Source organism: Rhinoraja longicauda, chromosome 7, assembly GCF_053455715.1.
Source record: "Rhinoraja longicauda isolate Sanriku21f chromosome 7, sRhiLon1.1, whole genome shotgun sequence".
Lineage (NCBI taxonomy): Eukaryota > Metazoa > Chordata > Chondrichthyes > Rajiformes > Arhynchobatidae > Rhinoraja > Rhinoraja longicauda.
The window spans coordinates 42,134,849-42,192,746 of NC_135959.1; the positions used below are offsets into that span (position 1 = coordinate 42,134,849).

The following is a 57,898-nucleotide window of genomic DNA, read 5'->3' on the forward strand; positions in this document are numbered from 1 at the left end:
AGCCCTTCTTCTCCAAGAAGCCCTTCTTGCTTAAGTCCATACTCCGCCAACTCCAGTTTAAATTCCATTTGGAATATTTTGGAGGACCAAGAAGAACCAAGAAGAAACCAAGAGCATTGTCCAATTCACCTCTATCCCATTGTGGACATTGGTCTTTGTCTATGGAAATGAATGCTGAGAACTATATTCTGCACTCAGTACCTTTCCATTTGGTCTATCTATTGTACTTGAATTTCACTTGAATTTAGTTTAGTTTAATTTAATTTAGGTTAGTTCAGTTTTGTTTTGTTTTGTTTATCGATACAGCGTTGGAAACAGGCCCTTCGGCCCACTGAGTCCATGCTGACCAACAATCACCATACACTAGTTCCATCCTACACACACAGGGCAATTTACAGAAGCTTGCTAACCTACAACCATGTGCATATTTGGAGTGTGGAAAGAAAGGAGTACCCAGAGAAACCCCATGTGATCACAGGAAGAACATACACACTCCTTACAGACAGCACCCATAGTCAGGATCTCTGGTGCTGTAAGGTAGCAGCTCTACTGCTGTGCCACCGTCACCCCACTCAATTGTATTTATGTTTAGTATTATTTGATCTGATTGGATAGTATGCAAAACAAAGCATTTTCACTGTACCTCAGTACACGTGACAAAAATAAACCTAAATCTAAACTTAAACATGGTGACTCTTGTGAACTGTCTCAGTGGAATCTATTATTCCTACATTCCTGGACTGAAGTATGATTGTGCCTCGGTTTGGCAAGATTGTTACTGAACTGTTTGCAAAAAAAAGAATTTCACTGTACCCAGCACCGCCATTCAATATGATCATGGCTGATCATCTAAAATTAGTACCCCGTTCCTGCTTTTTCCCCATATCTCTTGATTCTTTTAGCCCTCAGAGCTAAATCTGACTCCCTCATAAAAACACCCAGTGAATTAGCCTCCACTGCCTTCTGTGGCAGAGAATTCCACAGATTCACAACTCTCTGGGTGAAAAAGTTTTTCCTCATCTCAGTCCCAAATGGTCTACACCCCTTATTCTTAAACTGTGACCCCTGGTCCTGGACTCCCCAAACATCAAGAAAAAATTTCCTGCATCTAGCCTGTCCAATCCTTTAAGAATTTGATATGTTTCTATAACATCTCCTCTCATCCCTAAATTCCAGTGAATCCAAGCCCAGTCAACCCATTCTTTCATCATATATCAGTCCCGCTATCCCAGGAATTAACCTGGTGAACCTACGCTGCACTCCCTCACCAGCAATAATGTCCTTCCTCAAATTAGGAGACCACAATTGCACACAATACTCCAGGTGCGATCTCACCAGGGCTCTGTGCAACTGCAGTAGGACCGCCTAGCTCCTAAACTCAAATCCTCTCGCAATGAAGGTCAACATGCCATTAGCTTTTTTTCACTGCCTGAACTTTGGAAAATGATCACCAATGCATCCACGATTTCTTGGGCCACTTCCTTGAGTACTCTGGGATGCAGACCATCAGGACCTGGGGATTTATCTGCCTTCAGTCCCAACAGTTTACCTAACACCATTTCCTGACTAATGTGGATTCCCTTCAGTTCCTCCCTCCCACTAGATCCTCGGTCCCCTAATATTTCTGGGAGATTGTTTGTGTCTTCCTTAGTGAAGACAGATCCATAGTACTTGTAAGCTGTTCTGCCATTTCTTTGTCTCCCATTATAAATTCACCTGTCTCTGATTGTAAGGGACCTACATTTGTCTTCACTAATCTTTTCCTTTTTACATATCTAAAGAAGCTTTTAGTCCGTTTTTATATTCCCCGCAAGTTTTCTTTCATGCTCTCTTTTCCCTCTCGTAATTAACCCCTTTGACTTCTTCTGTTGAGCTCTAAATTTCTCCCAGTCCTCCGGTTTGCTGCGTCTTCTGCCCAATTTATATTCCTTTTCCTAGGATTTAACACTATCCTTGATTTCCCTTGTTAGCCCACAGTTGAGTCGCCTTCCCCATTTTATTTTTTCGCCAGACAGGGATGAACAATTTTTGGAGTTCATCCATGCGATCTTTAAATCTTTGCCATTGCATCTCCACCATCAACACTTTAAGTATAATTTGTCAGTCTATCCTAGCCAATTCCCATCTCATACCTTCAAAGTCTCCTTTCTTTAAGTTCAGGCTGCAAAGTCTCCTTTCTTTAAGTTCCGAGCCAACATGCCCCATCTACACTAGTCCCACCTGCCTACGTTTGGCCCATATCCCTCCAAACCTTCCCTATCAAAGCGGCATGGTGGCACAGCAGTAGAGTTGCTGCCTTACAGCACCAGAGATCCGGGTTTGATCCTGACGATGGGTGCTAGCCAGTACGGAGTTTGTATGTTCTCCCCGTGACCTGCGTGGGTTTTCTCAAGGGACTTTGGTTTCCTCCAACACTCCAAAGAAGTACAAGTTTGTAGGTTAATTGGTTTGGTTATAATTGTAAATTGTCCCTTGTGTGTGTAGGGTAGTGTAAGTGTGTGGGGACCGCTGGTCGGCACAGACCTGGTGAGCCGAAGGGCCTTGGGAGACGAATGGCTGAACCTCTAAACTGAACTAAACTGAACTAAACTAAACCTTTCCTATCCATGTACCTGTCCAAATGTCCTTTAAATGCTGTATAGAACCTGCCTCAACGTCTTCCCCGGCAGCTCGTTACATAAACCCACCAACCTCTGAGTGAAAAGATTAACATAATTAAAAGACGATTTATCTGTGGTGTTTCGTGTCTGGAGGGTATGCTCAATGTTACTGACGTCACACGGATGTGGTTCAGGCTTCCTGGACGGTCGGCCTTGCTGACTGTTCAGCAACTTCCAGGCGTAGTCATCTGTGTACGAAGTGCCGCCAATAGGCTCATGGAGCTGATATGGGTAAGTGTATCCATGGGTAGATTTTGGGCTGCAATGAGGCAGGAAGAAAACAAACACAAATATGTTAACTACATGGAGGGGCTACAGCAGGGTTTCCACATTAGTATCTCAATCATAGAAACATAGAAAATAGGTGCAGGAGTAGGCCATTCGGCCCTTCGAGCCTGCACCGCCATTCAATATGATCATGGCTGATCATCCAGCTCAGTATCCTGTACCTGTCTTCTCTCCATTCCCCCTGATCCCTTTAGCCACAAGGGCCACATCTAACTCCCTCTTAAATATAGCCAATGAACTGGCCTCAACTACCTTCTGTGGCAGAGAATTCCACAGACTCACCAATCGCTGTGGAATCAATTTCTTTCACCTCAAAGAGCCATAGAGTTATGCAGCGTGGAAACAAGACCTTCAGCCCAATTTGCCCAAACTGACCAACATGACCATCCTACACTAGTCTTCGACGGATATGCCGTAGAGAGCATTTATACGAGATGCATCATAGCATGATTTAGGAACAGCTCCATGCAAGACCACAAGAAATTGCAAAGAGTTGTAGGATGTCGCCCAAACCATCGGGCAACCCAACCACCCTTCCTATTTCTCCACTTACACTTCACGCTGCTCCGACAAAGCCACCAGCAAAAGGACAGTCTCACTCCCTCTTCTCCCCTCTCCCATCATTCAAGAGGTACAGAAGTGTGAAAATGCGTACCTCCAAATTCAGGGACAGTTTTTTTCAGGCATCAGGCAACTGAACCATCCTATCACCAACTAGATAGCAGTCCTGACCTGCCATCTGCCTCATTGGAGACTCTCAGACTATCTTAAATGAGACTTTACTGGACTGTATGTTTCACTTTACGATATTCCCGTAATCCTGTATCTGTACACTGTGGACAGCTCGATTATAATCATGTATCGTCTTTCCGGTGACTGGTTAGCACACAACAAAAAGCTTTTCACTGTATCGCAGTACATGTGACAATAAGCTAACTAAACTAACAAAACCTGCCTGTGTTTCCTTCCTTCTAAGCTTATCCTATCCATGTATCTGCCCAAATGTATTTTTAAATGTTGTGGTAATACCTGCCTCACCTACCTCCTCTGGCAGCTTATTCTATATACCTGCTACCAATTTTGGAAAAGAGTTACCCCTCAGGTTCCTATTAAATCTATCCCCCCCTCACCTTGCGGAAGTGGCGGCGCCTAACGGCTGCGGCTCGCTAGCAGTCTGTTCGTCTTTTTTTCCTTTTTTTTTTGTGTGTCGGTGTTGGGATGTTTTTTTGTTTTTTTTGGTTGTGTATGTGTGGGGGGTGGTGGTGTGGGTGTGGGTGTGGGTGGGGTGGGGGAAACCTTTCTCTTTTAGGTCTCTTCCTCACGGCGCGGGGTGCGGCTCGGCCGCTGGATTTAACATCGCCCGGTGCGGCTTGGCCGCGGGGCCTTCCATCGCCCGGTGCGGCTTGGCCGCGGGACTTAGCTGCGCAAGGCTCGGTCGCGGGGCCTTCCATCGCCCGGCTCGGCCGCGAGACGTTTCAGCGCCCGGTGCGACTCGGCCGCGGGGACTTCCATCCCCTTGCGGGGACTGTGCGGGTCGGTCGGGGACGAGCTGTCTGTCCGTGGGCGTGGGGAAGAGAGTGGAAGTTTTGTTGCCTCCATCACAGTGAGGGGGTGTTTGGAGTCACTGTGATGGACGTTTGTGTTGGGGTTATGTGTCTTGTGTTCTTTTTTGTGTATGACTGCTATGTAGTTTCGTTCGGTACCTTGGTACCGAATGACAAATAAAGCTTTGTTGAACTGTTGTTGAACTGTTGAACTTAAAACTATGTCCTCTAGTTCTTGAATCTAATGGATTTTGATTGATTGAAAAACACAGCATGGAAATAGGCCCTTTGGCTCACCAGGTCCACGCCTACCATCAATCGACTGCTCAAACTAGGTCTATGTTATCCCACTTTCTCATCCACTGCCTACAATGTGGTTCGTCCTTAGACCCACATGTCTTTGGGATGTGGGAGAAAACTAGGACACCCGGAGAAAACCCACGCGGTGTCAGGGAGAATGTGCAAACTCCAGATGGATTTAAGTGAAGGAGATGATCCTTTAAGTGGATTGGCTGGTTGCCCATCCATTTGGGAAGAAACCCAGCATAATAGATCTGGATTCAATCCTGACTTTGGGGTGCTGTCTGTGTGGTGTTTCCACGTGACAGTCACAGGGAGGAAGTGCAAACACCGCACAGAACAGCAGCCGAGATCAAGATCAAACCCGGGTCTCTGGCACTGTGAGGCAGCACTCATCCCGCTGCACCACTGCGCTTCCCATGAATGAATAATATCAGTGAAGAACAGTTAGACTTTAGACATTATAGATAGAAGCCTGAAAACAGGTCCCACAGCCCACCGAGTCCGCACCAACCAGCAATCACCCTGTACACTAGCACAATCCTATACACTGGGAACAATTTACAAATTTACAGACAACAATTAACCTACAAACAGGAGTGTGGGAGGAAACCGAAGCACCTAGAGAAAACCCACAGGGAGAATGTGCAAACTCCCCACAGACAGCACCGTAGTCAGGATCAAACCCGGGTCACCGGCGCTGTGAGGCAGCAGCTCTATCACTGCACCCAATTGCTATGCTCTCAGCTCTGTTTCATATTTCATCGACAATAAAAGTCCACAGATGCCCCAGAAGCTGTTTAAGTCGATGTTCACAGTTTATTCCAACTCACCGCATAGGTTCAGCAGCCGAGCCTGGGCGGTAAGCAAACTCCCGCATGAACGTCGTTTCATAAGGATCAACGGTCGACGACCCTTCTACAGACATTAAACATTCTTAATTAATTAATTGCATTAAATCACATCAAAGGTTTTCTGCAAAGAGGTGCATGGTTCCTTGAAAGTGATGTCACAGTTAGAGAGGGTGGTCAAAAAGGCTTTTGGCACATTGGCCTTCATGAATCAGAGCATTGAGTAGAGAAGTTGGGAGGTCATGTTACAGTTATATAAGACGTTGGTGAGGCCACATTTAGAGTATCGTGTGTAATTTTGGTCATCATGTTCTAGGAAAGATGTTGTCAAGCTGAAAAGGGTGCAGAGAAGATTTACCAGGATGTTGCCAGAGTGTGAGCTATAGGGAGAGGTTGAGTAGGCTGGGTCTCTATTTCATAGAGCGCAGGAGGATGAGAGGAGATCTTATAGAAGTGTACAAAATCATGAGAAGAATAGATCGAGTATACAGACAGAGTATTTTGCCCAAAGTAGGGGAATCGAGAACCAGAGGACATAGGTTTCAGGTGAGGGGGGAAAGATTTATTGGGAATCTGAGGGGTAACTTTTTTACACAAAGGGTGGCGGATGTATGGAACGAGGTGCCGGAGGAGGTAGTTGAGGCTGGGACTATCGCAACGTTTACATTTAAGAAACATTGAGACAGATACATGGATAGGATACATTTAGAGGGATATGCTGGCAGATGGGACTAGTGTAAAGGGGGCATGTTGGTTGGTGTGGGCAAGTTGGGCCAAAGGCCTGTGTTTCCACACTGCATGACTATATGACTTCATGACTCTATTTGTTGCGCCTATTTTATGGAAGAAAATGACCACAACAATAATTAATTCAGTGGCGCATTGTCCCCATTCAGCAATCAGGAAATGGTGGGAGGCAGCAAGTGAGAGGGAGGGGAGACATACGTATCATTCTGTGATACACCCTTTGGCACTGTAGTAAAGAGGCCACTGCTTCATTTGAAGCATAAATTATACTAGACACCTCCACCATAAAGGCACTTCTGTCATGAAAGGGAGGCAGCATTATCTAATTTCATGGAGAGACAAGAGACTGCAGATGCTGGAATCTTGAGCACAACACAATCTTGAGTTTATAAGGATGAAGGGGGGACCTCATTGAAACATACTGAATAGTGAATGGCCGAGATACAGTGGATGTGGAGACGATGTTCTCACCAGTGGAAGAATCTAGGACCAGAGCCTCAGAATAAAAGGACGTACATTTGGAAAGGAGATGAGCAGGGATTTTGTTAGCCAGAGGATGGTGAATCTGTGGAATTCATTGTAACAGAGGGCTGTGGAGGCCGTCAATGGGTATTTTTAACATAGAGATTGACAGGTTCTTGATTAGTAAGGGTGTCAAAGGCTATGGGGAGAAGGCAAGAGAATGGGGTTGAGAGGGGAAGATAGATCAGCCATGATTGAATGATGGAATAGACTTGATGGGCCGAATGGCCTCATTCTACTCCTATGTCTTAGGCACATCAGAAGAATGGTTGAACATGGTGAGAGAATTCTATTATCTTTGCTGTGCTCTCTTACCCAAACAAGGGTCATTCTTATTTTTTCTCCTGTGTGCCTTTTTTTTCTTTTTACACTTTTTATGCTTTTTTTCATTTTCAACTGGACAAGGTTTGCACGGTGACTTGCTTTTCTTCTCTGCCGCCATGTCATTCCATCCTCCCGGAGCACTTTGGAGAAGCTTGGGATTACAGTTACTTTGGTCATCAGCATTCTAAAGAACAGATGAAGAACAAATTCACATAGAGTCATAGTCATACGGTGTGGAAACAGGCCCTTCGGCCCAACGTGCCCATGCCAACCCACATGCCCCATCTACATGAGTCCCACCTGTCAGCTCATATCCCTCTAAACCTATCCTGTCCATGTACCTTTAAACTTTTCTTTAGATTTTAGAGACACAGCGAGCAAACAGACCCATCGCCCAGCCGAGTCCATGCCAACCAGCGATTACCCCGTATACCACCACTATCCTACACACCAGGGACAATTGGACAATTTTATGATTTTAATGAAGCCAATTAACCTACAAGCCTGTACATCTTTGGGAGGAATCCGGAGCACACACAGAAAACCTACACGGTCACAGAGAGAACGTACAAACTCCGTATGGACAGCACTTGCAGTCAGGATCAAGCCCAGGTCTCTATCGCTGTAAGGCAGCAACTCTACCGCTGCACCACCGCCCGCTGTGTTAAAAAAGTTGTCGATTAAATCTTTGCCCCTCACCTTAAACCTGTGTCCTCTGATTCTTGATTCTCCTACTCAGGGTAAAAGACTCTGCATTTACCCTATCTATTCCCCTCATGGCCTGATACACCTCCATAAGATCACCCTTCGTCCTTCTGTGCTTCGAGGAATACTATCCTAGCCTGCTCAACCCCTCCCTATAACTCAGCCCCCTCGAGTCCTGGCAACATCCTCATAAATCTTTTCTGCACCCTTTCCAACGTTATGACATCTTACTATAACAGATTGTTCATTGAGGAATGGCAGATACCAACAGTGCCCATCCTTTGAGTCATAGAGCCTTACAGCGTGGAAACAGGCCCCTCAGCTCAACTTGCCCACACCGGCCAACATGTCCCATCTGCATGACTCCCTCCTGCCTGCGTCTGGGCCATATCCCTCTAAACTTGTCCTCTCCATGTACCTGTCCAAATGTTTCTTAAACGTTGCAATAGTATTTTATAATTATATATAGTCTTTCCACTGTCCGGATAGCATGCAACATAAAAGCTTTACACTGTACACATGACAATAAACTAAACTAAACTAAATGGGAACAACTCATCAACAAAGAAGGGGGAAGGTTGAGTTTTTCTTTACCTGGTCACCGGTAACTGGGGCTTCCTTCACATACGATACAAGGCACAGATCCATCTTTCAGAGGTACCGGGGCTTAGCAACGACAAATTCCTTCGGACTGCTTTGTGGAGGCGACCCCTGTTTGTAGATCTCATTACTTGCTGCAGGCCTCTGTTGCTGGGCAACCTAGCGTGGTTGCCTGGTGTACAATAAACATGGATTAGAGAAAAGGAAAGTATTGTCGCTGCACTTCAATCAATGGCCTTAAAGCTGAAGCTTTTTTTTTAACTTTACAAGGCGGCACAGTGGTGCAGCGGTAGCGCTGCGACATTTCATCGCAATGTTTCAGAAACATTTAGAAAGGTACATGGATAGGATAGATTTAGAGGGATATGGTCCAAATGCAGGCAGGTGGGGATAGTGTAGATGGGGCATGTTGGTTGGCATGGGCAAGTTGTGCCAAAAGGGCTGTTTTCACACTGCATGACTATGACTCTAGTTGCTGCCTCAACCCTAGAGACCCAGGTTCGATCCTGACTACGGGTGCTGTCTGTACGGAGTTTATATGTTTTCCCTGTGACCATGCGGGTTTTCTTCAGTGCTCCGGTTTCCTTCCACATGCCAAAGATGGACAGGTTTGCTCACAAGGCTTTGGTAAAATTGTAAATTGTCCCTCGTGTGTGTAGGATAGTCTTATTGTACGGGAATCATTGGTCGACGCGGACTCGGTGGCTGAAGGGCGTTTCCACTCTGTATCTCTAGAGTCTAGAGTCTAAATCTTACGGTCTTAGAATCACATTGTACCCATGCCCAGATCAATTAGTATAGTTTATTTTATCTTATTATTATTGTGACGTGTACCAAGGTACAGTGAAAAGCTTTTTTGTTGCATGCTATCCAGTCGGTGGAAAGACTATACATGGTTACAATCAAGGCCTGTGCTTTTGCTACAAAACACAAAGCGTCCTCTTTATCCCTCCCCTCGATCCCCTCACCCCATCCCTCCGTCCCCTTCCAATTATATCCCTCCCTTCCTTGGAGTCTGAAAAAGGCTTCTGACCTGAAACATTGCCTATCCACGTTCTCCAGAGATGCTGCCTTACCCAATGAGGTGCTTCAGGACTTTGTGTCTTTACTTTTGTAAACCAGCATATGCAGTCCCTTGAGTCTATATTTTACATTTTTCACTACTCGTATTTCATAAGGTCATAAGTCATAGGAGCAGAATTAGGCCATTTGGCCCATCGAGTCTACTCTGCCATTCAATCATGGCTAATCTATCTTTCCCCCTCTCAACCCCATTCTACAGCTTTCTCCCCATTACCCCTGACACCCGTCCTAATCAAGAATCTATCAATTATTTGATCCCCTTTTTTCTCTTTTCTCCTCTATGCATTTTAACCCCTCTTCCCATTCCCACATTGACCTTCCTGTCCTGGGCCTCCTCCATTTCCAGAGTGAGGTCACACGCAAACTGAAGGAACAGCAACTCATATTCTGCTCTGTAGCTTACAACCCAACAGTATGAACATTGAATTGTCCAATTTTAGGTAAACACACCCCCCTTTACTCCATCCTCTCTTCCCTGTGCCCTACATTGGTGCACACCCATTTCTCACACAATCCCGCCATCTTCCCCCTTTTCCCATCCATCCCCTCCCACCCATAACCCTCCCTCCAACTTTACGTTTCACCCCATCTCCCCTCTCCTTATCTGACACCCCTTTTTCACCTCCAGCCTTTGTCACTTACTCCACCCATCTGCCAATCAAACTCCCCCCACTTGCAGTTAGAAACGTCTGAGGGCGGCACGGTGTCGCAGCGTCAGAGTTGCTGCCTTACAGCGAATGCAGCGCCGGAGACCCGGGTTCGATCCCGACTAAGGGTGCTATAGACAATAGACAATAGGCAATAGGTGCAGGAGGAGGCCATTCAGCCCTTTGAGCCAGCACCGCCATTCAATGTGATCATGGCTGATCATTCTCAATCAGTACCCCATTCCTGCCTTCTCCCCATACCCCCTGACTCCGCTATCCTTAAGAGCTCTATCCAGCTCTCTCTTGAATGCATTCAGAGAATTGGCCTCCACTGCCTTCTGAGGCAGAGAATTCCACAGATTCACAACTCTCTGACTGAAAAAGTTTTGTTGTTGTGGGTGCTGTTTGTACGTGACCTGCGTGGGTTTTCTCCGAGATCTGCAGTTTCCTCCCACACTCCAAAGACGTACAGGTTTGTAGGTTAATTGGCTTGATAAATGTAAAAATTGTCCCTAGTGAGTGTAGGATAGTGTTAATGTGCGGGGATCGCTGGTCGGCGTGGACCCACTGGGCAGAAGGGCCTGTTTCCGCGCTGTATCTCTCAGCACAAAATGCTGGAGTAACTCAGCGACCCGAAACGTCACCCATTCCTTCTCTCCAGAGATGCTGCCTGTCCTGCTGAGTTACTCCAACGTTTTGTGTCTATCTTCGGTTTAAACCAGCATCTGCAGTTCATTTTTATTATTACTTTTTATTATTTATTCCATGCTGCAACGACTCTTGACTGCAATACGGAAACAGGTCCTTCGGCCCATCTTGGCCAACCAACCAAGTTGGCTGAAACTTGAATTTGTTACCAAAACACACAACAGATGGTTACCTTATGATTGAGAGAAATCAAAGACCAAAGAACTGGCCTCCCCCCATTGGCAGGTGTCCCTCGGCAATGATCAGTTGGATTAGGTTTCTAGTCAATGTAGTCTTCACGTCATGCGATAAGTGACTTTTTAATCTCCTCTGGCTCACGGTTCAGGGGTGTAGGTGAACGATATGATGACATTTGAATTGTTTCATCAGCATCATCACAGACCAGGGCAGAATAGTATTGTGACTTCACCATGAGTGTTGTCAAGCTGGAAAGAGGGGTGCAGAGAAGATTTACAAGGATGTTACAAGGATGGTTCAGAGGTTGAGCAGGCTAGGACTTTATCCCTTGGAGCGCAGGAGGATGAGGGGTGATCCTACGGAGGTGTATTTATTGTATATGGTTCTCAATTCCCCAACTTGCCTAGAGTAGGGGAATTGAGAACCAGAGAACATCGGTTTAAGGTGAGAGGGGAAATATTTAATAGGAACCTGAGGGGCAACTTTTTCACATTCTGGGTGTTGGGAAAATGGAGCGAGTTGCCAGAGGAGGTAGTTGAGGCAGGTAATGTCACAACATTTAAAAGGCACTTGCACTGGTATTGGACAGGAAATGCTTAGAAGGATATGGGCCAAACAAAGGCAACTGGGACTAGTGTAGATAGGACATCCTGGTCACCTGGACAAGTCGGGCCGAACGGCCTGTTTCTGCACACATCTCAAGTATACTTTAGCGATATTGTATTTGATATATGTTCCAGGCACCCACCACCCTTTGTGTAGATACCTTGTCTTCACATCTCCTTTAAACTTTGACCTCCTCACCTTAATACTATGCCCCCTAGTCTAAGGTATCACAAAATGCTGGAGTAACTCAGCGGGTCAGGCAGCATCTCTGGAAAGAAGGAATGGGTGACATTTCGGGTCGAGACCCTTCTTCAGACTAGTCTTCTACATTTCTACCCTGGGCTAAACGTTCTGGCTGTCTACCCTATCTAACATTTTAGTTTAGCTTAGTTAAATTTAGAAATACAGTGTGGAAACAGGCCCTTCGGCCCACAGAGTCCGTGCCATCCATTGGTCACCCGTGCACTAGTTCTATCATACACACTAGGGACAAGTTATGGAAGCCAATTGCCCTACAAATCTGCAAGTCTTTGGAACTTGAGAGGAAACCGGAGCCCAGAGAGGGAAGGCGCCCGGAGAGGGAAGTCGCCCGGAGAGGGAAAGCGGCCGGAGAGGGAAAGCGGCAAGCCCAGCCCCTGCTTGCCTGAGGATCGGAGAACCAGTGAGGAGGGTGGAGGGAGTCGGCAATGCCGATAAACGCTGGACAAAGGGCCGGTAAGAAGAACCAAGGCCATAACTTCCTCACCCTCAAGGTCGGCTGCAAGAGGCTCCCCCGGGGCACGGAGGCTGGTGGCTGGGCGAGGAGAGGGATGATGGTTCACGGGATGATCCGGACAGAGGAGATGGCTGCAACGGGCCTAATGGCCAGCTGTAGCTGGGACTGTAAAAATGGCATCAAAACCTGGCCTCTCTTTTATATAGACTCAGTGGGCTGTTTCTATATATTCAGCATTTAATCGGGGATTGTACTTATGTATGGCAATAATCTTACTGATTATGCAAAAAAAGAATACCTTGGTACACTAAATAAGAAAGAACCATTGAATCAGGAACGGAGTTGTTAGGCTTTAATTTGGGGTTTTTTCCATCCAGACATTCATTCAATGTATTTGGGCAAGTGTTGTGTGAATTGAAGAAGATGGGATTTCTCATTCACTGTAGTCAACTGCGAGGAAGATCTATCTTTTACGGACAAACGCTTTGCATCCGGTTGAGTTGAACTGGACACTTTATCCTCCAAAGAGCCTGTTTTAAAAAGATAACATGATGAATTTTTGGATGGTTTGTAAAAGTCTTTAAAGTTTAGTTTACTTTATTATTATTGTTACATGTACAGTGCAAAAATGTTTTGTTGCGTGCTATCCAGTCAGTGGAAAGACTATACATGATTACAATCTAGCTGTCCACAGTGTACAGATACAGGTTAAAGGGAAAAATATTTAGTAAAGATAAAGTCCAGTAAAGTCTGATTAAAGATAGTCCGAAGGTCTCCAATGAGGTAGATGGGAGGTCAAGACCGCTCTCTAGTTGGTGATTGGACAGTTTAGTTATCTGGTAACAGCTGGGAAGAAACTTGTGGTCTTGAATGGAGCTGTTCCCAAACCAGGCTGTGATGCATTCCATCAAGGAACATAAAAACATGGAACGGTATCAGACCCACAATGTCCGGGCTGAACATGATGCCAAGTTAAATTCATCTCCTCTGCCTGCACGCGATCCATATCCCTCCACTCTCTGCATATCCATGTGCCTATCCAAAAGACACAAAGTGCAGGAGTAACTCAACGGGTCAGGCAGCCTCTCTGAAGAACATGGATCGTTGAAGTTTCGGGTCAGGACCCTTCCTCAGGCTGGTGTGGCTGGTGCTTTAACTTTTTTTGTATCTGTAATATATTTCTGTTTGTGACTAAACAAGATAAATATTATGGCTGACAAAGGGTCCCGAACCAAAATGTCACCTATCCATGTTCTCCAGAGGTGCTGCCTGACCTGCTGAGTTACTCCAGCACATTGTGTCTTATTTTGTAAACCAGCATCTGCAGTTCTTTGTATCTACCTGCCTTCGACCTCCATACCCTGCATATCCATGTGCCTATCCAAATTCCACTATTGTATCGGCCTCCATCACCACCCCTGGCAGCGTGTTCCATGCCCCCATTACCCTCTTCATAAAAAAACTCGCTCCACACATCTCCTTTAAATTATTTTAGGATGGAAAAGCCTAAGTTAAACAGTTCAAAATAAATTAACATTAATTCAAAATATTTACTATTATCCCAAGTTACTATCTGTAGTGGGTGGCGTAGGGGGCAGTTAGAAACAACTCCATGTGGGTTTGTAATGAGACATACATTTAAATGACTGCAGGATGTAGGTATTAATAACAATTGGGTTGCTTCCTGCTTCCTGACTCTATGATTCTATGAAGCACAGAAACGGAAACACAGAAGCACAGAAACAGACCCTTTGGCCTAACTCAACCATGCTGACCATCGATCACCCCTTCACACTTGTTTAATGTTATCCCACTTTCACATCCACTCCTTCTACACTAGGGGCAATTTACAGAAGTCAATTGACCTACAATCCTGCACATCTTGGGGATGTGGAAGGAAACCAGAGCACCCGGAGAAAACACATGTAGTCACAGGAACAACATGAAAACTCTGCACAAACAGCACCCGAGCGAGGTCAGGATCAAACCTGTGTCTGGCACCGTGAGGCTGCAGCTCCACCAGCTGAAGAGTGGCGTTAGTTAATTAAATTGAAATGAACCATGACAATTGGCTCCTTAAAAATGTTCTCTGTTAAAAATAGAATGCTTGTAATTGAATTACCAAAGAAAATATTGTCATATTTGTGTACGATAATGGATGCCATTAATAAAATATATTGGCAAGTCATCAAATACAGAAGGTTATTCTGATAGAATATATCCTTAAATCCTGATCAAAACCTGATCCTGAGGCGGCATGGTGGCACAGCGGTAGAGTTGCTGCCTTCCAGCGCCTGAGACCCGGGTTCCATCCTGACTACGGGTGCTCTGTACGGAGTTTGTATGTTCTCCCCGTGACCGTGTAGGTTTTCCCCGGGTGCTCTGGTTTCCTCCCACATTCCAAAGATGTACAGGTTTGTAGGTTATTTGGCTTTGGTAAAATTGTAAATTGCCCCTGGTGTGTAGGATAGTGTTAGTGTATTGGGTAATCGCTGGTCAGCATGTATTCGGTGGTCTGAAAAGTCTGTTCCTGTGCTGTATCTCTAAAGTCTTAAAGTCTAAAGTCTAAAACCAAATGTTGTCATCCTATAATAAGAGCAAAAACAGATGTATAGATAGATGAATTGTATCTATATAATATTAAATGCAGTGTTCAATAAAACTCCCAGGAGGGTTTTCAATTTGATATTAATGTCATTAATTTCCAACTCTTGTATAATGGTTTGTAATAGTACATATTAAATTTCAACTGCATTTGTCTGGTCAGTTTAATATTTTATTTGGTTCTTTGTGTAGATTCCTATCAGTTTCCACTGTCCCGCTGTTTACTCTGGCTTCAGTTGCAAATTTAAGCGGCTTATGTTAATACCCATATAACACTGTAACAAGCAAAGGGAAAGCAAAGTTCAGACTTTAGACTTTAGAGATATTGCGTGGAAACAGGCCCTTTAGCCCACCCAGTCTGCGCCGATCAGTGATCACTCCGTACACTAGCACTATCCTACACGCTAGGGGCAATGTACAATTTTACGGATGCCAATTAACCTACAAACCTGTATATCTTTGGAGTGTGGGAGGAAACGGAGCACCTGGAGAAAATCCATGCGGTCACAGAGAGAACGTGTAAACTCCATACAGACAGCACTCATAGTCGGGATTGAACCCAGGTCTCTGGCGCTGTGAGGCAGCAACTCTACTGCTGCGCCGCTGTGCTGCCTAGAAGTCAATGCAAGGATCATGAAACATGATTCATATATGAGGCAGACAGCACTAATTTGTATTTAGATGGGCTGCTGGCTGTCCCTTTGTGTGATACTGTGGAATTAGTATGGGGAGAAAGTGCAAGTGAGGGGGAAGAGACAGTCAAATGTGAATGGGCTACCAGTGAACAGTCTACAGTGGAGGCCACAAAGTAATAGGGCAGATCTTCCACAGTCCGGTTTCCCGGGAGACCGCACCTTGAACCAATGCACAGAGTCTTCTGCTTTGAAAAGAAACTTGGACAGGTTGGACTAAGGGTGGCACAGTGGTGCAATGGTAGAGATGCTGCCTTACAGCGCCAGAGACCTGGGTTTGATCTTGACCACGGGTGCTGTCACAAAGTTTAAGACATATTTAGACAGGTCCATGGATAGGATAGGTTTAGAGGAATATGGATTAAACACAGGCAGGTGGGACTAGAGTAGATGGGACATATTGGTCGGCGTGGGCAAGTTGGGCCAAAGGGCCTGTTTCCACACTGCATGACTCTATAACTCTACATACACGAGTCAAGATTGTTTATTGTCATATGTCCCAAACAGAACAATGAATATCTGGGAGAAAGAGCCAGAGAATAGGAAGAACGTGCTTTAAGGGAAGGAGCAAATACCAATGCATAGACAGTAACAGAATCAAATTTTCATACTAATTAAACCAGAGATACACTGAATAAGTACATACCTGCCTGATATGAAGAAACCACAGCAGGGCTCTGTACAGGCCCAGTGGTCATTTGAACTGTAGGCTCACTCATCTTGTCCAACAACTTTTTCACTTTGCATTTCTCATCTTCTGTTACAGGAGATAGATTTAACATTCTTCCATTCAGTTCCTTTGTTTTTGTCGTGCACACGTGGGAGACGTTGGACGGGTCACACAGATACACGCAGGTGAAAACCAAGCCGCGCTCCTGTACATCTCTCAAACTGAAGCACGACCGGACTGCGTTTTGCAAAGAGAACTAACGAGAGAGGGAACATTACCATTAGTGACTCCTAGAACATAGACCATAGAATAGTACAGCACAGGATTGGGCCCTTCACCCCACAATGTCTGTGCTGAACGTGATGACAAGTTAATAATAAGGAACTGCAAATGCTGGTTTATACCAAAGATAGACATAAAATGCTGGAGTAACTCGGCCAAAATGTCACCTATCCATTGTCACCGATCTAAAATGTCACCTATTCATTTTCTCCAGAGATGCTGCCTGACCCATTGAGTTACTCCAGCATTATGTGTCTATCTATGATGGGAAATTAAACTGATCTCATCTGCCTATAATAATAATGCATTTTATTTATATAGCGCTTTTCATATACTCAAAGACGCTTTACAGAGATCCATATCCCTCCATTCCTTGCATATCCATGTGCTTATCTAAAAACCTCAAATGCCACTATCGTATCTGCCTCCACCACCACCTCTGGCAGTGTGTTCCAGATACCCATTACCCTCAGTGTAAAAAAACTTGTCCTGCACGTCTCTAATCATGGCATTATTCTGGTAAACCTCCACTGCACCCATTCCAAAACCTCCACTTCCTTCCTGTAATGGGGTGACCAGAACTGCACGCAATACTCCAAATGCAGCCTGACCAAAGTCCTATAGAGCTGCTATAGACTTATTCATTCTGCAATAAATAAAGATATTAAGAAAGTTTCAAACTACAGAAGATACATGCAGAATTCTGCAAAATATTCCATCCAAATGCGGATGGTACGGTTATGCAGCGGCCTTACAGCGCTAGAAACACAAGTTCAATCCTGACTATGGGGACTGTCTGTACGGAGTTTGTAGGTACTCGCTGTGACCTGAGTGGACTTTCTCCGGGTGCTCAGGTGGACTTTCTCCGGGTCCCACACTCCGAAGACATACAGGTTTGTAAGTTAAGAAGTATAAGAAAATAACTGCAGATGCTGGTACAAATCGATTTATTCACAAAATGCTGGAGTAACTCAGCAGGTCAGGCAGCATCTCGGGAGAGAAGGAATGGGTGACGTTTCGGGTCGAGACGTCACCCATTCCTTCTCTCCCGAGATGCTGCCTGACCTGCTGAGTTACTCCAGCATTTTGTGAATAAACAGGTTTGTAAGTTAATTGGCTTCGGTAAAATTTTTAAATTGTGCGCAATGAACATGGTCCAATAACACTGCTGCGCTGGTCAAGAAGGCACAGCAACGACTGTTCTACCTAAGAACTGAACAACAGCTGCTGATGACATTCTACCGCTGCACCATAGAGAGCATCCTAACACATGGCATCCCTGTGTAGTACCTCAGCTGCACGGAGGCAGAGAGGAAAGCTCTTCAGCGGGTAGTCCATAGAACTCAGAGGACCATCAGAACACAGCTACCAGCCTTGGAGGGCATCTACAACACACGATGTCTCAGAAAAGCCACCAGCATCCACAAAGACTCTTCACACCCCTGCAACAGTCTGTTCGAACTTCTACCATCGGGCAGACGATACAAGGCCTTCTACGCCCGCACCTCCAGACTCAGGAACAGCTTCATCCCCAGGGCCATAGCTGCTATGAACCGGTCCTGCTGAGCCAGATGGTCACATCGCACAGTGATCCGGCACAGATCTACTTGCACTTTATTCTGTTTTAAAACGGTTACAATTTGTTTCACTGGGTTGTTTAAATTAATACTGACTAGCTAATTAAATTATTGCATCGTATGGGAGGCGCATTCCCAATCTCGTTGTACCCCTGTACAATGACAATAAAGATATATTGTATTGTATTGTATTGTATTGTATTGTATTGTATGTGTAGGACAGTGCTAGTGTATATGTGATTGCTGGTATCCACAGACTCAGTGGGCCAAAGGGCCTGTTTCCATGCTGTATCTCTAAAGTCTGAAGTCTACAAATTGAAACAAAATTAACATTTTAAATAACTAAATATCAGTTTTAACTAAACATCTGTGTCAAAAAACAGTGGACCAAACGCAGGCAAGTGGGACCAGCTTAGATGAGGCACCTTAGTTAGCATGGACGAGTTGGGCTGAAGGGCTTGTTTCCATGCTGTATGATTCTATGACTCTATAATAGACGCGTGGACGTCAGAAGCCCACAGGCCCCTGGGTGGGGGCCGACATCGGGAGCTCCGGCAGCGGCAGAGGCAGCGTGTTCGCCCGCCCCGAATCGCGGGGCTTGGGTCGGCCCGCCGCGGACCTTTCACCGTCCGGCGCGGCCTGGAATAGGCCGTGGACCTTTCACCGTCCGGCGCGGCGCTCCAATGTCGGGAGCCCCGACGTGGCAAGTTCAACAGCCTGACCTCGGGAGAAGACGGCAGGGAAGAGAAAATACATTTTGGCCTTCCATCACAGTGAGAAGGGACTGGAGGAGACTCACTGTGATGGATGTTTCTTTTGTTTGGTGTTAGTGTATGATTGTATGTGTTATTGCATTTTTATTGATTATTCTTATTGGTCTTAGTGTTTCAACTGCGGGTAATGCTTCATTTCACTACACATTTATGTGTATGTGACAAATAAACGACTATTGACTAATATGAAAATAGACCCTTCATTCAGCCAGGCTGTCATCAAGCCCCCATTTTTGTGTTATGTCCATTTGTTTGGGACATGGCACTGGGGAGAGGAAGGGGATACGTTTTGCTTAGTTTAGAGATACAACATGGAAACAGGCCCTTCGGCCCACCAAGTCCACACCGACCATTGATCACCTGTTCGCACTTGTTCTATGTTATCCCACTTTCTCATCCACTCCCTGCACATGAGAGGCAATGTACAGAGGATCAATGAACCTACAAATGCACACATCTTTGAGATGTAGGAAGAAACCGGAGCACCATGTACAGAGGACCAATGAACCTACAATTACACACGTCTTTGAGATGTAGGAAGAAACCGGAGCACCATGTACAGAGAGGACCAATGAACCTACAATTACACACGTCTTTGAGATGTAGGAAGAAACTGAAGCACCCAGAGGAGGCCCACGCGGTCGCAGGGAGAACATGCAAACTTCGTACAGACAGCCCCTGAGGTCAGGATGGAACCAAGGCCTCTGGTGCCGTGAGACAGCGGCTCTCCCACTTATGCCATCTGATCTGATCTGGACAGCACACAAAACAAAGCTTTTCACTATACCTCGGTACACGTGACAATAATAAACCTAAACCTGCACAAAATCCAGAACCACAAAGGTTTTTGGTATTTAGGACAGCATGAAAAAGAAATGCCGCCTGACCGTAATCTTCATGCAAGGCAAACTTACCTGGAGGACATATTTCCCACTCACTTCTGATGCTGTGACATTCTTCAGACTATCTTCAATCTCTTGCCTCATTCTGGGATGGTGAGTGTTGACGATGACGGCATAAACTGAGGTGTGAAGCAGGCATGCAGTAAATGGTTACGTGAGAGCATCATGTTCTTAACTGACACCGTGCTGTTGTGCAAAGTCTCTGACAAGTCGAGCAATGAGGGGAGGCACGGTGGCACAGCAGGAGAGTTGTTGCCTTACAGCGCCAGTGTCTCGGGTGCGATCTTGACAACTGGTGCTGTCTGTACGGAGCATGTACATTCTCCCTGTGTCACAGCCTGTCCTGTTCACTCACCTGCCAGCCACGCCCACCACGTTAAGCCAACTCCCCTCACCTGTTCACTCACCTGCTCCAGATCACCAATCAAGCCAACATATAAACCCTTCCTGCACACACACTCTTTGCCAGATTGTTCTCAGCCCTCATGCAAGACTCTCCAGCATCCTGTCTTGGACTGATTTCCCATTGCCGACCCTGCCTGCTCCCGACCTTCATGCCTCGTCATAGCCCTGGTGAACGCCTCAGTCTTCTGTCCCTGACCATGAGCAGGTAGAAATAAAGCTCATTCTAAAACTACTTCCTTGGTTCCGTGTGCTGCATTTGGGTCTACCTGCGGTCCGTTACACCCTGTGACTGCGTGGGTTTTCTCCGGGTGCTCCTGTTTTCACCCACACTCCAAAGATGTACAGGTTTATATGTTAATTGGTTTCTGTAAAAATTGTAAATTGTCCCTGGTGTGTAGGATAGTGCTAGTGTATGGGGATCGCTGGTCGGCACAGACTCGATGGGCCGAAGGGCCTGTTTTTGTGCTGTATCCCTAAACTAAACTAAAAATTCTATTAACTCCACAATGATTGTGATTATGATAAGATGTATTCTTCAGTTCTTTGCATTTGAGGTCAAAATCCATTTCATAAAGAAATAATAATTAAAATTGCTGATAATGTCATAGAGTCATACGGTGTGAAAACTTTGGCCCAACTTGCACATGTTGACCAGTAAGCCTCACCTACGCTAGTCCCACCTCCCCGTGTTCATCTCATATCCCACTAAACTTTTCCTACCCGTGTACCTGTCAAGTTTATTTTAAATGTTGTAGTACCTTCCCCAACTACTTCCTCTGACAGCTTGCTCCATACACCCTCCACTCTCTGTGTGAAAAAGTTCACTCCAAGGAATAAAGTCCTGGTCTGCCTAACCTCTCCCTCATAGCTCAGGCCCTCGAGTCCTGACAACATCCTCATAAATCTGCTTTGCATTGCAGAGGTTAAGAAATAAAAGCAGAAAGCCCAACAGTATTCTTTCTATTATATTAATTGTAGCATAATGACCACAGGCAGGGGGGGGGGACAGCACAATGGCTGCCTCACCAATGGTCTGCCTTTGTCTTTTTTCTTCTTTGTGTTTTTAGTTTATTGTAAGATGTATGTTTTGGTTTATCTTTAGTTTTGTATTATGTGGGGGTGCTGGGACAAACTTTTCTTATCGCTTTCCTTGACGGAGATGCGACTTTTTCCGTGTCGTATCTCCGTCTGCGCTGCGGCCTAACATCGTGGAGTTGGCAGCCTCTTGCTGGGACTTCTAGAGCTCCAAAACCGTGGAGCCTGCGGACATTAACATCAAGGAGCGGGCGATCCCTTTGCCATGGGTCGGCCTTTAGTGCTCCAACCTGCAGGGTCTGCGGACTTTAACATCGTGAAGCTCGTGGTCCCTAGTTAGCGCCTGACTTCGGGAACTCCAAACCACAGGAGTTTCAACTGCCTCGATGCGGGAGCTTAGACTGCCCCAACGTGGGAGCTCGATCGACGGGTGCGGATGGTTCGACCGCGGGAGGAAAAGAGGAAAGAAGATAAGGCTTTACTGCCTTCCATCACAGTGGGGAATGTGGAGGAGCCACTGTGGTGGATGTTAATGTCAAATTTTTATATAGTTGTGTGTTTTGTTGCTTTTTTGGTATGACTATGGCAAAGCAAATTCCTCGTATGTTGCAAAACATATTTGGCTAATAATTTACAATTATGATTATGATATAACAAAGGGGATAATAAAATCGATGTTAAACATAACTCTAATGCAACTTACATTTTGTAGAACCTTCTGTGACCTCAACAGAGGTGAAAAAGACCATCAGTTTACTCAAGATCATTGTCTGAAAATCTTTGTATTCCTTCCGAGAAGTCAGTGTAACCGTACTGGACGAATAAGAAACAGGATTAATCAAAGTACATTTCTCAACATAATGGACCTTGTTTCAGTGACTTTCCAGCCATTGCTTTGATAGTGCAGCCCTCAATGAGTGAAGCCCACATGGACCTTATTGCTAAACCTTCTTCCCCTTTCTCCACTACTGGGACCCCTTTAACAAACTCTCTTTGGCCAAACTTTGTTAACCATCAAGGCCTTTCCCATCATGACTCAGTAGCGACACAATGGCGCAGCAGTAGATTTGCTACCTTAGTGTCAAAAACCTGAGTTTGGGTGTTGCCTATATGGAGTTTGTACATTCTCCTTGTGACCGCATAGGTCTTCTCCAGGTGCTCCGGTTTCCTCCCACATTCCAAAGATACCCAGGTTTGTAGGTTAATTAGCTTCTGTAAATTGTCTCTAGTGTGTAGGATAGTGCAAGTGTAAGGGTGATCATTGGTCAGCATGGACTCGATGGGTCGAAGGGCCTGTTTCCATGCTGTATCTCTATACTAAACAAAACAAAGCTGTTTCACTTTATTTCCGAATTGGCATGAAATTCATTTATGATAAAGCTCATCATAAATGTAATTTCTTGCAAACAATGTTAAAATTTTATTTTGATGTTCCACTGAAGATTCCTCAAAGAGATGTTTAGTTTAGTTTAGTTTAGTTAATTGTCATGGGTACTGTGAAAAGCTTTTTGTTGCATGCTATCCTTTCAAAGAAATGACTATACATGTTTACACTCAATCTGTCCACAGTGTACAGATACAATGTATATTAGTGTGTAGGATAGTGTTAGTGCATGGGGTGATTGCTGGTCAGTGTGGCCTCGATGGGCCGAAGGGTCTGTTTCCATGCTGCATCTCTAAAGTCTAAATACAACCCTACCTCAGCAACTATGATCTGCTATGGACTTTATGTTGGTTGCGCAATGGACTTTGCTTTTGCATTACTATGGTCTGGTTACCTGGTATTACTGATTATTAATTTATTATATTACGAATTGTTGTGTGTTTATTTATGTGTTTTGCATTAATGACCCTCTAAAACAACAGCAGGTAAGGATATCATTGTTCTGTTGCCGGTACATATGACAATTCAATACTCTGGGCCTGATTCCTTCATGACCTCAATGCTCCCTATTGTTGTAATCTTCTTTGCCTGCTCCACATTCCAAGATATCATCCTGTACCATCTCCACTCTTCCAATGGAGGCTGAGGGGTGATCTTACAGAAGTGTTTAAAAACACGAGGAGAATAGATAGGGTGAATGCACAGTCTCTTACCCAGTGTTCGGGAATTAAGAACTACAGGACATAGGTTTAAGATGAGAGGGGAAAGATTTAATAGGAACCCAAGGGGCAACTTTTTCACTGAGGATGGTGGGTATATGGAACGAGTTGCCAGAGGAGGTAGTTGAGGCAGGTACTATAACAAGGAATTTCTTTAGTCAAAGGGTGATTGTAGGAGCCATTTTTGCAAGAACCACACGGTAATAACTACAAGAATTCTACGGTATTGTTTGAAGAAGAAACAGTTGATAAGTACGGAAAGTGAGGAATTACTCTTTGATTTGCTACTTTAATAAAAACCAATTAATTAAGAAAAGACGTGTGCATAAGCTATACCTTCATTTCATCCCCGAGCAGTAATGGCTATCGAAGTTGGACTTTGAGATGGTATAGAAACTGCCATTACAGTGATGAATCTGTGGAATTCATTGCCACAGATGGTCGTGAAGGCCAAGTCATGGGTAGTTTTAAGGCACATATTCACAGATTCTTGATTAGTCAAGAGTGTCTGGGGTTGAGAGGGAAAAATAGATCAGCCATGAGTGAGTGGCAAAGTAGATATGATGGGCCGAATGGCCTTATTCCGTTCCTGTAACTGATAGTCTTTTAACATTTAAAAGAATGATACATGGACTGGAAGGTTTTAGAGGCACATGGGAACGATGCGGGCAGGTGGGACTAGCGTAGATGGGGCATCTTGGTCGGCATGGACAGGTTGGGCCGAAGGGCCTGTTTCCATGCTGCATGACTATAATTCTGGCCTCAGAGTTCCCCAATATTAAAATCGCTTTTTCCCACCTGCTCTGAGATCTCTAAACAGCTTATGATCAAATTTTGTTTGACAAGTTCATATGAAGTGCTCGAGATTTTGCCGATGTTAATGGAGAATTAATATTGTTGTTACAACTTGGATGATGTTAATACCCAGAACATTAGTGTATATTGCAGCCGCTCTACGTTCAATGTTCGATCTTTAGACTTTACTTCAGATTATAGAGATACGGCATGGAAACAGGCCCTTCGGCCCACTGAGTTCACACCGACCAATGATCCCTTTATACTAGCTGTATGTCTTTAGACTGTGGGAGGAAACCGGAGCACCCGGAGTAAACTCATGTGGTCACAGGGAGAACATACAAACTCCGTACAGACAGCACCTGTGGTCAGGATTGAACCCGGGTCTCTGGCACTGTAAGCCAGCAACTCTACCGCTGCGCCACTGTGTCGACCCCAATCAGGCCACCCAATTGTAATGGAGACGCAAGGAATTGCAGATGCTGGAATCCGGAGCAAAACACAATGTGCTGGAAGAACTCTATGGGTCAGGCAGTATCTGTGAAAGGAATGGATAGGCAACGTTTCGTGTCGGATATGAAGAAAGGTCCTGACCCGAAAGGTCACCAGCCTGTAATGATCCCATCTTGGAATGAGAAACCAGTGGATTACAAATTTGAGCAATTGAACAAAACACACTTCTTGGATGATGCCTGGATTAGAGGGTATTAGCTGTGAGGACAGATTGGACAGACGTGGATTGTCTTCTCTGGAATGCTGGAGGTTGTGGGGAGACCTGTTAGAGGTTTATAAAATTCTTTATAAAAATCTCTGAAGAAGCTAGAAGCATTTCTGAAGCTCTGCCAGTGGAAAACCATATTTGCTGACTTAAGTTTAGTTAGAGCATGGAAACTGGCCCTTTGGCCCACTGAGTCCATGCCAACCATCGATCACCCATTCGCATCAGTTCTATGTTATCCCACTTTCTCCTCCACTCCTAACACACCAGGGATAAATTACAGAGGCCAATTAACCTACAAACCCGCACGTCTTGGGATATAGGAGTAAACCGGAGCACCTGGAGAAGGGGTCACAGGGAGAACGTGCAAACTCCACACAGACAGCACCCAAGTTTGGGATCGAACCTGCGTCTCTGGCGCTCTGAGGCAGCAGCTCCACCCGCTGCGCCACTGTGCCATGGATTTGAATGTTATATCTTACACTGAATGCTGTACACTGTAGACTGCTTGATTGTAATCATGTATAGTTTAGTTTAGTTTCATTTAGTTTTGTTTTGTTTTATTTAGTGATACAGCGTGGAAACAATCCCTTCAGCCCACTGAGTCCATGCAGCCCAACAATCCCCTGTACACTAGTTCTATCCTACACACTAGTGACAATTTACAGAAGCCAATTAACCTACAAACCCAAACGTCTTGGGAGTGTGAGAGGAAACCAAAGAACCCGGAGAAAACCCACGTGGTCACAGGGAGAACGTACAAACTCCACCTGAGGTCAGGATCAAACCCAGGTCTCTGGCATAGAGTCTTTCCTTTGCCTGGATAGTACACAAATAAAAGCTTTTCACTGTACCTCGGTACACATGACAATAATAAACTGAAGTAAACTAAACTAAATTAAAATGAAGTAAATTAAACTAAAGTAAAGTAAAGTAAAGTAAACTAAAATGTAACCCAGACTCAGAGGCCCCACCCGTTTTGAGCCCTAATATTGCCAGCCGGGAGGTAGCTGTGTGGAGCAGCTGTGGGAAGCCAGCTGTGGGGAGCAGCTGTGGGAAGCCAGCTGTGGAAAGCCAGCTGTGGGAAGCCAGCTGTGGGAAGCCAGCTGCGGGAAGCCAGCTGCGGGAAGCCAGCTGCGGGAAGCCAGCTGCGGGAAGCCAGCTGCGGGAAGCCAGCTGCGGGAAGCCAGCTGCGGGAAGCCAGCTGCGGGAAGCCAGCTGCGGACTCTCACCTCTGGATACAGTTGACCACATTACACATCCGTCCGTCCACACCCACCGGCCCGTCAGAGATCACGTTGTATCCGGATCCCGCTCCCCCGCGGATTTCGAGTGTCCTCCCCGTCAGGCAGAAGTGGGACTTGTGCAAGCTGAGCAGCAGCTCGATGGGCAGAAGGGCCATCTCGGGGTCAGGGTCAGTGGCAGGGGCTCGAGGGGCCTCTGAACCCGTTGACGAGGATGCGGCTCGATCCACGGACATGGTGATAGAAGAGTGGAGAGCAGAAGGCAGACTACAGAGAGCAGAGAGCAGAGAGCAGAGTACGGAGAGAGGAGAGCAGAGAGCGGGGGGCTCCTACAGTAACATTGCAGCACCAAGCGTTGCAGACAACCGTGTGAAACTCCCAGTGCTCAATGGAACTGAGGCTGTGAATGTGAATGAGTCCACACCTCTCTATGTTAAACATTGACCCACCCTGGAGCAGCCCTTCCCTGTGGAACGAGACCAGGCGGTTTAAAGCCGTGTGTCAGCACGATTTAAAGCCGTGCTGACACACACAGGCTGCTCTGTCACCCATCCCTTCCTCAAGGTGCTAAAATTAACTGCAGGAAGAAACATTAAAATGTTTTTGAGGCCACAGTTGGAATACCATGCCTCAGGTTTATACATCCAACCTCAACAATTGTGAGCAGTTTTTGTTTTAATTGGAGGCCTTTGGACTATCTTTAATTGCACTTTATCTTACACTAAATGTTATTCATGTTATAGACTTTATCATGTATCTGTACACTGTGGACGGCTCAATTCTAATCATGCATTATCTTTCTGCTGACTGGTTAGCACACACCAAAATCACTATCCCTCGGTACACGTGTAAAATAAACTCTAAACTTGTTTTAGAGATACAGCATGGAAACATACCCATTGGCCCACCGCGTCCGTGCCAAACATCGATTACCCACACATTAGTTCTATCCAGAACACAAGCAAATTAACCTACAAAACTGTACGCCATTGGACTGTGGGAGGAAACACCGGAACATCCAGAGAAATACCACACGGTCACAGGGAGAATGTATAAACTCCACACAGACAGCACCCGCAATCAGGATTGAACCCCGGTCCCTAGAGCTGTGAGGCAGCAACTCTGCCACTGCTCCACTGTGCCACCCAGTTGTCCCCATTGCATAGTGGTAGACGTGGTCACTTCTATCGCCGAGCACACAAAAGGTCCCCAGTTCAAAACCGGGCTGGAACAGTTTGGGGCGGCATAATGACACAGCTGGTGGAGCTGCCGCCTCACAACGCCAGAAACCCAGGATCGAACCTGAGCTCAGGTGCTGTCTGTGTGGAGTTTGCACATTCTCCCTGTGAGCTCCAGGTGCACCAGTTTCATCCCACATCCAAAGGTCGTACGGGTTTGTAGGTTAGAATGTTGAACCAAAGAACTGCTGATGCTGTTTTACACAAAAGGAACACGAAGTGCTGGAGTAACTCACGGGTCAGGCAGCATCTGTGGAGAACATGGATAGGTGAAGTTGTGGGTCGGGACACTTCAGATACATTTTGGGAGGGTACCTTTATCCTGATCTGAAACGTCACCTATCCACGTTCTCCAGGGTTGCTGCCTGGCCTCCTGAGTTACTGCAGCAGTTTGTGTTGTGACCCTTCTACAGGTTTGTAGGTTAATCGGCCTTTCTAAATTGCCCCCAGTGTGTAGGGAGTGGCTGTGAAAGTGGGATAACATGGAACTAGTGTGAACGGGTGATAAATGGACGGCGTGGACTCTGCGGGTGGAAGGACCTGTTTCCATGCTGTATATTTCAATCAACAAAGGGTATACCCATGATAGATGAAAGTTTTCCAGATTGATTCCAGAGGGAGAGGGAGGCACTGGGAGATGTTAAACAAAGTGGATTCCAAGCTCTCTGGAATTTGAAAATAATAAAAGGGATCACATCAAAACACAGCCAAAGATTATATTACCATAGTTCAAGACGTTGGTGAGGCCACAGTCAGAATATTATAGAAACAAAGAACTGCCAATTCTGGTTTATACTAAAGGTAGACACAAAGTGCTGGAGTAACTCAGTGGGTTAGGCAGCATCTCTGGAGGAAAAGGTGACGTTTCGGTTGGGGACCCTTGTGTTCAGTTTTAGTTGCCCTGCTACAGGAAGGATGCTATCAAGCTGGAAAGAGTGCAGAGAAGATTTACAAGGATGTTGCCAAAACTCGAGGGCCTGAGTTATAGGGAGTGATCGAGCAGGCTGGGATTTTGAGTGCAGGAAGCCGAGGGGTGATTTTATAGAGGTGCATAAAATCACGAGGTTGTTAGATTGGGTGCATACTCAATACTCAGAGTCTTTTACCCGGGTTGGGGAATCATGAACCAGAGGACATTGGTTTAAGGTGAGAGAGAAAGATTTAATAGGAACCTGAGGGGCAACGTTTTGACACAGAGAGTGGTGGGTAAATGGAACGGGCACCAGAGGACATAATTGAAGTAAACAACATTTAAAAGACATTTGGGCAGGTACATGGATAGGAAATTTGAGTGATATAAGCCAAATGCTGGAAAATGGGTCGTGTTTAGATGGGGCATTTTGATCAGCATGGTTGAATTGGGCCAAAGGGCCTATTTCCATGCTGAGTGACTCTATGACTCTTTTTACCATAACAAATTCCCATCTGATCACAACATTGACTGCGCTGATAAAGTAAGTGTTGTAAATTCATTTGTGTTTTGAGTGCAAATGAAATTAGTTTAAGAAGATGTATTTGGACCATTAAAAAATCATTTATGTTCTCTTTGTTTACTTATTATGATAACCTTGGAAACACCTTTCATTTCACAGGGCGTATACCAATTACAATAACACCCTTTCTAACTCAGGCCAGGCAGGTTAGTCTGCATCTTACTGCCAAATCATTCCATTGTGCAATTCATATGCTTGGAATCCAAAGATCTTTTTATAGCAGTCGGGCGTTTGGTAGATTTACAAGGTGTCACTGATGAAAATATGCAAGAATGTTTACTGATTGGATCCTCCCACTCACATACCTCCCTGAAACAGAGGGAGGGGGTGAGGGACAGCAGGTGTGGGGCAGGAAGTGGCCACGGTCTTAGTCCCCAAATATGTGCAGGTGTTGGATGAGATGGTTTAGTTTAGTTTAAAGATGCAGCGTGGAAACAGGCCCACCAAGTCCACGGCGACCAGCGATCACTCCATACACTAGTTCTATCCTGCATAATTTATGGAAGCCAATTAACCTACTAACCTGTACGTCTTTGGAGTGTGGGAGGAAATTGAAGCACCTGGAGAAAACCCAAGAGAATGTGCAAACTTTGTAAGAAAGCACCGCAGTCAGGATTGAACCCGGGTCTCTGGCACTGTGAGGCAGCAACTCTACCACTGCACCACGGTGCCACTCATGGGAAAATGGGAAGCAGATGTCGGCACAGTTTCAACCTCCTACGTTGAACACCTTCCAGTTTTAATGAATGTGGGGGATAAGGGTGGACAACCAGATAATACCCTTCACTTAGAGCTGTATGGAGTTTGCACATTCTCCCTGTGACCGCGTGGGTTTCCTCCGGGTGCTCCGGTTTCCTCCCACATCCCAAAGATGTGCGGGTGTGTAGGTTCATTGGTCTCTGTAAATTATCCCTAGTGTGTAGGGAGTGGATGAGAAAGTGGGATAACATAGACCTAGTGTGAACTGCATCTCTATATCTACTAGGGTTTCCTTTACATTATGCCCTGTGGATAGGATATACATTTGACTTTGAGTGTAAGATGGTGTTAAGTGCATGATCCTCTGAGCAATAATTTACCATTGATCAATTTTATTTATCATATTAGAATCTTACAAACTTCTCCAGGCGCACGGTAGAGAGCATACTGTCGGGTTGCATCATAGCTTGGTTTGGGAACAGCTCTGCACAAGACCACAAGAAATTGCAGAGAGTTGTGGATGTACCCAGTCCATCACAAATACCAGACTCCCCACCATCAACTCCATCTACACCACACTGCCTCGAGAAAGCAGCCAACATAATCAAAGACTTGTCCCACCCCGGTCATTCATTCTTCTCCCCGCTCCCATACAGTAAAAGATACAGAAGTGCGCACCACCAGACTCAGGAACAGTTTCTTCCCCTCTGTTACCAGGCCTCTGAACGATCCTTCCATAAGCTAGGGTACTGTTCAATTCACTGTCTATGGAACTGATGCGCTACAATACTGAAAACTATTTTCTGCACTCTGTATCTTCCCCTTTGCTCTACTTATTTTACTTGAGTTTGGCTTGATTATATTTATGTATAGTATTATCTTATCTGTTTGTGTAGCACGCAAAACAAAGCTTTTTATTGTACTTCGTAGCTCGTGGCAAAAATAAACCTGAACATTAATTTTTTCTTGTGTATCGGGGCTTTTGGATGGAAATGTAAGGGAATGTCAGTACAATTTAAACTATTTAAAATACCCAGCTAATTCCCTCACTCTCCATAATCCTGTTGTTAATCAAAAACGTCACTCTACCTATTGTACGAGTTTGGCTTGATTGTATTTATGTATGGTATATCTGATCTGTTTGGATAGCATAGAAACATAGAAAATAGGTGCAGGAGTAGGCCATTCGGCCCTTCGAGCCTGCACCGTCATTCAATATGATCATGGCTGATCATCCAGCTCAGTAACCTGTACCTGCCTTCTCTCCATACCCCCTAATCCCTTTAGCCACAAGGGCCACATCTAACTCCCTCTTAAATATAGCCAATGAACTGGCCTCAACTACCTTCTGTGGCAGAGAATTCCACAGACTCACCACTCTCTGTGTGAAGAAATGTTTTCTCATCTCGGTCCTAAAAGACTTCCCCCTTATCCTTAAGCTGTGACCCCTGGTTCTGGACTTCCCCAACATCGGGAACAATCTTCCCGCATCTAGCCTCTCTAACCCCTTAAGAATTTTATATGTTTCTATAAGATCCCCCCTCAGTCTTCTAAATTCCAGCGAGTACAAGCCTAGTCTATCCAGTCTTTCTTCATATGAAGGTCCTGCCATCCCAGGCATCAATCTGGTGAACCTTCTCTGTACTCCCTCTAAGGCTAGAATGTCTTTCCTCAGATTAGGAGACCAAAACTGTACACGGTGCGGCGCGGTCGCGGGACACCATTCTGCTTTAGTTAAACATTTTGTTCAAGATGGCCGCGCCGTTATGTTTGGCTGCCTGCCACTGTATGTTTCTTTTTTTTTTTTCCTAATCAGATGTGCAGCACTTTGGTCAACGTGGGTTGTTTTTAAATGTGCTATACAAATAAAATTGACTTGACTTGACAATACTCCAGGTGCGGTCTCACCAAAGCCCTGTACAACTGCAGCAGAACCTCCCTGCTCCTATACTCATGCATGCAGAACAAAGCATGCAGAACAAAGCTTTTCACTGTACCTTGGCATAGGTGATGATGATAAACCCAAACCTAGGAAATAAAGCCAAGAAAAATCATACAGTTAATTTTTTAATTTCAAAGGCACAGAGAGATTCTGATTAAACACAGCAGGTCAGATTCATTGATGGGTGCCACAGACACTGCCTCCTGCTGGACTAGGGAATGAGGAGCAGGGCAGCAGAGGCCTTTGTGAGCGTTTGAATGTAAAACAGGAAGTTAATCCCAAAGGCGTAGTATGTTGCGTAGTTGACAATTCCAGCAGTTGACATGATGAAGAGAAAGCCTATGAGACGTTTGCCAAAGAAAAACCCAGGGAGGCTGTAAAAATAAGTGAAATGTAAAATAATTAAAAATGTCTTTTCAAAAGAGAAAATATTGAAAATATGTTTGCATAAATCACAACCCAGAAATAAAAGTGCAGGGCCATTTAGGGCAGCACGGTGGTGCAGCGGTAGAGTTGCTGCCTCACAGCTCCAGAGACCCGGGTTCGATCCTGACTATGGGTAATGTCTGAATGGAGTTTGTACGTTCTCCCTATGACCGTGTAGGTTTTCTTTGTTTTCCTCCCACACTTGAAAGACTTCCAGGTTTGCAGATTAATTTGCTTCAGTAAAAATTGTCAATTATCCCTAGTGTGTAGGATAGTGTTAGTGTGCAGGATGATTGCTGGTCGGCGTGGACTCGGTGGGCCAAATGACCTCCTTCCACTCTGTAGCTCTAAATTAAATTTGTATTAAGGACCTTAATACCTCATTAAGTACCCCCAACATCCTTCAATGGGACCCTAGGCTCCAACTCCATAGCTCCTTGAAAGTGTCAACCACAAGTAGATAGAGTGGAAAAGTGGGCGTATAAAATGCTTGCCTTTATTGGTCGGGGAATTGAGTATAAGAGTCAGGAAGTCATAATGCAGCTTCATGGAACTTTGATTAAGCCACATTTGGAGTATTGCGTGCAGTTCTGGTCACCTCATTAAAGGAAGGATGTGGAAGCTTTGAAGAAGGTGCAGGAGTGGTTTACCAGAAGGTAATGCCAGGTTTAGTGGGCATTAGTTGTAAGGAGAGTGTGGACAAACTTGGATTGCTTTCTCTGGAGCGTCAGAGGCTGAAGGGAGACTTGATAGAAATATGTAAAATTATGAGAGGCATTGATAGGGTAGACAGTCAGAACACTTTTTCCCTGGGTAAAAAATGTTAAATTCCAGAGGGCATAGCTCTAAGGTGAGAGGGGCTCAGTTTAAAGGAAATGTGCAGGGCACGTTTTTTACTCAGAGGGCGGTGGGGTCCTGGAACCAGGGGTGGTGATGGAGGAAGATAGAAGAGTGGTGTTTAAGAGGCTTTTAGATAGGCACATGGATATGCAGGGAATGGAGGGATATGGATCACGTGCAGGCAGATGAGATTAGTTTAACTTGGCCAGGCCAACCCTGCAACGTTGCCGGGACAACAGGCCTTCGTGGTCAGGCCATGAATCCTGCACTTAAAACATCTGGGACGTGAAAATGGTGCCAAAAACTGGTGACTTTGTATGATGTCCCAGTGTACTACCACTATACACGTACTCCATCTGAGATGCTTATCTAAGATGTACCTAGGTACTTACGTATAGTAATACTTGTACTGACTGTATACAAAATGGGATTTCACTGTACCTTGGTACCATTGTGCATATGAACCATTGAACCATCATGTACAGCTGAGACACTGTTGGCCAAGGGAGCTGTTCTTGTGCAGGTCTCTGTTCTAACCCTGAATTGCTGTCCTTGTAATCAACCAGTACATACTTCAACAATGGTGGGTATTTGACTCAATTTTACCCTCACATTTTGGTGGTGAAATTTACCTGCAGGAGCTGCCAAGTCAGAAGCAGATGCCCACAATTTTCATGCATGCATTTCAGGGAATAAAGTTTGAAGCCTTGTGGCACACGTTCATAAAATCATCTCCACCAACTTTTACCGGCCGTCAATCTTCTCACACACAGGTGGAAGGATCCAGACCCAAAACGTCACCTATCCACACTCTCAAGAGATGCTGCCTGACCCATTGTGATACTCCAACACTTTGTGTCCTTTTTTTGTAAACTAACATCTTCACTTCCAGTTTGCTCTCTCCCCAACTCTCCCCACTACAATCTGTCTGAAGAAGGGTCCCGACCTGAAACGTCACCTATTCATGTTCTCCGAAGATGCTGCCTGACCCACTGAGTTACTCCAGCACTTTGTGTCTATCTGCTGTTCTCTGTTTCTTTGAAATGTGTGCTTGCTTGAATAATAAGATGCCTTGGCCTTCATCTGGTGATCAGGCAGTGAAGAGCTACAGCAGGCAATGAAGAAAGCCTTCATTGTGAGAGGTTTTGAGTTTAGGAGCAAGGAGGTCCTACTGCAGTTGTACAGGGCCCTGCCCTGTAGACTGCACCTGGAGTATTGTGTGCAATTTTGGTCTTCTAATTTGTGGAAGGATATTATTGCTATTGAGGGAATGCAGCCTAGGTTCACCAGGTTAATTCCCAGTATGATGAAAGAATAGGTTGGCTGGGCGTGTATTCGTTGGAATTTAGAAGGATGAGGGGATCTTATAGAAACATACAAAATTCTTAGTGGATTGGACAGGGTAGATGCAGGAAAAATGTTCCCAATGTTGGGGAGTCCAGAACCAGGGGTTACAGTTTAAGAATAAGGTGTAGGCCATTTAGGACTGAGATGAGGAAAAACTTTTTCACCCAGAGAGTTGTGAATCTGTGGAATTCTCTGCCACAGAAGGCAGTGGAGGCCAATTCACTGGATGTTTTCAAGAGAGAGTTAGATTCAGCTCTTAGGGCTAAGGGAATCAAGGGATATGTGGAAAAAGCCGGAACGGGGTACTGATTTTGGATGATCAGCCATGATCATATTGAATGGCGGTGCTGGCTCAAAGGGCCGAATGGCCTACTGCCCCTATTTTCCATGTTTCTATGTTTCTAAGAAATTAATAGGGACTGCACCCAAAAAGTGTTTGTAATATAGATTTTTTTTTCCAAAAAGCAGAACAGTACTGAAGAGATGCTGTCATGACAACGGATTTCCAAAGAATTCACTAGGAATCGTGCATATTTACCTCCCTCAATTGAACAGGAACCCAAAGAATCTATGTGGTATCCTTCTAAAGGCAATTTTAACGTAAGATTCAACCTCTCCAGGCCACTCCAAATATGAGTTGATAAAATAAGATCACACACTTCTTTTGCAGAAACAAGGAACTGCAGACGCTGGTTTTCAAGACACAAAGTGCTGGAGTAACTCAGCAGATCAGGCAGCATCTCTGGAGAACATGGATAGGTGATGTTTTGGGTCGGGACCCTTGTTCAGACTGATGAGAGACTAAATTGATAAACTCTCAGTCCAAAGAATGGTCTTGACCCAAAACGTCACCTAATCCTTTTCTCCAGAGATGCTGCATGACTCACTGAGTTACTCCAGCACTTTATGAAGCTATCACAAAATGCTGGAGTAACTCAGCGGATCAGGCAGCATCTCTGGAGAGAAGGAATGGGTGACGTTTCGGATCAAGACCCTTCTTCAGGCCCGAAAGTCCCATTCCTTCTCCCCAGAGATGCTGCCTGACCCGCTGAGTTACTCCAGCATTTTGTGATACCTTCGATTTGTACCAGCATCTGCAGTTATATTCCTACACAACCAGGACTTTATGACTTCTTTTACAAGCTTTGTCCAGATTCACTGACTTGAATTTGTGGGCTAACTGTGTGAAATATAATCACAACAGTGATCGAAACGTAAAGATGTCAAAATCTAGCTGCAAAATAGAGACACTGAAATCTACAGATTGTACAAGAAACGCAGTACTGCTAAAGGATGAGGAAACCCCAATGTTCGCCCCACTGATGGGGAAGTAACTCCAGGCATTTAGGCAGCTGGGTTAAAGAGGAAGTTGTTTCAAAATAAGACAGGCGACGTTGAGACATCATTGATGTGTGCTTTCCTTACGGGAAAATGAGAAATGTGCCTGATGTTCTCAGTATGTGTAGAAAGGAACTGCAGATGCTGGTTTACACCGAAGGTAGACACAAAATGGTGGAGCGGGACAGGCAGCATCTCTGGACAGAAGGAATGGGTGACGTTTCGGGATGCAGTAGCTTAGGTTAGTTTAGATATACAGCACGGAAACAGGCACTTCGGCCCACCGGGCCTGCACCAACCAGCGATCCTGATAAACTAGCACTATCCTACACACCAGCGCCAATTTACAATTTTACTGAAGCCAATTAACCTACAAATCTGTATGTCTGGAGTGTGTAGAAAACCCACATGGTCGCAAGGAGAACATACAAACTCCGTTGAGACAGCACTCATAGTCAGGATCAAACCCGGATCTCTGGCATTGTAAGGCAGCAACTTTACCACTGCGCCACCTTGCCGCCCCTAGTAGTCATTTGAGTGTTTGTAAAACAAAGAGTCAATTACCTCTGACTACTTTCTCCCAGATATCCAACAAAGTACTTGTGCCGCACTACCAAGTACAACATTCCAGCAAAGGCGGCAGGAGCTGGCAGGATAAAAACCACAACAGTGTTGATCATAGCAAGGTACAAGCCGTACAGTTATGTACAAAATATTATCGCGCCCACACCAAGTTTTTAATTCCACAAAATATGAGGATTTCAACTGGCTAGTCCTCAAGATTTTCCTCAACCATTGTTAGTATAACTAGTCTTAGGGTCATAGAGTCATAGAGTCCCACGGTGTGGAAAAAGGCCCTTCAGCCAAACTTGCCCACACCAAACAACATGTCCCATCTACACTAGTCCCACGCCTACTTTTGGCCCATATCCCTCTAAACCTGTTCTATCTTAAATGTTGCGATAATCCCTGCCTCAACTCCAGCAGCTCGTTCCATTCACCCACCACTCATTGTCTGAAAAAGTTACCCCTCGGATTCCTATAAAATCTTTCCCCTTCACCTTAAACTATTGCCTTCTGGTTCTCGATTCCCCCACTCTGGGCAAGGGACTCTGTGAGTCTGGCAAGCTTTTTAATCCCAGAGATAACATTTACGCTGTTATTATGGATTCAATCTAGACGGGGTGCTGTCTGTATGGAGTTTGCATGTTTCCACACCGACGATCGATCACCTATTCACACTACTTCTATGTAATCCAACGTTCTCATCCACTCCCTACACACCAGGGGCAACTTGCAGAGGGCCAATTAACCTGCAAACCCGCATGTTTTTGTGATGTGTGAGGAAACCGGAGTACCCAGAGAAAACCCACGTGGTCACAGAGAGAACGTGCAAACTCCACACAGTCAGTAACCGAGGTCAAGAATGTATCGCAATAATTAGTGATTTGTATCCAGTGGGCAATAATTGATGATGTTACTTTAACTTGGTACAATTTTAACTTTAACTTGATACAAACTGTCAACCAAACTCTCAAATTTCCCCCATAAAACATGCAGGGTCATGAGTGAATATTAATACAGAAGAAATAATATGCAAATATCCAAGGCTTTTCAATGCAAAATTTACACGTGGATTCTAAAGAGTTAAATTTTATATGTTTTACTTTACTTTGACTACAGAAAAGTCCAGCGGTCCATAGGAGAGCCAGGAACGTGGGATAAACTTCAATGCAGTTGTGGCTAAAAACAAAACAGAAAATGGAATCAAAGGACAGATGGATTGATTCCCAATTCCCAGTGAAATAGAGTCATAGAGTCATAGAGCACGGAAACAGGCCATTCAGCCCAACTTGACCACGCCAATAAACATGCCCCATTTACACTAGTCCCACTTGCCTGCATTTGGACCCTATCCCTCTAAACCTATCCTATCCATGTACCTATCCAAATGTTTTTTAAATGTTGTGATAGTGCCTGCCTCAACCACCTCCCACGGCAGATCGTTCCATACACCCACCAGGCTTTGTGTGAAAAGATTGCCCCTCAGGTTCCTAATAAATCTTTTCCCTTTCACCTTAAAAGGAAGATGGATTCTCCCATTCAATGTAAAATCAAGGCCAAAGAAACAATGGCTTGAAGGATCAGATCACCGGCGCTCCTCAAAAGTGCGGGAATAAGAGAGGCATAGATAGGGTAGACAGGCAGAATCTTACACCAACTTTGTGTTTCTCTGAGGCAGAACTTTTTCCCAGGGCGGAAATGTCAAAGACTCGAGGGCCTAACTTTAAGTTGAGAGGGTAAAAGTTTAACGAAGATGTGTGTGGCACGTTTTTTCACGCAGCGTGTGATGAGTGTCTGGAATGTGCTGAAGGTAGTGGTGGTGGAGGCAAATATAATAGTGGCATTTAAGAGGCTTTTGGATAGGCACATGGATATGCAAAGAATGGAGAAATATGGATCATGCGCAGGCAGAGGAGATCAGTTTAATCTGGCATCATGTTTGGCACAGAATTTGTGGGCCGAAGGACCTATTCCTGTGCTGTACTGTTCTATGTTCTACATTCCCAGTCATATCACCCCACATGATCTGTTTTTGAGCAAACCCACGTCTTGCGAATGCAATCTCCGCGTAATGTAACCTTTAAAAAACTTGGTAACTTTTCCAAGGGCCAATACCAATATGACTCGCCTGTCCTCGTTAACAGAGAGTACTTGAGTCAAAATCACAAGATAACTGCAAAAGCACTGGAGGAATTCAGCGGATCAGGCAGCATCTGGGGAGGGAATGTACAGGCATCGTTTCAAGTCAGGTTTCATTAAAATCAGGGGTGCAGTGCTGCCGGAGCTCACCGAGATCTCTGTAAAATAAAAGCCAAAATAAACAGCGGGGAATTTAAACTAGTGGGGAATTTAACAGCGGCCGCTCCGGCACCAGTGACAGCTCCGGCAACCAAAAAATTAGCACTGCAACGCTGATTAAAATAGTTCACATGTTTATGACCCTAAAAGAAGAAATTATTAAATATTACAGATTATGTTTTTTACTTCTGCTACAACAAGAAGTAAACTGAATACTGCAACTTAGTTCTCGTCGAAGAATCCTCATCTATTCAGAATTTGTGGGCCGAAGGACCTATTCCTGTGCTGTACTGTTCTATGTTCTACATTCCCAGTCATATCACCCCACATGATCTGTTTTTGAGCAAATTCACGTCTTGCGAATGCAATCTCCGCGTAATGTAACCTTTAAAAAAGGTTCCATCTATTGCATCCGTTGCTCTAGATGTCAACTTATTTACATCGGCGAAACCAAGCGCAGGCTCGGCGATCGCTTCGCTGAACACCTGCGCTCGGTCCGCATGAACCAAACTGATCTCCCGGTGGCCGAGCACTTCAACTCCCCCTCCCATTCCCAGTCTCACTTTTCTGTCATGGGCCTCCTCCAGTGCCATAGTGAGGCCCACCGGAAATTGGAGGAACAGCACCTCATATTTCGCCTGGGCAGTTTGCAGCCCAGTGGTATGAACGTCGACTTCTCCAACTTTAGATAGTTCCTCTGTCCCTCCCTTCCCCTCCTCCTTCCCAGATCTCCCTCTATCTTCCTGTCTCCACCTATATCCTTCCTTTGTCCCGCCCCCCTGACATCAGTCTGAAGAAGGGTCTCGACCCGAAACGTCACCCATTCCTTCTCTCCAGAGATGCTGCCTGACCTGCTGAGTTACTCCAGCATTTTGTGAATACTGCAACTTAGTTGTTGAGTGTTTAGAAGAATGCGTGTAGCCTGTTAAAAAAGAGGTTTTTATATAAACACTTGGATATGCAGGGAATGGTAGGACACGGATCATGTGCACACTGAGGAGATCAGTTTAACTTGGCATCTTATTTGGCACCCACATTCTGTGGGCTGAAAGGCCAAGTGCTGGAGTAACACAGCGGGTCAGGCAGCATCTCTGGAGAACGTGGACAGGTGACATTTCGAGTCAGACTCCTTCTTCGGGCTGACTCACTGAGTTACTCCAGCACTTTGTATCTTTTTTTTGTAAATCGGCATCCGCAGTGCCTTGTTTTGATGTGCAACCTGATGTAATGCTCCATATTGCTCAAGAGGAAATCCCTTTTCGGAAACTTCCTGGCCATGTTCTGCTTCTGAAAAGCTTTATTCTCGGATAGGCTTCCAAAACCTGTGGCGTCAGTCACTTGTGTAAAGATTTAGAACATGAAAAAAACCACAGCCGTATGAATATTGACTTCTCTAACTTCATAAGCCTTGCTTTCCATCTCTCTCCATCCCTCCCACTTTCCAGTTGTCCGACCAGTCTGACTGTCTCCCTGGTTATATTTTATCTCTGTTTGCTTTGTTGTCACCTTCTCCAAGCTAACAATGAGATATTCCATGTTTTCCTTGGTGCACATCTCTTTTGATGTCTTGTTTTCACAGCTTACACTTCTTTATCTCTGTGTCTCCCTCTCCCCTGACTCTCGGTCTGAAGAAGGATCTCGTCCCGAAACGTCACCCATCCAGAGATGCTGCCTGTCCCGCTGAGTTACTCTAGCATTTTGTGTCTATCTTCGGTGTAAACCAGCATCTGCAGTTCCTTCCTACACACGTCTCTGCAATTCTTGTAGATACAAAGTGCTGGAATAAATCAGCAGATCAGGCAGCATCTTTGGAGAAATGGAATAGGCGATGTTTTGGGTCGAGACCCTTCTTCAGACTGAGAGTCAGGGGAAAGGGAAACTAGAGGTATGAAAAGGTACAAAGAATGAAAGGTATGAAAAGAACAAGTCAATGCCAGCAATGACGATCAAGGAAAGGTGGAGCCCACAATGGTCCATTGTTGGCTGTGGATAAGGTGATAACGAGTGGATACAAACAGTAAAACTAAGGATGACAGTGAAACTAGTTAGACGACTTGGGTGGTTGATGGAGAGAGAGGGAATGCAAGGGTTACTCGGTTAAAGTAATATTCATATCGCTGGTTTGTAAGCTGTCCAAGCAAAATTTGAGGTGTCCGGCTGTTACTCCAGCATTTTTTTGTCTACCTTCGTTTTAAACCAGCATCTGCAGTTCCTTCCTACATGTTAAAGTGCATTTGTTCTGTTTCGCGTGCCGTGCCCCTGAGAATATTTAACCAATTTTCATCAGTCTCGCCAATCCCTTTTCAGTTAAAGAGTTGCTCTTGTTTGTCACGATGTTACGCTGTTGATTTTAAGCGCATAAACTAAATATCAGCGAACTACCCACTCCCACTCACCTTCGCACAAGGTGCAGGAAAAGCACAGTGGGACTCCGTTACAGGTACTTACCTGGCCACACTGACCCGCCCGAAAGCTGTGTTCGCTGGGCGTTGATGAACGGATTCGTTCTGCACGGTGTAGGCAAAGAATACTGAAACAGAGGAATGCAAAGGTTTCTCACCGAAGCGCAGGCGATCACGGTAACCTTGGTCTGGGTCTGGGTCTGGGTCTGGGTCTGTCCACAAGACCTCTTTGCTTACCGTTCTGCAGGGCGCTGAGGACGGTCACGGCGCCCAGAAGGATCACTTTGTCCAGAACATCCATATCCATGATGCTGATGGCTCCACGCTGCTTGTATCCCTCCTCAACACCAGTCTTGGGATGGACCTGCTAGGTCGCCAGCTATCTCTCAACTTCCGAGTTTTTTTTAATCGCTGCTTGCAGGCGGAAGAACGCAGATCCGTTGTACTCGGGGGAAGGGTGATTGATGGTTGGTGGTTTGGTAGACTTACTCATAGAGCCATATAGCACGGAAACAGCCCCTTCGCCCCAACTCTTCCATGCCACCAAGATGCCACTTCCAAAGCTAGTCCCACCTACCTGTATCATCCAAACCCCTCTAAACCTTTCCCATCCACTTACCTGTCCAGATGTATTTTAAATGCTGTTATAGTACCTGCCTCAACTACCTTCTCTGGCTGTTTGTATCTGTATCTGGTTCTGCTTTCCGCAGAGACCGTTCCCTCCGTAACTCCCTGGTCCACTCGTCCCATCCCACCCAAACCACCTGCTCCCCAGGTACTTTTCCCCCGCAAACGCAGGAGATGCAACACCTGTCCCTTTACCTCCCCCCTCGACTCCATCCAAGGACCCAAACAGTCTTTCCAGGTGAGGCAGAGGTTCACCTGCACCTCCTCCAACCTCATCTATTGTAACCGCTGTTCCAGATGTCAACTTCTCTGCATCGGCGAGACCAAACGTAGGCTCGGCGATCGTTTTGCTCAACACCTTCGCTCAGTCTGCCTTAACCAACCTGATTTCTCGGGGCTCAGCACTTCAACTCCCCCTCCCACTCCCAGTCTGACCTTTCTGTCATGGGCCTCCTCCATTGTCATAGTGAGGCCCAGCACAAATTGGAGGAACAGCATCTCATATTTCGCATGAGCAGCTTACACCCCAGCGGTATGAACATTGATTTCTCTAACTTTAGATAGCTCCTCTGACCCTCTTTTTCCCCTCCCCCTTCCCAGTTCTCCCACTGTCTTCCTGTCTCCAACGACATCCTTTCTTTGTTCCACCCTCTCCCCTGACATCAGTCTGAAGAAGGGTCTCGACCCTAAACGTCACCCATTCCTTCTCTCCTGAGATGCTGCCTGACCCGCTGAGTTACTCCAGCATTTTGTGATACCTTCGATTTGTACCAGCATCTGCAGTTATTTTCCTACACTGTATCTGTATCTTGACGTATAATCACCATCACTGTTTGTCGCATATGTTAGGAGAGTCATGTGCCAAGTCGCAATTAAATATTAAAGTGGGCCTTAAAGGTCAACGTCTTAATATTGATTGTTTCCAACTTGGTCTTGAAGGCCTTAACATCAGATGCTGTGCGAATGTCATGGTGGAGATGATTCCATTTGCGAATTGTCTTTGGGTACAGTTCCATATACCCATCATCCTCTGAGAGTAAAGTTGCCCCTCAGGTTCCTATTAAATCTTGGCCCTCTCACCTTAAGCCTATGTCCTCTGGTTTTTGATTTCCTTTCCCTGGGTAAAGTGAATATAGTCATAGAATTATACAACATGGAAAAAGACCTTTCGACCCAACTTGCCCATGCTGACCAAGATGCCCAATCTACACTAGTCCCAACTCCCCGCCACATGCCCCCGCTCCACCAATGGCGGCCGCCCAGGCCGGGAGGCGGATTACTACACAACCTCCGTTAGGCGGCGCCCGGGCCTCTGGACCTAAAATGTTGGAAACCTAAACTGTCAGGACCTACAGCATCGGGGCTAACAGCGTCGGGGCCTACAGTGTAGGGGCCTACAGCGTCGGGGCCTACAGCGTCGGGGCCTACAGCGTCGGGGCCTACAGCGTCGGGGCCTACAGCGGCGGGGCCTACAGCGGCGGGGCCTACAGTGGCGGGGCCTACAGTGGCGGGCCTACAGTGGCGGGGCCTACAGGGTCGGGGCCTACAGTGTCGGGGCCTACAGCGCCCCCCCGGGCCTATTACGGGACAAGGGCGGTTCCGTACATGACAAACCTATTAGTTCAAATTACGGAATGTCCCGGCTAATACGGGATAGTTGGCAACCGTACTGACCAGAAGGATGAGGGGGGATCTTGTTGAAACATATAAGATAATTAGGGGATTGGACACATTAGAGGCAGGAAACATGTTCCCAATGTTGGGGGAGTCCAGAACAAGGGGCCACAGTTTAAGAATAAGGGGTAGGCCATTTAGAACGGAGATGAGGAAGAACTTTTTCAGTCAGAGAGTGGTGAAGGTGTGGAATTCTCTGCCTCAGAAGGCAGTGGAGGCCAGTTCGTTGGATGCTTTCAAGAGAGAGCTGGATAGAGCTTTTAAGGATAGCGGAGTGAGGGGGTATGGGGAGAAGGCAGGAACGGGGTACTGATTGAGAGTGATCAGCCATGATCGCATTGAATGGCGGTGCTGGCTCGAAGGGCTGAATGGCCTACTCCTGCACCTATTGTCTATTGTCTATATCCCTTGACTCCGTATCTTTAAGAGCTCTATCTAACTCTTGAAAGCATCCAGAGAATCGGCCTCCACTGCCTTCTGCGGTAGAGAATTCCACAGATTCACAATTCTCTGGGTGAAAAAGTTTTTCTTCATCTCTGTTCTAAATGGCCTACCCCTTATTCTTAAACTGTGGTCCCTGGTTCTGCACTCCCCCAACATCGGGAACATATTTCCTGCCTCGAGGGTGTCCAATCCCTTAATAATCTTATATGTTTCAATAAGATCCACTCTCATTCTTCTAAATTTCAGTGTATACAAGCTCAGTCGCTCCATTCTTGCAACATATGACAGTCTGGCCATCCTGGGAATTAACCTTGTGAACCTACACTGCACTCCCTCAATAGCAAGAATGTCCTTCCTCAAATTTGGAGACCAAAACTACACACAATACTCCAGGTGTGATCTCACCAGGGCCCTGTACAACTGCAGAAGGACCTCTTTGCTCCACTACTCAACTCCTCTTGTTATGAAGGCCAACATGTCATTAGCTTTCTTCACTGCTTGCTGTACCTGCATGCTTATTTTCAGTGACTAATGTACAAGGACACCCAGATCTCGTTGTACTTTCCCTTTTCCTAATTTGACACCATTCAGATAATAATCTGCCTTCCTGTTCTTGCCACCAAAGTGGATAACCTCACATTTATCTACATTAAACTGCATCTGCCATGCATCTGCCCACTCACCCAACCTGTCCAAGTCACCCTGCAGCCATATAGCATCCTCCTCACAGTTCACCCAGCTTTGTGTCATCTGCAAATTTTCTAATGTTACTTTTAATCCCTTCATCTAAATCATTAATGTATATCGTAAATAGCTGCGATCCCAGCACCGAGCCTTGCGGAACCCCACTAGTCACTGCCTGCCATTCTGAAAGGGACACGTTAATCCCTACCCTTTGTTTCCTGTCTGCCAACCAATTTTCTATCCGTGTCAGTACCCTACCCCCAATACCATGTGCTCTAATCTCCGATGTGGGACCTTATGTGGGACCTGTGCAATCCTGCTCCTTCTCGACCTCAGCGCAGCGTTCGATACAGTGGACCACACCATCCTTATTGACCGTCTCCGGTACGCGGTTGGCATTGATGGCACTGCCCTGAGCTGGTTCGCTTCGTACCTCAAAGATAGGAGTTTCTCCATCAACATAGGCAGTTATTCCTCTGCTCCAGCTAGCCTCTCCTGCGGAGTTCCACAAGGCTCCATCCTAGGCCCCATTCTCTTCTCTCTATACATGCTCCCTCTTGGCCAAATCATTCAAAGGCACGGCATTTCTTTCCACTGCTATGCCGATGACACTCAGCTTTACCTCCCCCTGAAACCCAACAACCAGTCAAATTTAAACAGCCTCTCACACTGCCTTGAGGACATAAAATGTTGGATGGCACAGAACTTCCTCCAATTAAATGAGAGCAAGTCTGAGGTCATCCTATTCGGCCCCCCCGACTCCATCAAATTGATAACAGGCAGTCTTGGAAGTCTATCCTGCCTAGTCAAACCGCATGTCAAAAACCTCGGCATGATATTTGACTCTGCATTAAAATTTGATAAGCAAGTCAACGCTGTGGTAAAAGCCAGCTTCTTCCAACTTCGAACCATAGCTAAAATCAAACCTTTCCTCCAATTCGACGACACAGAAAAAATAATTCACGCTTTCATTTCCTCCCGCCTAGACTACTGCAACTCCCTATACACTGGGATCAGCCAATCTTCCCTGTCCCACCTGCAACTGGTCCAAAACGCCGCAGCGAGACTCCTGACGGGTACCTGTAAAAGGGACCACATCACCCCGATTCTGGCCTCTCTCCACTGGCTCCCTGTACGGTACAGAATCAACTTCAAGCTCCTCCTATTCACGTATAAAGCCCTAAATGGACACTCCCCCCCCCCTACATCAAAAATCTTCTAACCCCCCTCTCTAACTCCAGGTCCCTCAGGTCGGCCGACTTGGGGCTACTCACTATCCCGCGGTCTAGGCTTAAGCTCAGGGATGACCGCGCTTTTGCGGTTGCAGCTCCTAGACTGTGGAACAGCATCCCTCTCCCCATCAGAACTGCCCCCTCCATCGACTCCTTTAAGTCCAGACTCAAAACCTATTTCTACTCCCTAGCGTTTGAGGCTCATTGAGGAGGCGCTGTGAACTGTTTGCGTGCTACTGTATGTTTCTTTTTTTTTTCCCCATTGGAACCTAATCAGATGTACAGCACTTTGGTCAACGTGGGTTGTTTTTAAATGTGCTATACAAATAAAATTGACTTGACTTGACTTGACTTATTAAAGGCTTTCTCAAAGTCCAGGTACACTACATCCATTGGCTCTCCCTTGTCCATTTCCCTTGTTACATCCTCACAAATTCCAGAAGATTAGTCAAGCATGATTTCTCATTCGTAAATCCATGCTGACTTGGACCGATCCTGTTACTGCAATCCAAATGTTCCGCTATTTCATCTTTTATAATTGACTCCAGCATCTTCCCCACCACCAATGTCAGACTAACTGGTCCCTAATTCCCTGTTTTCTCTCTCCCTTCTTTCTTAAAAAGTGGGATAACATTAGCTACCCTGCAATCCACAGGAACTGATCCTGAATCTATAGATTGGAAAATAATCACCAATGCATCCATAATTTCTAGAGCCACCTCCTTAAGTACCCTGGGATGCAGACCATTAGGCCCTGGGGATTTATCAGCCTTCAGTCTACCCAACACCATTTCCTGCCTAATGTGAATTTCCTTCAGTTCCTCCGTCACCCTAGGTCCTCTGGCCACTAGTACATCTGGGAGATTCTTTGTGTCTTCCTTAGTGAAGACAGATCCAAAGTATATGTTCAACTCGTCTGCCATTTCTTCGGTCCCAACCCGAAACGATGCATATCCATGTTCTCCAGAGATTCAGCCTGACCCACTGAGTTACTCCAGCACTTTGTGTCTTTTTTCCCCTAAACCAGCACTTGCAGTTCCTTGTTTCTACATTTTACTGCTCCACTGTGAAATCTTCTCAATGTATGCTGACTTTGAAGAAGTTCGCCTCCTCTCTCAATCTGAAGAAGGGTCCAGACCAGAAATGTTACCTATACATGCTCCCCATAGATCCTGCCTGACCCGCTGAGCACCTTTTGGTCCAGCACCTTTGGGTCTTTTTTATTGTTAATGAGCTTCTAAATTAAACCACCTCTCTCTCCCTAGACTTTGGAGTTTTTTTAATAATGCAGTGATCACTTATTTGCATTTAGAAGAACATTCAACCTTTAAATAAGACTTGAATTCTCTTCAGCTTCATCAGTGACATTACAGCTTCCATCACGTTCTAAGACAAGCTGTTCAAAGGTTATAGGAGCAAATTAGGCTTTTTGGCCCATCAAGTCTACTCTGCCATTCAATCATGGCTGATCTATCTTTCTTTCTCAGCCCCATTCTCCTGGCCTCTCCCCATAACCCCTAACACCCTTACTAATCAAGAATCTGTCAATCTCCGCCTTAAAACTATCCATTGACTTGGCCTCCGCAACCGTCTGTGGCAATGAATTCCACAGATTCACCACCATCTGATGAAATAAATTCCTCCTTGTCTCCTTTCTAAAGCTTTTGTTGGGTGTTAACCAGTCAGCAGAAAGACTATACATGATTACAATTGAGCCGTCCACAATGTACAGATACAGGATAAAGGGAATAATATTTACTGCAAGATAAAGTCCAGTAAAGTCCGATTAAAGATAGTCCAATGGGGCAGATAGTAGCTCAGGACTGCTCTTTAGACGTTGGTAGGATGGTTCAGTCAACTGATAACAGCTGGGAAGAAACTATCTCTGAATCTGGAGGTGTGTGTCTTCGCACTTCTGTATTTCTTCGTCAGGGGAGGTTCTGATCAATTTAAGTACTGTTCAAGATTTCAAAACCTAACTTATTCACAAAAAATTCTAATGTATCAAAAATGGTTATTGAAAGTTACAGCAGGATGGACAAGTGGGCTAAGGAATGGTTAATGGTGTTTAATGCTGATAAGCGTGAGGTGTTGCGTTTTGGAAAGTTAGACCAGGGCAGGACCTTCACAGTGAATGGCAGGGCTCTGGGTAGTGTTGTACAGCAGAGGGATCTCGGAGTTCAGGCACATAATTCCTTGAAAGTGGTCAAGAAGGCTTTTAGTACATTGGCCTTCATCAGCTAGGGTATTGAATATAGACGTCGGGACATTATGTTGGAGTTGTACAACATGTTGGCGAGGCCACATTTGGAGTTTTACATTCCGTTTTGGTCACTCTGCCAAAGGAAGGATGTCGTTAAACTTGAGAGTGCAGAGAAGATTTACAAGGATTGCAAATGGTGCTGTGAAGCAGCAGCTTCATGAATTTTCCATATGGTCTAGCAGTTAGGATTCTTGCTTTTCACCCAGGTGGCCTGGGTTCGACTCCCGGTGTGGGAATTGAACATTTTTAGGACTTTAAAATGGGGTTGAGGGATGATTTTGTAGATGTGCATAAAATCATGAGGGGAATTGATAGGGTAATGTGCAGAGTCTCTTACCCAGGGTAGGGAAATCAAGAATCCTCCCACTTCCCAAAGACCCAAAGGTTTGTAGGTTGATTGGCCTCTAAAAATTATTCCTAGTGTGTAGGGAGTGGATGAGAAAGTGGGATAACATAGAACTAGTATGAACGGGTCAACGTGGACTCGATGGGCCAAACAACCTGTTTCCATGATGTAGCTCTGTACTAAACTAAAGGTCTAGTTTCTACTGTAAGGGAAATGCAAACAGGTCAATTACAAAGTTTCTTTCAAGTAATAGAGGCGGAAGATGAAAAAGATATCTTATCTCAACTATAGATTAGTCAGAACTTCTAAGCAAACGGAAATGTTGTTTCCTTTACATAAAGAAATTGATTATGTTTAGATATCACTATCTCATACCATTTGCACTGAAATCGGTGCAAAATTGTAATCATGACTGAAATGCCTTTCCTTGTACAATTGGCACATTGGCCTTCATCAATCAGAGTATAAAGTTGGGAGGTCATGTTGCAGTTGTATAAGATGTTGGTGAGACCGCATTTAGAATATTGTGTTCAGTTCTGGCACCATGTTATTGGAAAGAAATCGTCAAGCTTGAAATGGTTTAGAGAAGATTTACGAGGATGTTGTCAGGACTAGAGGGTGTGAGCAATAGGGAGAGTTTGAGTAGGCTGGGTCTACTCCTTGGAGCGCAGGAGGATGAGGGGCGGTCTTATAGAGGTGTTCAAAATCATGAGAGGAATAGATTGGGTAGATGCACAGAGTCTCTTGCATCTACCCAATCTATTCAAGGTGAAGGGGAAAAGATTTAATAGGAATCTGAGAGGTAGCTTTTTCACATAAAAGGTGGTGGGTGTATGGATCAAACTGCTAGGTGAGGTAGTTGAGGCTGGCACTAACCCAACGTTTAAGAAACAGTTAGGTAGGTACATGGATAGGACAGGTTTGGAGGAATATGGACTAATCACAGGCAGGTGGGACTAGTGTAGCTGGGACATGTTAGCCAGTGTGGAATGGCCTGTTTTCACACTGTATCACTCTATGACTCTAAATACTCTGTGCATTGACTCATTACAGGGGGAGTGAGACTGGGGCAGATAGGGACAATCATCAGAGCCTGATCCGTGCATCTTAAGCCTGTTTTATGCTGCATATCTCAAGAGTCAAGAGAGTCAAGAATGTTTTATTGTCATGTGTCCCAGATAGAACAATGATTTTTTTCCTTGCTGCAGCACAGAATATGTAAACATTGTACACTGTAAACAATATGATAAACTAGAGAAAAAAAAGTTGAGTGTGTATTTTTCTACACATACCCACATATATATATTTGCATAGTCATACACATAGTCATACACACACACACATATATATATATGTATGACTATGCAAATATATATATATATGTGGGTATGTGTAGAAAAATACACACTCAACTGTTTTTTGAAAAAATTTCATTGTTCTATCTGGGACACATGACAATAAAACATTCTTAACTCTCTCTACAAGCTTGGCACACCTGTGTTTGGGTAATTTCTCCCATTCTTCTCTGCAGATCTTCTCAAGCTCTGCCAGGTTGGATGGGGAGTGTCAATACACAGCTATTTTCAGGTCCCTCCAGAGATGTTCGATCGGGTTCAAGTCCGGGCTCTGGGTGGGCCACTCAAGGACATTCACAGACTTGTCACAAAGCCACTCCAGTGTTGTCTTGGCTGTGTGCTTAGGGTTGTTGTCCTGTTGGAAGGTGAACCTCAGCCCCAGTCTGAGGTCCAGAACGCTCTGGAGCAGGTTTTCATCAAGGATCGCTCTGTACTTTGCTCCATTCATCTTTCCCTCGATCTTGACTAGTCTCCCAGTTCCTACCACTGAAAAACATCCCCACAACACGATGCTGCCACCACCATGCTTCACTGTAGGTATGGTGTTGACCAGATGATGAGCGGTGCTGCTTGGCATTCAGGCCAAAGAGTTCAATCTTGGTTTCATCAGACCACAGAATCTTGTTTCTCATGTCAAGACTGTCATGTGCCTTTTACTGAGGAGTGGATTCCTTCTGGCCACTCTATCATAAAGGCCTGATTGGTGGAGATATAGTTGTCCTTCTGGAAGGTTCTCCCATCTTCACAGAGGAACTCTGGAGCTCTGTCAGAGTGACCATCGGGTTCTTGGTCACCTCCCTGACCAAGGCCCTTCTCCCCCGATTGCTCAGTTTGGCCGGGCAGCCGGCTCTATGAAGAGTCCTGGTGGTTCCAAAGTTCTTCCATTTAAGAATGACGGAGGCCACTGTGCTCTTTGGGACCTGCAATGCTGCAGAAATTGTTTTATACCCTTCCCCAGATCTGTGTCTCGACACAATCCTGGCTCGGAGGACTACGGACAATTCCTTCATCTTCAATGGCTGTTTTTTTTGCTCTGACATGCACTGTCAACGGTGGGACCTTATATAGACAGGTGTGTGCCTTTCCAAATCATGTCCAATTAATTTAATTTGCCACTGGTGGACTCCAATCAAGCTGTGGAAACATCTCAAGGATAATCAATGGAAACAGGATGAGCAGAAGCTCAATTTTGAGTGTCATAGCAAATGATCTGAATACTTATGTAAATGTGATATTTCAGTTATTTCTTTTTAATTACTTTGCAAAAATTTCTAAACACCTGTTTTTGCTTTTTTATATGGGGTAGTTTTTACCCCAGGGCCATACGAGAACTGAACACTACCTTTGCACTAGGCAACACCGTTAAAAAATCTTGTACTTAATATAATTGTATTTAATTGTATTTATGTATTTATTTGTTTTTGCATTTATTGCATATATGTTTGTACGCACCGTCAGGATTGGCTATTTTTTAATTTCGTTGTACTCGTTGCAATGACAATAAATGAATATTATTATTATTATTATTATTATTATTATTATAAATTGATGATTAAAAAATGAATTTGATCCACTTTAAAATAAGGCTGTAACGTAGCAAAATGTGAAAAAAAGTGAAGGGGTCTGAATACTTTCTGAATGCACTATATATATATACACACATACTCAAAAAACAAACGATAGTAATGTAATAATAATAATAATAATAATAATAATAATAATAATAATAGTCTATTGAAGTTCAGAGCTTATTTGAGGTTGTATTGTTTAATAGGCTGATGGCTGTAGGGAAGAAGCTGTTCCTAAACCTGGATGTCAGAGTTTTCAGGCTCCTGTACGTTCTTCCCAATGGCAGGGGTGAAATGAGTGTGTGGCCAGGATTGTGTGGGTCTCTGATGATGCTGGCTGCCTTTTTGAGGCAGCTACTCCGATAAATCCCTTCGATAGTGTGGCGATCAGAGACGATAATGGACTGGGCAGTGATCGCAACTTTTTGCAGTCTTTTTCGCTCCCGGGCGTTCAAGTTGCCGAACCAGGCCATGATGCAACCAGTCAATGTGCTCTCTACTGTGCACCTGTAGAAGTTCAAGAGAATCCTCTCTGACATACCAAATCTCTTAAATCTCAAGAAGTAGAAGCGTTGATGTGCTTTATTTATAATTGCATCAGTGTGCTGGGTCCAGGAAAGGTCTTCGGAAATATGCACACCCAGGAATTTGAAGTTTTTGACTCTCTCCACCATCGTCCCGTTGATATAAACAGGATTGTGGGTCCTCATCTTTCCTCTTACAAAGTCCACAATCAGTTCATTGGTTTTACTGATATTGAGAGCCAGTTTGTTGTGCTGGTGCCATTTGGTCAATTGTTCGATCTCACTTCTATACTCTGACTCATCACCATCTGTAATTCGTCCAACAACGGTGGTGTCGTCGGTGAACTTGAAGATGGAGTTGGCACTGTGTCTTGATGACAATCTATGGCTCAGATCCCACGTAAGTTTTGCAATCTCACTGTTGCCAGAAATGACTGTTGTACATTAAGTTGGGCATTAGCCTCCTCTTTATCAAATATGAACATGTGCACTCGTTAAGCAACTGGACCATAATGAAGGACCAGTCTCACCCTATTCTCCCCTCTGCCAACAGGTAAGAGGTACAGAAGTGTGAAAACACATTCCTCCAGATTCAGGGACAGTTTCTTCCCGGCTGTTATTATGCAACTGAACCATCCTATCACCAACTAGAGAGACGTCCTGACCTCCCATCTACCTCATTGGAGAGCCACAGACTATCTTTAATCGGACATTATCTTGCACTAAGCATTATTCCCGTTACACTGTAACTGTACACTGGACGGCTTGATTGTAATCATATATAGTCATCCCGCTGACTGGAGGGCTGAGAGGCTACTAAAAAATGCATAAAGTGCTGGAGTAATCCAGTGGGTCAGGCAACATCTCTGGAGAACGTGGATAGGTGACGTTTCGAGTCGGAACCCTTCTGATCAGTCTGAAGAAGGATCCTGACCTGAAACGTTACCTATCCATATTCTCTGAGATGCTGCCTGACCGCTGAGTTACTCCAGCACTTTGTGTATTTTTTTGTACAAAGTAATTGCAGGGGAAAGTTGCAGAAATAGTAATCAGGGATAGAACTAGTAGAAAAGACAGAATGCATTTTTTAAAGGAAAATTAAGGCCATCTGCAGTTCCTTGTGTCTCCAGGCAACATCATGGCATACTGTTCTATCAATAGACAATAGAAAATAGGTGCAGGAGAAGGCCATTCGGCCCTTCGAGCCAGCACCGCCATTCAATGTGATCATGGCTGATCATTCTCAATCAGTACCCCGTTCCTGCCTTCTCCCCATACCCCCTGACTCCGCTATCCTTGAGCTCTATCTAGCTCTCTCTTGAATGTATTCAGAGAATTGGCCTCCACTGCCCTCTGAGGCAGAGAATTCCACAGATTCACAACCCTCTGACTAAAAATGTTTTTCCTCATCTCTGTTCTAAATGGCCTACCCCTTATTCTTAAACTGTGGCCCCTGGTTCTGGACTCCCCAACATTGGGAACATGTTTCCTGCCTCTAACGTGTCTAACCCCTTAATAATTTTATACGTTTCGATAAGATCCCCTCTCATCCTTCTAAATTCCAGTGTATACAAACCTAGTCGCTCCAGTCTTTCAACATATGACAGTCCCGCCATTCCAGGAATTAACCTAGTAAACCTACGCTGCACGCCCTCAATAGCAAGAATATCCTTCCTCAAATTTGGAGACCAAAACTGCACACAGTACTCCTGGTGCAGTCTCACTAGGGCCCTGTACAACTGCTTTAGGACCTCTTTGCTCCTATACTCTATCACTATACCCTATGCTTCTATCACTATACATTGATGCTTGAATGCCCATAAGAACATCAGAAATAGGAGCAGGTGTAGAGTATGGCCTCTGCAATGGGATCATGGCTCATCTGATCTGATCTGATCAACCTTCCTACATAATCTGTTTTATCAAGATTAATCGTGACCTCTTTGCTTTTGCACTCAGTGCCTCAGTACAAAATTCAGTACTCTCTCTGAACATTGAATCTCCAATTCCTCCCCCACCCCCATTCTCCCACCATCTCCTCACCCCCTCTCCATCACCCTTCTCCTCTGTACCCTCTCCCCTCATTTTCTTTTTATCCCCCTTTTCTCTCCCCATCCTTTTCCACCCACATCCCTCCCTCCGGCATTACATTTCACTCATCCTCACCTCTATTTATCTATCCCCTTTTATCTCCTTTTCAACTCCAGCCTTTGTCACTTACTCCACCCGTCTGCCAATCATCTCCACCCCCCTCACCTGTATCCACCTATCACTTGCCTTGTCCCATCCCTACCTCTCTTTTCCAGTTTTCTACCCATTACTACAATCAGTCCGAAGAAGGGCCCTGACCCGAAACGTTACCTGTCCATTCCCTCTACGGATGCTGCCTGACCCACTGAATTCTTCCAGCACTTTGTTTTTTTTGCTCAGGATTCCAGCATCTGCAGTCTCTTGCTGAGAGTCGTTTCATTGTCATATATACTGACAGCAGAACAATGAAATTATTTCTTGCAGCGGTGCATCAGGCCCGTAAACACAATAAACGCAGATAATATGTAATAAGTTTTAAAAAAATCAATAAGCTAATAATTGTAATACGAAGAATAAAGAATTTAGTGCAACTAAAGATCATCCATAGAATCCATAGTTGCTGAGTTGACTTGTGTAGAATCAGCTCGCCACTTCTTTCAGTCATTTCACCAATTTCCCCATACAGTTACACCCCATATTATTGCACGAACTTCAATCTCAGGGTTCAGGCAGCATCTAGTGCCTCTTGCATCCACCCTCCCCGTTACTTTAAAAAAAAATTTAAACCACTATTGTTCCTTGGCCATAATTTGCCTTTAAAAAATCCATGCTGGCTTTTCTGCTAATTCTGTCCCTGATTACTGTTTCTGTAACTCTCCCCTGCAGTTACTCAGTTTATCCAGAAAGCCTTCTCTTTACCCTTTTGTCAAAATGCTACACCTAGACACGGTGTGCCCCGAGAGTCGGATTAGAAAATGCAATCGCTCGACTTTATTAGAAGATAAAATGGATAACATTTACAGCAACCAAAGTTTTGACACATGCACTTCTTCAGTTGATTAAGACATTTTGTGACATAGATTACAACATCTCCCATATGGTCTAGCGGTTAGGATTCCTGGTTTTCACCCAGGCGGCCCGGGTTCGACTCCCGGTATGGGAAGTGACTTTTTTTATTAAGCTTGCTGCTTAAATAGGTTTTGTCTGTTCTTCTTGACTTATTTTCTGATTCACAGACTGCATTGTGCCACTTCACTACAGTCCCTGACAACTACGATCACTGTTAGTGTTTAGGGTTTATTTAACTTAATTGGATTTGTCATGTTTTTGTGGAGAGAAAATATCAGCACAATATCCCTCTGCAAAAGCAAGAATCAAGATAGTTTTTTGGAGCTTTGTTTTGATTTTGCACTATATAATTTATTTTACTTATTGAACTTTTTTGTTTGTTTGCTATATTATCTATTGAGACGTGTGTCTCCTCTTGACTCTTAATTGTTAGACACAAGGAACTGCAGACGCTGGTTTACAAAAAAATACACAATGTTACTGGGATTACTGGAGTAACTTAATGGGGTGAAATTGATCCTTAGGAGGGCAGAAAGGAAGTTGATTAAGTGTGGCTGGAGCCATTAGTAGTGTCCAACATTAGTAGTGTTAGGGAGACACAAAATGCTGGAGTAACTCAGCGGGACAGGCAGCATCTCTGGAGAGAAGGAATGGGCAGTGTTGGTGCTGGAACACACATTTCCACCCTAACTTGGATCAAGTTGGGGCCCAACTTGTCTGCAGCTGATGCACACTCAAACCTCTTATTATCAATAGAATTATTTGATATTTAATAAACATTTGTACATGTACATGGATTAAAAAGATGTAGAGGGATGTAGGCCAAACGCAGAAGGGTGGGACTAGAGGAGATGGGGTATCTGGGTCGGTGTGGGCAATTTGGACCGAATGGGCTGTTCCATGCTGTATGGTTCTATGATTAAATGGCTTGTCTGCCTTCTATGGTACTTGGGGAAATACCAAGGCATTAATTACATGGAACATAGAAAAGTGCAGCAAAGGAAAAGGCCCTTCGACCCACATTATCTGTGCCGAAAATGATGCCAAATTAAACTAATCTCTGTGTCTGTGCTGAAGATGATGCCAAGTCAAACTAATCTCCTCTGCTTGCACACGATCCATATCCCTCCATTCCCTGCATATCCATTGTGCTCCACTATTGTATCTGCCTCCAGCATGTTCCAGGCACCCACCTCTCTGTGTAAATAATACTTGCTCTGGATTACTGACTAAAGCGTTGTTGATTTCACCTTGGATCCTAATCTGTAGATACACTAAGACAGCTGTAAAAAAACAACAGGTCAGATGATACAAAAAACACATTTCAATTTGGAGACAATGACACAATTTATAAATGTGTTTTGAGAAACATTTACTATCAATCTCCCATATGGTCTAGCGGTTAGGATTCCTGGTTTTCACCCAGGCGGCCCGGGTTCGACTCCCGGTATGGGAATTGGATGTTTTTTTCAAAAAGTTTATCTGTTTGTTGAAAATGTTTTTGCTTTTATTCTTTTTATTGCAATTGCAATACGACGATATTCTTATCTGTTATTTTATTGAAATTGAAATTAACGTTGCAGTCTCAATTCAGTGGCTGGTTCAACAGCAGCTTGCACGTTTGACCAGGAGGGAGCTCTGCAGTGAGTCGCACAGATCCAGTGCAGTCATGTTATTGTAGTGAGATTAATATTAGTTATATATTATGTCGTAATATATTTATATTATATGTATACCATACACACACATATATATATAAATTGATATAAGAATTGTCTCAGTTTGTTTAAAAAAACTTTAATTCCTTGTCTATATAATGATACTGTATGTAATTAATATATAGCATATATAATTAACATATAATACTGTCATTATATTATATTATAATATAATATAAATAATGATGGATAATGTATATAATATAATATTGTATGTTGAAGACAGAAGCAGGGGAATTTATTATGGGAACAAAGAAATGGCAGACGAGTTAAACCGTTACTTTGGATCTGTCTTTACTGAGGAAGATACACACAATCTCCCAAATGTTCTAGGGGCCGGAGAACCTAGGGTGATGGAGGAACTGAAAGAAATCCACATTAGGCAGGAAATGGTTTTGGGTAGACTGATGGGACTGAAGGCTGATAAATCCCCAGGGCCTGATGGTCTGCATCCCAGGGTACTTAAGGAGGTGGCTCTAGAAATAGTGGAAGCATTGGAGATCATTTTTCAATGTTCTATAGATTCAGGATCAGTTCCTGTGGATTGGAGGATAGCAAATGTTATCCCACTTTTTAAGAAAGGAGGGAGAGAGAAAACGGGTAATTATAGACCAGTTATATCATATCATATCATATATATACTGCCGGAAATAGGCCTTTTCGGCCCACCAAGTCCGTGCCGCCCAGCGATCCCCGCACATTAACACTATCCTACACCCAGTTAGTTAGTCTGACATCAGTGGTGGGGAAGATGCTGGAGTCAATTATAAAAGACGAAATTGCTGAGCATTTGGATAGCAGTTACAGGATCATTCCGAGTCAGCATGGATTTACGATGGGGAAATCATGCTTGACAAATCTACTGGAATTTTTTGAGGATGTAACTAGGAAAATTGACAGGGGAGAGTCAGTGGATGTGGTGTACCTCGACTTTCAGAAAGCCTTCGACAAGGTCCCACATAGGAGATTAGTGGGCAAAATTAGAGCACATGGTATTGGGGGTAGGGTACTGACATGGATAGAAAATTGGTTGACAGACAGAAAGCAAAGAGTGGGGATAAATGGGTCCCTTTCGGAATGGCAGGCAGTGACCAGTGGGGTACCGCAAGGTTCGGTGCTGGGACCCCAGCCATTTACGATATACATTAATGACTTAGATGAAGGGATTAAAAGTACCATTAGCAAATTTGCAGATGATACTAAGCTGGGGGGTAGTGTGAATTGTGTGGAAGATGCAATAATGCTGCAGGGTGACTTGGACAGGTTGTGTGAGTGGGCGGATACATGGCAGATGCAGTTTAATGTAGATAAGTGTGAGGTTATTCACTTTGGAAGTAAGAATAGAAAGGCAGATTATTATCTGAATGGTGTCAAGTTAGGAAGAGGGGATGTTCAATGAGATCTGGGTGTCCTAGTGCATCAGTCACTGAAAGGAAGCATGCAGGTACAGCAGGCAGTGAAGAAAGCCAATGGAATGTTGGCCTTCATAACAAGAGAAGT

At 44.8% G+C, this 57,898-nt stretch overlaps 3 protein-coding genes and 2 non-coding genes across 5 annotated transcripts in view; 2 read left to right on the forward strand and 3 right to left on the reverse strand.

Annotated features, from left to right (window-relative positions):
- tex26 (testis expressed 26) overlaps positions 1-8,663 on the reverse strand; it is a 16,667-nt gene extending 8,004 nt beyond the window's left edge. Inside the window, exons 1-4 of the mRNA XM_078403042.1 lie at positions 8,536-8,663; positions 7,228-7,420; positions 5,626-5,710; positions 2,775-2,919 (exon numbers count right to left, since the gene is read on the reverse strand). Of these exons, the coding sequence (XP_078259168.1) occupies positions 2,775-2,919; positions 5,626-5,710; positions 7,228-7,420; positions 8,536-8,589 (477 nt within the window). The 5' untranslated portion in view covers positions 8,590-8,663. The remainder of the gene's footprint in view (positions 1-2,774; positions 2,920-5,625; positions 5,711-7,227; positions 7,421-8,535) is intronic.
- A 4,158-nt stretch (positions 8,664-12,821) lies between these two features.
- Positions 12,822-26,641, reverse strand: LOC144595522 (mesenteric estrogen-dependent adipogenesis protein-like). Its single transcript, XM_078403043.1, has 5 exons — positions 26,266-26,641; positions 22,121-22,230; positions 19,990-20,096; positions 16,420-16,699; positions 12,822-13,007 (listed from the first exon to the last, which is right to left on the reverse strand). Exons 1-5 carry the CDS (start codon positions 26,511-26,513, stop codon positions 12,859-12,861), a joined length of 894 nt encoding a protein of 297 aa, XP_078259169.1. The 5' UTR covers positions 26,514-26,641; the 3' UTR covers positions 12,822-12,858.
- Positions 26,642-31,769: 5,128 nt separating this feature from the next.
- On the reverse strand, positions 31,770-41,297 carry alox5ap (arachidonate 5-lipoxygenase-activating protein). Its single transcript, XM_078403044.1, has 5 exons — positions 41,102-41,297; positions 40,911-40,992; positions 37,273-37,343; positions 36,165-36,246; positions 31,770-32,023 (listed from the first exon to the last, which is right to left on the reverse strand). The coding sequence occupies exons 1-5, from the start codon at positions 41,169-41,171 to the stop codon at positions 31,861-31,863; spliced, it is 468 nt and encodes a 155-aa protein (XP_078259170.1). The 5' UTR covers positions 41,172-41,297; the 3' UTR covers positions 31,770-31,860.
- A 13,405-nt stretch (positions 41,298-54,702) lies between these two features.
- trnae-uuc (transfer RNA glutamic acid (anticodon UUC)) lies at positions 54,703-54,774 on the forward strand. Its single transcript has one exon. It is a non-coding gene; the product is annotated as a tRNA-Glu (tRNA).
- Positions 54,775-56,064: 1,290 nt separating this feature from the next.
- On the forward strand, positions 56,065-56,136 carry trnae-uuc (transfer RNA glutamic acid (anticodon UUC)). Its single transcript has one exon. It is a non-coding gene; the product is annotated as a tRNA-Glu (tRNA).
- Positions 56,137-57,898: the final 1,762 nt, after the last annotated feature.

Excerpts from the sequence above, each read along its gene's own strand:
- LOC144595522 (XM_078403043.1), bottom strand. The coding sequence starts at position 26,513 with ATGTCCGTGGATCGAGCCGCATCCTCGTCAACGGGTTCAGAGGCCCCT. Across the intron at positions 20,097-22,120 it reads CACAGAAGGTTCTACAAAAT|TTTATGCCGTCATCGTCAAC; the intron begins GTAAGTTGCATT and ends TTCACACCTCAG. Across the intron at positions 16,700-19,989 it reads GTGGGAAATATGTCCTCCAG|TTCTCTTTGCAAAACGCAGT; the intron begins GTAAGTTTGCCT and ends CTCTCTCGTTAG.
- alox5ap (XM_078403044.1), bottom strand. The coding sequence starts at position 41,171 with ATGGATATGGATGTTCTGGACAAAGTGATCCTTCTGGGCGCCGTGACC. Across the intron at positions 40,993-41,101 it reads CCTCAGCGCCCTGCAGAACG|TATTCTTTGCCTACACCGTG; the intron begins GTAAGCAAAGAG and ends CCTCTGTTTCAG. Across the intron at positions 36,247-37,272 it reads TGGACTTTTCTGTAGTCAAA|CTCCTGCCGCCTTTGCTGGA; the intron begins GTAAAGTAAAAC and ends TTATCCTGCCAG.